Source organism: Eleutherodactylus coqui, chromosome 6, assembly GCF_035609145.1.
Source record: "Eleutherodactylus coqui strain aEleCoq1 chromosome 6, aEleCoq1.hap1, whole genome shotgun sequence".
Taxonomy (NCBI): domain Eukaryota; kingdom Metazoa; phylum Chordata; class Amphibia; order Anura; family Eleutherodactylidae; genus Eleutherodactylus; species Eleutherodactylus coqui.
This window is the reverse complement of record NC_089842.1, coordinates 227,444,907-227,511,051: the sequence shown is the minus strand read 5'-3', so window position 1 is coordinate 227,511,051 and position 66,145 is coordinate 227,444,907. Positions and strand designations below refer to the sequence as shown.

Genomic DNA, 66,145 nt, shown 5'->3' with positions numbered 1-66,145 from the left:
AGAGAGGAGCCCGAGGATTAGGTCGGTCAGAGAGGAGCCCGAGGATTAGGTCGGTCAGAGAGGAGCCCGAGGATTAGGTCGGTCAGAGAGGAGCCCGAGGAATAGGTCGGTCAGAGAGGAGCCCGAGGAATAGGTCGGTCAGAGAGGAGCCCGAGGAGAAGTAGGGTCGCAGCGTGGAGGAGAATAGGTTTGAATCTTTCTACAGAACAGGGAGTGTGATGAGCCCCTGTTATATACTAATGTCAGTCAGGGGAAAGTCCAGCCTCTCCCAGGTCTCTATTACCCACATGGTCTGCCTCACCGACTAGTACAAACAAACCCTCAGATAACTCAAACTGACAGGAATCCTGTAAAGGAGAGCTAAAATAGAGAGAGAGAGAGAGTGCATTGAAGATAACTCTGATAAAGGTTCTAGGAAATACTGAAGTCAGCGTGTTATCCTGTATTAACCCTTTCCAATCCAATTTGTATCCTGGTTTTCCTAAGGAGGCTTACTCTTTTTCTGCTATTATACAATGGCGCTATCTGCTGGCTAAAGCCAGTACTGCATGAGGTGACACGTTGAATAGGCTCCGACAGCAGAGAGGGTGGCAATATACAGTAAGAGAACCCCAACGGATGACTTCCAACATCGGAGCTGTACAGCCTTAAATCATAATGCCTTTAGAGGTCAGACAGTGGAGTGGAAAGGGTTAAACTAAAAGTTGCATTTTGCTGTGAATTGTACAAATGTTCTGCGAGAAAAAGGAAAGAAAGACCGTTAGTAAAACTGCGAACCTTATGTTTTGCAACAGAAAACTGTGGACTCGTCTCACTTATTTTCGTGTCATCCAATGGGAGTTTACAACCTAAGGGTACTGGCGTCACCCGTGACCAAAACGAGTCGACAGTAGTAGAGCTAAGTTCCCAACCCTTTATAGCTGTTCGTGCATGCATTCCCAAGTGAGGCCTCTGCAGCGGCCATTTTGTGGAGAGAGACCGCAGAGCCACCCGTGGCCACCATCTTGTTTTATGCCTGCTGGCTCGCCTCCACTGTGACACCGCAACCCAGTTATTTTTTGGCATCTATGAACAGGATATGTTGCCTCTGTGACTGCAAACACACTGCTGCGTTACTGCTGCCTATTTAAAAGGCCAGCACCCAAAAAATGGGAAAACTCAAAAAGTTGAAAAAGTGTTCTAATCACTTACAAAACAAGACTCTACTGCTGCTCCACTAGTCGCCCCCAACCCCGTGCTTGCTGCTGCTCCAGTTGACGCTGCACAGAGGGATGCTGCTCTGCCCGTCACTAGTGCTCCAGGCTTCGCGCCATTAACGATGCCTTATTGTTTAGGTGCTCCATGGTTACCCCGATAGAATAGGGGAAAGCACACTTTAAGAGACTTTAGGGGAAAGATGTCGGCGGTGTTTAGACTCTATCCGTTAGCAGTAAAGCAGAAGGTAGAGATATTAGCAGGTCAATTGGAAGGAGCTGCAGAGAGAGAAGTTAAGACATGGCAGTCGGAGCACAGGAAAATGGTAGAGGGTATTCTGGAGAGGTTGCAAAGGATCTTCGAGGTGCACACCATGTCAGAAATTAAAGAGAGCTTTTTAATAAAAAGCAAAAACCTGGTGATTCTTTCCGAGAGTACGCCCTATGTCTGCAGGAGGATATGAAGGAAGCTGAATGTGCTGATCAGGCTTTACGTGAACAATTTATTGAAGGGACCCTAACAGAAACACTATGTAGTCAGCTGAGGATGTTGTCGGTACAGCACCCCAATAGTACGTTTTTGTCCTGTAAGGAATTAGCCATCCAAGTGCTGAGTACAGAGTCGCTAAGTTGGTTGATTAAAAATCCTGCATGAGTCTCATGGGGGAGGACCAGTTGCCCCGCCCCCATAAACGTGACATGTGTCGACAGGCTGCACAGGCCAGCGTACCCGCTGAGTAGCCTATGCTGGAAATGCAAAAACAGATTGCCGAATTGACTCATAGGGTCATCGCTCTTTGTAAAAAATTGGGGGACCTTGAGAACCAGCATTAACTCCTCGACCGGCGGTCTCTGAATGCAGGTTGCCACCTGAGCTGCCTATGCCCCGCCCCTTATGTAATTCTTGCCATAAATATGTGCACCAGGAAAATACATGCTGGGCTTTAAACAGGTGTCTCCCCGGCAGAAGGACCACACCCCAGGTGGACAACCAGTAGGTCCCCAAACCACCGACAAGTTTTCTAAATATGTTGACCCACGCCCCGAGGTCACTATTTCTGTGGACGGTGTCCCGTTGCCTGCTACTATCTGCCAACAGGACTTTGAGAGATTCCGGTCCCCTGAGCCCTTAAGCTGTCCACCTAAGCAATTATTTAATGTAATGGTTTGCCCGTACCCATAGTAGGGTATTGAGAGACCACTGTTATAGCGTGGAGAGCAGAGCTGTATAGACGGGGTATCTTGCTCGTGGATGTCCCTGATAATAATGCCCCTGTAGTTATCCTAGTTCTGATCCGGGTATCACACAGTAGTGGTATAGCAAGGTCAGGTGGTACCCGCTGCAGAAAATTTTTTTGGAAGCCCCCCCCCCCCCCCCCTCCCTGCCCCAATTTTGAAATTATTAAAAGAAGGAAATACAGGATGCTTACACTTACAAGTGTAATTTTCTGGTTTATATACTTAACATTGTGGGCATGAACACTTAAAACCTTTGTCGTCTAATTTTGTTCTTAATCGCATCATCAAAATCAATTCTTTTCACTACTTTGTTTCCAATTGACAAGATGGCCCAGTCAGAGAGCCGAGCCTGACTCATCGTGGACCTAAGATCGCTCTTGATTAATTTTAGTTTTGTAAAACTCCTCTCACATGATGATGCTAAAACACATAACGTTAACAAGAATCTTAAGGCTAAAGTCACAGCTCCCCTCCTCCACCTCCCTGCACAGGTCACAGTGCATGCTGGAATTGTCTCTCGTAAGAATTAATAGTTTAGCTTCTGTCCACTGTGAGAAAGGCCCATGAATTCTGCAGTAAAGCATCTCTCTAAATGCTGTGAACTGCAGTAAAGACAAGATGGCCGCCCCGTAGTCGTGTACGTACAATAGAATAAAAAGGAAATCTATAATCAGAAAATAAAAATAGGAAAAAAAAAAAAGGAATACATTTTACTATCTGGTTTTCTTTAGTAAAAAGAATACAGATGATACATTTCCTTTAAGGCTTCCCTGAACCATCAATTTTTGGGTGATTTTGTTTTTTTTCCCTCCCCCAAAAATGGATTTAAAAAATGTCAACATTTTTTTACCCAACACGAGATTTTTTCACGGGTGTTTTTGGGTGGTGATTGTTTGTTTACTTATGTTTAGCATGCATTTTTTCTGCCAATATCCATGGAGAAGTCTAAGCAAAAACATAAAAAAAAACAAACAAAAGAATAGACACTGACCCAAAAAACACAAGTGAAAAATGTGCTATTTGTATTCTGTTTACCGTTTCCCTGCTGACTTGCAGCTAAGCTCGCGATCCTCTGCTGTGGCTATGACAGCCGCGCCGGGGATTCCCTCCATCCCTGCAGTCATGCGAGGCTGTTTTCACATGAAAACTCCTCGCATCCACAGGGCTTTTACATGGGGGGATGCTCGATATCAGGCCGTGATTCACATATCGTGCTCGCCCATATGAAGGAGCCCTAACCTGGGTATCCCCTGTATATTATTATGTGTGTACAGCTTCTGTATATAGTGATATACCAGGTGATACAAGCATGGTCCATATCACTATATACAGTAGATGTCTAGTTTATACCAGTAGTACATATATAATTATAAACAGTAGATACCCAGATTATACTAGCATGCTACATATCACTATATATAGCAGATATACACCCCCTGCATATAGTGATATAACCTGGATATGTCCTGTACATAATTATATGTACAGCTGGTATAACGTATACCACCTAAACATACAAGATTACATGCAGTACATGGTACATACCTCATTGTACCACATTTACTGCTACTCTGCTCTCATCCTCGGGTCCCAACACTGTCACTGCATGGCAGGCCGGACATCCATCCTGACCCCCATGCAGCGCACACACACAGTTCTGCTACATCCATCCAGATCCCCAGACATCACACACAGCTCCGCTACATTCATCCTGCTCCCCAGACATCACACACAGCTCCGCTACATCCATCCTGCTCCCCAGACATCACACACACAGCTCTGCTACATCCATCCTGATCCCCAAACATCACACACAGCTCCGCTACATCCATCCTGATGCCCAGACATCACACACACGGCTCCGCTACATCCATCCTGATCCCCACACTTCACACACACAGCTCCGCTATATTCATCCTGCTCCCCAGACATCACACACACAGCTCCGCTACATTCATCCTGCTCCCCAGACATCACACACACAGCTCCGCTACATCCATCCTGCTCCCCAGACATCACGCATAGCTCCGCTACATCCACCCTGATGCCCAGACATCACACACACAGCTCCGCTACATCCATCCTGATCCCCACACATCACACACACAGCTGCACTCACTCCATCTATCCATCCTGACCCACACCGCTCCAACACACACACAAACAGAACCCAGCAGAGTCCTACATTTACTGATGTCATCCCTGACTCCTCCCATACAGGGTATCATGACAGTGACATCACCACAGGTCCTGGAGGCTGCTGATTCTGCAGGTCTGCCTGTCCTCTCATGACAGGACTGCCGGGGGAGGATTAACTGGTGCTAGGGGGCAGTGCAGGCTCTTTTAGCAGACTGGACTGTACAGGGAAGCTCCCCTGTGGCAGTCAGTCACACGTGGCACCGGGCAGAGTGTAGGCAGGGTGGCCAGCAGGCACTGGTTCTCCTACAGCAGCTCCAATAGTAGCTTCTCCACCCGCCACCACAGCTGACTGGCTGAGCTGTCAACCCCTCACTGATAGCACCCGGGGTGTCCCGCACCTCCCGCACCCAGCTTGCTACGCTACTGGTTCACAGTCCTGGGTGACTGAACTGCACATTGGGGATGAGGAGACCTCTGAAAAACAGGTGTAAGGTGTTGATGTGGCCGCAGAAAAACAAGAAGACAATTGTACTTGTGCACAAAGACGATTACTCCTTGCCCTATATAGAGGAGTCCCTTATGGCCCTGTGCTCTGCCACTTACTTCTTGACTCTAAATTTAACCAGCGACTACTGGCAAGTCCCTATGGATATGCTGGATAATGAAAAGACCAGGTTCACCACTCCTATGGGGCTATTTGAATTCAATTGTATGCCCTTTGGTCTTTGTAATGCCCCGGGCACATTTCAGAGATTGATGGAAATGTTTTTGGGATATCGAAACTTTGAGAGTGTCCTCCTGTATTTGAATGACATAATCGTATCTTTAAAGACCTATGAGGACCACTTACAGCATCTGGGAATAGTGTTTCAAATTCTGATAAACCACGGCCTAAAGTTAAAACCCTCAAAATGTCACTTATTGCAAACACAGGTATGTTACCTGGGTCATATACTTAGTGCCGATGGTGTGTACCCTGATCCTGATAAAACTGACATAGTAAAGAACTGGCCCACTCCCAAATCTGTATAAGACGTTTGTGGACATTGTGGCGTGCACAAAACTGAGGCCACAATCCGCCAGCGCTTCTATTGGATTGGTATGCACAATGACATAGAAAAGTGGTGTCAGAAATGCCAAATATGCAAAATTTTTTATAGTATTTATATTCCTGTACATAGGGAGCAGTATTATAGTAGTTATATTCTTGTACATAGTGGCAGTATTATAATAGTTATATTTTTGTACATTGGGGCAGTATTATAGTAGTTATATTCTTCTACATGGGGGCAGTATTATAGTAGTTATAATCTTGTACAAGGGGGCAGTATTATAGTAGTTATATTCTTGTACATAGGGGTCAGCATTATAGTAGTTATATTCTTGTACATAGTGGCAGTATTATAATAGTTATATTTTTGTACATTGGGGCAGTATTATAGTAGTTATATTCTTCTACATGGGGGCAGTATTATAGTAGTTATAATCTTGTACAAGGGGGCAGTATTATAGTAGTTATATTCTTGTACATAGGGAGCAGTATTATAATAGTTATATTCTTGTACATAAGAGGCAGTATTATAGTAGTTATATTCTTGTACATAGGTGGCAGTATTATAGTAGTTATATTCTTGTACATAGGGGGCAGTATTATAGTAGTTATATTCTTGCACATAGTGGCAGTATTATAGTAGGTATATTCTTGTATATAGCAGTAGTATTATAGTAGTTATATTCTTGTACATAGTGGCAGTATTATAGTAGCTATATGCTTGTTAGAGATGAGCGAGCACCACAATGCTCGGATGCTCGTTGCTCGAGTCGAACTTTCCGCGATGCTCGAGAGTTCGTTTTGAGTAACGAACCCCATTGAAGTCAATGGGCAACTCAAGCATTTTTGTATATGACACATGCTCCGCTAAGGTTTTCATTTGTGAAATTCTGGAAAAGCTACGAAAGTGATGGAAACGACACAGAAACGGATAGGGCAGGCGAGGGGCAACATGCTGGGCTGCATCTCAGGTTCACTAGTCTCACTATTATGCCACAATAGCGGCAAGAGTTCCACCCCCCCCCCCCCAACAATTTTTTTTTGTATATATTCTTTATTTTGATTGGTAAAAATAGGTGGAGGGGGGTTACAGAAAAAAAAAAAAGAATCGGGATAAACAGTGGATAATCACAGATAAAATAATCAATCAGATACATAACAAAACATGAAACGGTGACAGTTCTGTTGAGAGTGCAGGGGGTAATAGCCTATGAGGGGTGGAGGCCGAGTGGGGGGTCAGCAATAGTGAATAATGCAATTAATGCATGGTTAAAGAGATACCTCATTGGTCAGCGGGTGTAGCGGGTTGTGGGGGCGGGCTATGTACAGTATATGGGAGAGCCAAGCACTCCAACCGCTTTTGAATCCTATTGGGTCCCCTGTTCGTTTAACCTTGACTCTCTCAAAGGAACCTATCATGTTCACCTCCCTGTACCACTCCGATATGGAGGGGATAGAGCTGTCTCTCCAATACTTGGGGATTAGGATCTTAGCTGCATTTATAAAGAATGGGAAAATGCGTTTGGGTTCGGGTGTGAGGCCAGGAGTATCTAGGTTTAGGAGAACAGCCTTGGTGGTAAGGGAGATGTTGGAGTTGAGGATGGTGCTTAGTATCTTCTGTATCTCTTCCCAGAATGGTTGTAAAAGTGGGCATGAGAACCATATGTAAGAGTATTAACCAATGCCGTCCCGGCATCTCCAGCAGAGCGGAGAATAATCTGGGTCTATTTTATTTAGTAGAACTGGGGCTTTATACCATCTGGATATTTTATAATTAAGTTCCTGGAACCTAGTGGAGGAGGAAGCCGAGTGAGACCTGGATATGATGTCATTAATCTCGTCTGTGGTAAAAGTCGTGCTTAGTTCAGATTCCCAGCGAGCTATATAAGACGGTTTAAGTTTGTCATGTGTTAAGGTCCTATATATTTTCGAGATTGGACTCTTGATGGGCTGGAGACTCCAAAGTAATTTATGGAATAGCAATTTTTTATCTGTGTCTATGATGTCTGGGGAGTGCAGCACCACTGAATCTCTAATGATGTGTAGATCTTCGGGTTTAAGTGTAGCATCCCCTAGATGGTTTAGGAGCTGAATATCTTGGGGTACAGATTTGTCCCTAATAAGGCCACTGCATTGCAGCATCTTAAGATAGTGGTTGCTCATAAGTTTTTGTTTAAGAGCTTTGAATTTGTTAGGTATTATTGCAGGCAAAGGGGTATAACCACTGATTTGAGGTATTAGTTTATATTTCTTATTTGATTTATGCCATAGGCTCAGGGTTAGCCTAGTGTAGGGGTTCTGGATTTCTTTCAGCTTAAATTTGTTGTATGGAATGGGCCACGGTGGGGAACCCTGATCGCTGTTTAGTGCAAGGAGCTCCATTTCCACCCACAGTTTGGAGTGTGTCTGGCCTAGGTCAACCATGTGGTTCAGATGTGATGCGGTCCAGTATAGTTCAAAGTCTGGGAGTCCGATTCCACCGCATTTTTTGGTTTTGATAAGCGTGGTATGTTTGACCCTGTGTCCCCTGCCCTGCCATATAAATTTTGCTACTAGGTTTTTAAGTTTAGTGAAAAAGAGCCGTGGGACCTCTATGGGAAGCATTTGTAGCGTATATAATATTCTGCGAAGATAAATCATTTTAATCAGGTTCTTTCTGCCGAACCAAGAGATCAGCAGGGAGTTCCAGGAGTTGAGGTCCTTCTCCATTTTCTCCAGTAGGGGTATATAATTTAAATTGTACAGGTCTGATGCGTTCTGTGATATTCTTGCCCCTAAATATGTGATTTGTTTACTTGTATTTTTAAATGGCGAAATCTTGGAGCTCTCCAGCCAAGAATCTTGTTTAATGTTTATGTTTAATAATTCTGATTTTGAAAGGTTTAGCTTGAAATTGGAGATCTGACCAAAGCTCTTGAACTCATGCAGAATTTCGGGGATTGCGGTTTTGGGGTCCGTGAGGAAGAACAGCATATCATCTACATATGAGGCCGATTTGTGTTCCCTGGAGCTGCATTTCATACCTGTAATTTTATTGTTTTGCCTGATTTTTTTCTAAGAAGGTTTCCATAGTTAGTGTTCTGTCCTCCCTATGAGTGGAGCATAAGTAGACAGGCAGATAACCTTCCCTGCAACACAATGACAATGGAGCAATGTCCGCTTTCAACTTTATTGCAAGATAGAGGTAAAACTGTAGAACAAAGAAAATAATGCACTTAGCAATGTACACTAACATAGCAGGACATAGAATACATTACATACATGTGAGAAGACAAGAAGCGTGTAATACAGCCATGAGAGATGGTAAGCGTGCATGCGCATACACTAGGACACATGCTATGCTATCTGAATAACACACACAAGACTAGAAACTATAAAAGTGGTATAATCATGGAACTGGAAACATATATACACAGGATGTTAAGAGTATGACTTCAGGTAGAAGTTCTAACATACCGACGATGCCACTGTGAGCCTGGATAATAAAGGTTTCCAGAGGGTCTCTGGAGCTGTCCAGACATGGAGGGAATGTGCCAGAAAATTGCTACTGTGGGCTGAGCTGATGATGTCACTGAGGTCATGGGTAAAGATACAGAATCCCTCAGAGGACAAAATAGACTGAGGCTCAGTATATAAATGCCCACTAGATGGAGCCCTAACAGAAAGTCTATCTAGTAATGCAAGAAATAAAGCAATACCATATACCTTATACAGTACAGACAATCTTACTGAACAGAGACTGCCAAAGGCATGACAGTTAGGATGAATAATAGAGGGGAAATAGGGCAGCCTTGCCTGGTTCCGTTATTAATTCGGACTGTTGGGGAGAGTTTGGAGTTGATTTTGATTTTGGCCGAGGGGAGGGAATACAGGGCCATGATCTTATCGATAAATGTTTCTGGGAAACCGAATTTTAAAAGGGACATTCGTAGAAATAGCCAGTCAACTCTATCGAAAGAATTTTCGGCATCTGTGGTGAGAAGGGCAAGTGGAGAGTTGTTGTGGTGTGCTGTATGTATTATATTGAGTAGTTTTAGGGTGTTATCCTTCGCTTCTCTGTTAGGTACAAAGCCCACTTGCTCACGATTAATCAAATCAGGTAGGAACACCTTGATCCTGCTAGGATTTTAGCGTAAATGTTAATGTCATTATTGATTAGGGATATGGGTCTATAACTACTGCATAGGGAGGGGTCTTTTCCTTCTTTGGGGATTAGTGTGATGTGTGCCATCAAAGCCTCTTTAGGAAAGGGGCTTCCTGCGGGGGTAGAATTGAAGTAATGAGCCATGTGTGGGGTGAGGATCTCTTTAAAGGTTTTGGAAATACAAGGATCAAAAACCATCTGGCCCAGGACTTTTCCCGTTCGCATATTTGGGATTTCAGCCGCACTTAAGCAGCGCTGCTGATTAGAGCCACCTGATTGGCTCTTCGGCACCACGTGACTACACTGCGTGCACGCGGATTGCCTTAAGCAGCCGTGCACTACACACTACAGTTAAGTAGCCGTGCACTACACACTACACTTAAGAAGATGTGCACAGACCCCCCTTTAGGGTTAGGGTTACGTTTAGGGTTAGGGTTACGTTTAGGGTTAGGTTTAGGGTTAGCAGTGCACGCAGTGTAGTCATGTGGTGCCGAAGAGCCAATCATGTGGCTCTAATCAGCAGCGCTGCTTAAGTGCGGCTGAAATCCCAAATATGCTTCCCGTTCGGGGATGCTTGTACACATTCCTCCACCTCTTGGGGGCAAAGGCATAATGTTTATATCTTGGGAAAAAAATGTATTTTTCAGATTTTTGATTCAGGGTCTCTTTTAACTTGATGCGCAAGTTGAATAATTGTTTTTCATGTTGAGGTGACACATTTTTCTTATTGCAGGTTTCTATGTTGTTGATTTGTTCAGTAAGAAGTGTAACCTCCCTCTCCCTTTCCCTCTTTTTTCTTGCACCCAATTCAATGAAGAGGCCTCTTATTACTGCCTTGTGGGCTTCCCATAGGGTCGCAGGGTTACACGAATTTGTCGCGTTATCTTCAAAGTAATGTTGTAAACCCTTTTGTATGTATTCAATGTCCTCTTTATGTTTTAACAGGCTGTCATTTAACAGCCATTTGGACGCTGATCTCTTTTTGGGGGAGATGGCAATCTTCATAAAAATAGGAGCTTGGTCAGAGTATAAAATAGTGTCGTAGTAAATTTTAGTGACTGCATCTAAGAGAGAATGTTTAACATAAAAAAGATCTATTCTTGAATATTTTTTATGAACCGAGGAATAAAAGGAATAGTTCCTTGAGTCAGGATTGAGAACTCTGCAAGGGTCTACTAGGTGGAGGTTGGCCAGTCATTTTTTAATTTTTCTGATTTTGGAAAGTGGGACCACTGAGGAACCATTAGACGTATCTAAGGTGGGGCTAAGCGGTATATTAAAGTCCCCGCTTATAATAATATCCCCCTCAGAGAATTCTTGTAAATGTTTGGTGACTGTTGCAAAGAAGGCATCTTGGTTGGAATTAGGGGCATATATATTTGCTAGAGTAAGTACTCTGTTGCCAATTGAGCCCTTGACAGAAATAAATCTGCCTTCTGGATCGGATAGGACGTTTAGTGTTTGAAAGGGAACTTTTTTATGTAGAACAATAGCTACGCTTCTGTGTCTTTTCAGTGGAGTAGAGGCGTTGAACCATTTGGTGTAGGATTTGTTTTTAGTGAGAGGGGTGTAGTTATTTTTTTTAAGTGAGTTTCTTAAAAAAAAGATTTGTTTCTCTAGGACCTAGAGTCTAGGTAGTGTAATATTTGCGACCTTTTTTGAGGGATATTTATACCTTTTACATTAAACGAGGCTAAGTGCATATCAGCCATGGATAAATTTTGTAGGGAGTGGTTTTAAGCAAATGGTGTCAGCAGAACTGTCATGAAAATGCAAAACACATAAAAAAACATAACCATAACAGCTGGTCTTTGTTGGACCATTAACAAATGAAATTATTATAACCTTTTGCTGCTGGACCAGGTTTGTGGACATAGTCCTTACTGGAACCAGATTATTGAGCAGAGATTAGAGAGATTGTGGGGACATGGAGTAGCGTAGAGGAGAGAAACCACGGCTCCCAACATAGTCTGAAAATTCTATGGGTATAAGAAAGTTAAAGGGAAACAGAAATATATAGTCACAAAACAACTATAAGGCAAACAGTGTTATCAAGTATAAGAGGCAGTGATGCTGAACGTCTCTTGTATAGTTATTTAGTGAGAGGTTCAAGTATCATCGTTAAGCGGTCCTCTTCTGGGAGGATTGTTTGGGCTCGTATCATGAGTACGAGATTTTTTGGTTTTGCGCGGCGTTGCTGATGACCAATTCTCACAGGTTGGAAGAGCGAGAAGGTTCAGAAGACTCTCAGCTGTGGTCCAGTCTGGTACTTGGATATGGCTTAGGTCTAGCTTAGACAAGACGTGTGGTAGATCCTCGGGGGTTCTGATGGTCCATGTCCTGTTGGTGCCGGAGATAGCCAGGCCAAAATCGAATAGCCATTTATAGACTATAGCTTTATCTCTTAGAGCTTTGGTTAAAGGCTGGAGTTGTCTTCTGAGGTCGAGGGTCAATCTGGATAGGTCTTGGAATATCATGAGCTCCTTGTCATTGTATTCTATTCGTTTCACTAATCTAGCTTCATGAGGGATTTATTCTTTAATTTTGAAGCTTTGCAAGCAACAGAGTATGTGTCTTGGTTTATCTGCATTGATCGATCTCGGTCTGAAGACGCGGTGTGCTATCTCGATGCCCAAGTCGAGACCTTCAGTTTTGTTCAATAATCTGTGAAAATAGCTGAAGGCACTGTTGGTATTTCTTTATCTGAGACTGTCTCTGGAATTCCCCTGACCCGTATATTGTTTCTCCTAGAGCTATTTTCGAGGTCATCAATTTGCAGTTTCTGAAAAAAGGCTTCTTTTTGTTTATCAACAAGGATCTCCGTCACCCTCTCGGAGTGGTGTGTCATTTGTGTGTAGTTATCCTCCAGTGTTTGCACCCTTGAGTAAATTTGTTTGACGTCTTTTCTTAGTTCTGAAATTTCTTCTTTTATTGTCTGGGTGAATTCCCTGAAGAGGTCTCTCATGCACTCTTTGGTGGGTAGTGCTTTAATATAGTTTCTCAGTTTCACCTCATGTGTTTGCAACTCCTCTTCTGAGTCACTGTCCAGGTCTGATGGTAAAGTCGACATAGACGTGATTTTGTCTTCTTCTATGGTAGATTTTGTTCTTGTAGTTTTTGAGTAATCAGGCGTAAGTCTTTTGATTATTTTTTCGTTTTCAAGCGATTTGTTAGGTGTTTTAGAGCTTTTGCTTGTCTCCGAATTAGCGCTCTTAGTATTTTCCCTCATTGTATCTGTTTCCTAATGTCACTACGTTGGGAGGAAGGTGTATTTTTTATTCACATTAATATAGCGTTGTTTAACGGGTGTTTTGCGGGGTGAGCCACTTTCCCCGCTTGGCGATCTTTAATTGCAGGGGGTGAGATATTTTAGGGTTTTTCTTTGCCTGACGGCTAGGATTGGCTTTAAATGGTAGTTAAGAATGCTTTGAAGAAGGGATGAGTAGGATTTCAGGTCCTGCTTATATTAATTTTGGCCACTAGATGGTGCTGTGGTGCACTTTAATGAGGAGACTGGAGTTTTGCTTAATGCAGCCTGCTGTTGACCGAGAGTCCTGAGAAGCAAGTCTCTGTGCCCCTGCTGGACTTCAAATGCAGTGAGTAAAGCCGTGGGGTGCGGGTTTTACTTTATATTCCCCTTTGTTGCCGGTGTGGATGTGCTGGAGTTGCAGATTTCTCCCTGCCTGGCTTTGCTGCCCTGCTCCAGTAGCGCTGTGCACGCAGGGTGATTTATTGAGCAGTCTGTTTATGCAGGATGGCTGGCTCCTCACAGAGCTGGACGCCGGGCTGGACGCTGATCTGCAGGTGCACATTTCCGTGGAGCCCTGTTAATTGCTGCTTCCAAGGAGCGCGCGTGGTGGGGGGTTGAGTGTGTTATGGGTCGGTGGTATACTTAGCGGGAGTGTGGCCGCCGATAGTATCAGAGGTTCCCCTCTCCGGGGATTACCTTAGGCTGCTCTCCCCTGCCTGGAACTCTGCTGATGTTCTCCGCCGGGCGTCTCCAGACGTGGGCCTCCTGGTACAGCCTGCAGGCGGGCACGCGCAGCTGTGCAGGGCTGCGGCTCTCCGGCTTTTTCCCGGCGATGAGGGACTCCGGGTAAACTCTCCCCAGGTCGGGTGCAGGTTCTGGAGGGTCCCTGGGTATTTTATGTCTGTTTGGGTCCCTGGATTGAGTCCAGAGAAGGCTGAAAAGGCAGGTTCTGTGGAGGAGCAGGGCAACGTGCGTCCTCTCTCTTCGCTTGCTAGGCCACACACCCCCTCTCTAACAATTTTTACTTCGGACAAACCCTCATTGGCAAGGCACACCTTAGCTAAGCACCACACTACCTCCAACCAAGCACAATCACTGCCTGCGGGACACACCGCTGCCTCTTCTCCTGGGTTACATGCTGCCCAATTCCCCCCCGCACGACCCTGCGTCCGCAGCGCACACAAAAGTGTCCCTGCACAGCCTTCAGCTGCCCTGCCCTCGTGCCACACGCTGGCTTCATAGCCACACCACCCTCATGTCTATTTATAAGTGCGTCTGCGATGAGGAGGAACCGGAGGCACACACTGCAGAGGGTTGGCAGGGCCAAGTAGTGACCCTCTTTAAAGGGGGCGATAGCCAACAATGCTGTAGAGAATCGATGAGAATTTGACGTTTGATCTTCATTCCAATCCTGTGCCACCTCCGTAAAGGAGCTGCAAACATGGACTCAGCTGCCAGCCCAGCACTTCTACACATCTCCACAATGCAGCAATACTCTGTGTGGGAAGTATGTGAGCGGGCCCTGGGTCAGCCTCTGTCCCAGCAAGCACCTTGTGTGGCCCAAGGTGCTGCGAGTGACATAGCAATGGGGACTCCATGTGTCCACACACTACTAATTCTGTTTGGGTGTCGGATACCTCATCGACAACGCAAGGGGAAAGCCATCTGCACTCTGCACCCTACCCAAGTCTGTCAGTGTTTTGGGGACAGACAGGCAAAACACCTCTATGGGAAGTCTGTGTGCACCCACAGCATGGGTGGCTCCCAGGAACTCACCGACGGTACATAAAGAAATCCCATTGCAGTGCCCCGGATAGCTGTGGTAACGTGAGAGAAAATACATGTTGGCTTCGGCCCACACTCCATGCCCTAGTCGGTCTGTTTTTTTTTTTTAAAGTGCCAGGCAGGTACAACTCCACTATGGGAAGTCTGTGTGCACCCACAGCATGGGTGGCTCCCAGGAACCCAGACAAGGTACATAAAGAAATCCCATTGCAGTGCCCCGGATAGCTGAGGTAACGTGAAAGAAAATACATGTTGGCTTCGGCCCACACTCCATGCCCTAGTAAGTCTGGATTTTTTTCATAGTGCCAGGCAGGTAGAACTCCGCTATGGGAAGTCTGTGTGCACCCACAGCATGGGTGGCTCCCAGGAACCCACAGACGGTACATAAAGAAATCCCATTGCAGTGCCCCGGATAGCTGAGGTTACGTGAGAGAATATACATGTTGGCTTCGGCCCACACTCCATGCCCTAGTCAGTCAGTGTTTTTCTTTGGACCAGATAGGTATAACAACACGATGGGAAAACTTAGTGCACTCATAGTATGCACAGACACCTGTAATATTCCTGTAGAAAAGGTATAAGCTGACCCCAGTAACAGGTATGTTGCAGAAGTCTAGGAAGACCCCAGTAAAATTTCTGTAGTAACAGTATAGACAGACCTCAGTAACATTTGATTAGCAGAAGTATAGGCAGACCCCTGTAACATTTCTGTAGCAGAAGTATAGGCAGACCCCAGTAACATTTTGGTAGCAGAAGTATTCACAGACCCCAGTAACATTTATGTAGCTGCAGTATTAGCAGACCCCTGTAACATTTTTGTAGCTGCAGTATTAGCAGACCCCTGTAACATTTCTGTAGCGGGCAGTATTAGCAGACCCCTGTAACATTTCTGTAGCAGCAGTATTGGCAGACCCCTGTAACATTTCTGTAGCAGAAGTATGGGCAGACGCATGTAACATTTATGTGGCAGAAGTATAGGCAGACCCCAGTAACATTTTAGTAGCAGAAGTATACGCAGACCCCAGTAACATTTATGTAGCAGCAGTATTGGCAGAGCCCAGTAACATTTTTGTAGCACTAGTATACGCAGACCCCTGTAACATTTATGTAGCAGCAGTATAGGCAGACCCCAGTAATATTTCTGTCGAAAGAGTATAGGCGAACCCCTGAAACATTGGGGTACCATGAGTGTAGGCGAGGGCCGGAAAAATTAGTTAGATAAGAGTATAGATGAGGGCCTGAAAAATAAGTGTTTTAAGAGTACACTCCACTGGTGGAGAAGAGAAGTCTGGGGAAATCCAGGCTTTGTTCATCTTTATGAGTGTAAGCCTGTCGGCACTATCAGTTGACAGGCGGGTCCGCTTATCCGTTATGATTCCCCCAGCTGCACTAAACACCCTCTCTGACAAGACGCTAGCGGCAGGGCAAGCCAGCACCTCCAGGGCATACAGCGCAAGTTTGTGCCACGTGTCCAGCTTTGACACCCAGTAGTTGTATGGAGCAGAGGCATCACGGAGGACAGTGGTACGATCGGCTACGTACTCCCTCACCATCTTTTTACAGTGCTCCCTCCGACTCAGCCGTGACTGGGGAGTGGTGACACAGTCTTGCTGTGGAGCCATAAAGCTGGCAAAGGCCTTGGAGAGTGTTCCCCTGCCTGCGCTGAACATGCTGACTGATCTCCGCGCCTCCCCTGCTACTTGGCCCTCGGAACTGTGCCTTCTGCCACTAGCGTTGTCAGATGGGAATTTTACCATCAGTTTGTCCACCAGGGCCCTGTGGTATTGCATCACTCTTGAACCCCTTTCCTCTTCGGGTATGAGAGTGGAAAGGTTCTCCTTATACCGTGGGTCGAGCAGGGTGTACACCCAGTAATCCGTAGTGGCGAGAATGCGTCTAACGTGAGGGTAACGAGAAAGGCAGCCTAACATGAAGTCAGCCATGTGTGCCAGGGTACCAGTACGCAACACATCGCTGTCCTCACTAGGAAGATCACTTTCAGGATCCTCCTCCACAGGCCATACACGCTGAACAGATGAGAGGCAAGCAGCATGGGTACCCTCTGCAGTGGGCCCAGCTGTCTCTTCCCCCTCCTCCTCCTGCTCCTCCCCCTCCTCCTTCACCTCCTCCTCCAAAACGCACTGAGATATAGACATGAGGGTGCTCTGACTATCAAGTGACATAATCTCTTCCCCCGTCTCCTGTTCTGACCGCAAAGCGTCAGCCTTTATGCTTTGCAGCGAACTTCTCAGCAGGCATAGCAGAGTAATGGTGACGCTAATGATTGCAGCATCGCCGCTCACCATCTGGGTAGACTCCTCAAAGTTATCAAGGACTTGGCAGATATCTGCCATCCAGGCCCACTCCTCGGTAAAGAATTGAGGAGGCTGACTCCCACTACGCCGCCCATGTTGGAGTTGGTATTCCACTATTGCTCTACGCTGCTCATACAGCCTGGCCAACATGTGCAGCGTAGAATTCCACCGTGTGGGCACGTCGCACAGCAGTCGGTGCTCTGGCAGATTAAACCGATGTTGCAGGGTCCGCAGGGTGGCAGCGTCCGTGGTGGACTTGCGGAAATGTGCGCAGACGCGGGTAGAGTGCGGGTAGTTTTTCAGAAACCGCTGAACCACCGAATTGAAGACATGGGCCAGACATGGCACGTGTGTGAGGCTGCCGAGCTGTAGAGCCGCCACCAGGTTACGGCCGTTGTCACACACGACCATGCCCGGTTGGAGGCTCAGCGGCGAAAGCGAGAGGTCGGTCTGCTCTGTCAGACCCTGCAACAGTTCGGGGGCCGTGTGCCTCTTCTCACCTAGGCTGAGGAGTTTCAGCACGGCCTGCTGACGCTTGCCCACCGCTGTGCTGCCATGCCACGCTACACCGACTGCTGGCGATGTGCTGCTCACATTTCTTAACTGGTTGTGTAGGAGGAGGAGGAGGGGGAGGGTTTAGAGGAGGTGGCATAGACCGCCGCAGATACCAGAACTGAGGAAGGACCCGCTTTTCTGGGTGTGGGTAGGACATGTGTGGTCCCAGGCTCTGACTCGGTCCCAGCCTCCACCAAATGCACCCAGTGTGCCGTCAGGGAGATATAGTGGCCCTGCCCGCCAGTACTTGTCCACGTGTCCGTGGTTAAGTGGACCTTCCCAGTAGCCGCGTTGGTGAGGGCACGATTGATGTTGCGAGAGACGTGCTGGTGTAGGGCTGGGACGGCACACTGGGAAAAATAGTGGCGACTGGGGACCGAGTAGCGTGGGACCGCCGCCGCCATCATGTTTTTGAAAGCCTCCGTTTCCACAAGCCTGTACGGCAGCATCTCCAGGCTGATCAATTTGGCAATGTGCACATTTAAAGCTTGAGCGTGCAGGTGCGTGGCGGCGTATTTGCCCTTTTGCTCCAACGCTTGCGCTATCGACAGCTGCACGCTGCGCTGAGAGACATTGCTGGATGGAGTCGAGGACAGCGGAGGTGAGGATATGGGTGCTGGCCGGGAGGCGCTCGTGCCTGTGTCCTGAGACGGGGGTTGGATCTGAGTGGCAGGTTGGGGCACAGGGGGAGAGGCCGTGGTGCAACCCGGAGGTGGTGAACGGCCTTCGTCCCACCTTGTGGGGTGCTTGGCCATCATATACCTGCGCATGCTGGTAGTGCTGGCTCCCCGGCTGATTTTGGTGTGACACAGGTTGCACACCACTGTTCGTCGGTCTTCCGCGCTCTCACTAAAAAACATCCACACCTTTGAACACCTAGGCCTCTGCACGGTGGCTTGGCGCGAGGGGGTGCTTTGGGAAGCAGTTGGTGGATTCTTCGCTCTGGCCCTGGCTCTACCCCTGGCCACCCCACTGCTCTTTCAACCTGTCCTGCTGCTGCACTTGTCTCCCCCTCTGAAGACCTGTCCTCAGTTGGCTTAGCAAACCAGGTGGAGTCAGTCCCCTCATCGTCCAGCGGCTCTTCCTCCGAATCCTCTGTGCGCTCCTCCCTCGGACTTTCTGCCCTTACTACCACCTCACTGATAGACAACTGTGTCTCATCATCATCGTCCTCCTCACCCACTGAAAGCTCTTGAGACAGTTGCCAGAAGTCCCCAGCCTCATCCCCCGGACCCCGGGAACTTTCCAAAGGTTGGGCATCGGTCACGACAAACTCCTCAGGTGAGAGAGGAACCATTTTTTCCCAATCAAGGCAGGGGCCTGAGAACAGTTCCTGGGAGTCTTCCTGCTTATCAGAATGTGTCATTTTCATGGAGTGAGGAGGCTGGGAGGAGCAGCAGCGAGAGGATTCATAGTTGCAGCAGTGGACGGCGTAGAAGACTGGGTGGTCGATACATTGCTGGATGCATTTTCTGCTATCCACGACAGGACCTGCTCACATTGCTCTGTTTGTAATAAAGGTCTACCACGTGCACCCAAAAATTGTGATATGAAGCTGGGGACCACAGAAACTTGCCTCTCTCCTAATCCCGCAGCAGTAACGCTAACTCCAGGCAGAAACAAACAATAAGGAAGGCTGCAAAGAGGCCTAGCTGTGCAATACTGATGCACTGCAACTCCCACCAGACACCCAGTAAATTTCAGACGGTCAGGGGTAGCCCTAAGAAGGAGCTTTTATTTTAATTTTTTTGAAAAAGAATACAGGCTATATAGCATGTATGTGACTTCCCCTCTCTCAGTGGCTGTGGCCGTACGCTGTGCGTGAAGTTGACGGCAGACACAGAGCGGTGTAAATAATTATGGAACTATTTGCGTACAGTTGGAGGCTGAAAGCGGTATTGTAACGCTAACTCCAGGCATAAGCAAAGAATACAGAAGGCTGCAAACAGGCCTAGTCCTGCAATAGTGATGCACTACAACTCCCACCAGATAATCTGTAAAATGCACACGGTCACAGGTAGCCCTAAGAAGGAGCTTTTTAAAAAAAATTTTTTAAATGGAATACAGGCTATATAGTCTGTATATGACTTTCCCTCTATCAGTGGCTGTCGCCGTACGCTGTGCGTGAAGTTGACGGTAGACACAGAGTGGTATAAATTATGGAATTATTTGCGTACAGTTGGAGGTTGACAGCGGTATTGTAACACTAACTCCAGGCAGAAGCAAAGAATACGGAAGGCTGCAAAGAGGCCTAGCTGTGCAATCCTGATGCACTGCAACTCCCACCAGACACCCAGTAAATTTCAGATGGTCAGGGGTAGCCCAAGGAAGGAGCTTTTATTGTAATTTTTTGGAAAAAGAATACAGGCTATATAGCATGTATATGACTTCCCCTCTCTCAGTGGCTGTGGCCGTACGCTGTGCGTGAAGTTGACGGCAGACACAGAGCGGTGTAAATAATTATGGAATTATTTGCGCACAGTTGGAGGCGGTCAGCGGTTATGTAATGCTAACTCCAGGCAGAAACAAAGAATACAGAAGGCTGCAAACAGGCCTAGCCGTGTAATAGTGATGCACTACAACTCCCACCAGACAACCTGTAAAATGCACACGGTTACAGGTAGCCCTAAGAAGGAGCTTTTTAAAAAAAAATTTTGAAAAAGAATACAGGCTATATAGCGTGTATATGACTTTCCCTCTATCAAGGGCTGTCGCTGTACGCTGTACATGAAGTTGACGGCAGACACAGAGCGGTGTAAAAAATTTTGGAATTATTGGCGCACAGTTGGAGGCTGACAGCGGTAATGTAACGCAAACTGCAGCCAGAAAAAAATTATACAGAAGGCTGGAAAAAGGTCTGGCTCTGCAATAGCGATGCACTACAACTCCCAGCAGCCACGCAGTAAAATGCACACGGTCACAGGTAGCCCTAAGAAGGACCGTTGGGGTTCTTGTGGACAGGATTCTACACTACCACTGTCCCTGTCTAACCAGCACTGTCCCTATACTCTGTATAATAGACTGCAGACTGAGAACGCTATAGCCTGCACAGCCCGAGATGAAAAAAAAAATGTGCACAACTGCTCCCAGCCAGCCACAACAGTAATGCACACGGTCAGATGTGGCCCTAAGAAGGACCGTTGGGGTTCTTGAAGACGCTAACACTATCCCTGAATGAGCAACAGCACCTTCCTGAATCTCTGCCAGCGTGCGTCTGGGGCGAGCCGCGGGCGGGACCGCTTTAAGTACTCGGCGGTCACTTGATCTCGCCAGCCACTCACTGCAGGGGGGTGGGATAGGGCTGGAACGTCACAGGAGGAAGTTTTAATGCCTTCCCTGCATGTATATTGGCTAAAAAATGATGCTAAACACGCAGGGAAGGAAATGGAATTGACTCGAGTACTGCGTGGTGCTCGTCTCGAGTAACGAGCATCTCGAGTACCCTAATACTCGAACGAGCATGAAGCTCGGACAAGTATGCTCGCTCATCTCTAATGCTTGTACATAGGGGGCATTGTTATAGTAGTTATATTTTTGTAGATTGAGGCCAGTATTATAGTAGTTATATTCTTGTATATAGGAGCAGTATTATAGTAGTTATATTCTTGTACATAGGAGCAGTATTATAGTAGTTATACTCTTGTACATAGGAGCAGTATTATAGTAGTTATATTCTTGTACATAGGGGGCAGTATTATAGTAGTTATATTCTTGTACATAGGAGCAGTATTATAGTAGTTATATTCTTGTACATAGGGGGCAGTATTATAGTAGTTATATTCTTGTACATAGGGGAGTATTATAGTAGTTATATTCTTGTACATAGGAGCAGTATTATAGTAGTTATATTCTTGTACATAGGGGGCAGTATTATAGTAGTTATATTCTTGTACATAGGAGCAGTATTATAGTAGTTATATTCTTGTACATAGGGGGCAGTATTATAGTAGTTATATTCTTGTACATAGGGGAGTATTATAGTAGTTATATTCTTGTACATCGTGGCAGTATTATAGTAGTTATATTATTGTACATAGTGGCAGTTTTATAGTAGTTATATTCTTGTACATAAGGACAGCATTATAGTAGTTATATTCTTGTACATAGGAGCAGTATTATAGTAGTTATATTCTTGTATATAGAAGGCAGTGTTCTAGTAGTTATATTCTTGTACATCGTGGCAGTATTATAGTAGTTATATTATTGTACATAGGGGCAGTATTATAGTAGTTATATTATTGTATATAGGGGGCAGTATTATAGTAGTTATATTCTTGTACATAGGGGCAGTATTATAGTAGTTACATTATTGTACATAGGGGCAGTATTAGAGTAGTTATATTATTGTACATAGGGGCAGTATTAGAGTAGTTATATTCTTGTATATAGGGGGCAGTATTATAGTAGTTATATTATTGTACATAGGGGGCAGTATTATAGTAGTTATAAACTTGTACATAGGAGCAGTATTATAGTAGTTATATTCTTGTACATAGGAGCAGTATTATAGTAGTTGTATTCTTGTACTTAGTAGGGAAGTATTATAATAGTTATATTCTTGTACATAGGGGGGAAGTATTATAATTGTTAAATTCTTGTACATAGTGGCAATATTATAGTAGTTATATTCTTGTACATAGGGGGAGCAGTATTATAGTAGTTATATTCTTGTACATAGGGGGGCAGTATTATAGTAGCTATAGTCTTGTACATAGAAAGCAGTATTATAGTAGTTATATTCTCGTACATAAGGGGTAGTATTATAGTAGTTATATTCTCGTACATAAGAGGCAGTATTATAGTAGTTATATTCTTGTACATAGGAGTAGTATTATAGTAGTTATATTCTTGTACATAGGGGGCAGTATTATAGTAGTTATATTCTTGTACATAGGAGGCAGTATTATAGTAGTTATAATATTGTACATAAGGAGCAGTATTATAGTAGTTATACTCTTGTACATAGGAGCAGTATTATAGTATTTATATTCTTCTACATAGGGGGGAAGTATTATAATAGTTATATTCTTGTACATAGGGGGGAAGTATTATAATTGTTAAATTCTTGTACATAGTGGCAATATTATAGTAGTTATATTCTTGTACATAGGGGGAGCAGTATTATAGTAGTTATATTCTTGTACATAGGGGGGCAGTATTATAGTAGCTATAGTCTTGTACATAGAAAGCAGTATTATAGTAGTTATATTCTCGTACATAAGGGGTAGTATTATAGTAGTTATATTCTCGTACATAAGAGGCAGTATTATAGTAGTTATGTTCTTGTACATAGGAGTAGTATTATAGTAGTTATATTCTTGTACATAGGGGGCAGTATTATAGTAGTTATATTCTTGTACATAGGAGGCAGTATTATAGTAGTTATAATATTGTACATAAGGAGCAGTATTATAGTAGTTATACTCTTGTACATAGGAGCAGTATTATAGTATTTATATTCTTCTACATAGGGGGGAAGTATTATAATAGTTATATTCTTGTACATAGGGGGCAGTATTATAGTAGTTATATTCTTGTACATAGGAGGCAGTATTATAGTTATTATATTCTTGTACATAGGGGGCAGTATTATAGTAGTTATATTCTTGTACATAGGGGGCAGTATTATAGTAGTTATATTTTCTTACATAAGGGGCAGTATTAAAGTAGTTATACCTTTGTACAATGGGGCCAGTATTATAGTGTTACGGTATCCTACCTGATGATACGCCAGCCCGAGTTGCCCTAGAACTTACCTGCAACCCCTGTTCCTGCCTATTTTCCTCCACTCCTGGCTAACCCCAGGCGGGCAACTAGGCTGCGGTACCTACACTCGCTAGGGACCGAGGAGAGACGCTGGCGTACCAAGGTGGACAGGGCAGAATACCGACAGGAAAGGCAGATGAACAAACCAACCGAAAATACAAGCAGACCGAGGCAAATGGAATAACAAGGCAGAAATGGCAAAGCTGAAAACACAGGAGACTGACAGATGCAGGATGCTAGCACACTGAACAGAAACCAATAACTGGCAGTGAATGGACCTCACTGTCAGCCTTATAAACAGAAGCCTCCGTCCAAGGTCGGAGAGAGGGAGGCGACTACCTCCCAGCAGAATCCCATAATCAGGGACTTGTGCATAAAACTACACTCACAGGCGCACGTTGCGGCCCGGACCGGTCCCACGAGCGCGCGCACTGCGCCAAACAGCCACCCACTCCCCCGGCAGCTGCCGCATGGTGACTTCTAGTAGTTATATTCTTGTACATAGGGGCAGTATTATAGTAGTTATATTTTTGTACATAGGGGCAGTATTATAGTAGCTATATTCTTGTACATAGGGGGCAGTATTATAGTAGTTCTATTCTTGTACATAGGAGGCAATATTATAGTAGTTATATTCTTGTACATAGGAGGCAGTATTATAGTAGTTATATTCTTGTACATAGGGGGCAGTATTATAGTAGTTATATTCTTGTACATAGGGGGCAGTATTATAGTAGTTATATTCTTGTACATAGGGGGCAGTATTATAGTAGTTATATTCTTGTACATAGGAGGCAGTATTATAGTTGTTATATTATTGTACATAGAGAGTAGTATTATAGTAGGTATATTCTTCTACATGGAGGCAGTATTATAGTAGTTATATTCTTGTACATAGGGGTAGTATTATAGTAGTTATATTCTTGTACATGGAGGCAGTATTATATTGGTTATATTCTTGTACATAGGGGGCAGTATTATAGTAGTTATATTCTTGTACATAGGAGCAGTATTATAGTAGTTATATTCTTGTACATAGGAGGCAGTATTTTAGTGGTTATATTCTTGTACATAGGGGATAGTAATATAGTAGATATATTCTTGGACATGGGCAGTAACATCTATGTATTAAAAGGTGAAAGCCCTTACTGACTGACTCATTCACTCATTCATTCATTCATTCACTCTCCCACTCACTAATTGACTCTCCACTAATTCTCTAACTTCAAGGTGTTGTACAAAATTGAAATTTGGCAAAACCATTCAGATCCTAGAGGGGAAAAGTAAGGGGTTACAAGGAGAGATGAGCAAGCATGCTCGGATAAGGCAGTAACTTGAGTGAGCATCGCCCTTCACGAGTAACTGCATTCTTCTCCGAGCAGGCTCGGGGGGGCGGGGAGAGTGAGAGAGATCTTTCTCTCTCACCCCGGCTACCCCCTGCCGCCCCCCACCGCCCCCCTGAGCCTGCTCGGACAAGAATGCAGTTACTCGAGAAGAGCGATGTTTGCTCGAGTAACTGCCTTATCTGAGCGTGCTCGCTCATCTCTAGTTACAACTTGATTATTTAATGCTAATTGCAAAAGTAAGTGCAGCCCTATGTTATATAACTTCCGTAACTAGTGTAAAATGTGAAATTTGGCACAACCATTTTTAATCTCCTAAATAGGATAAGTAAAGGGGTTACAACTCGATTTTTCAATGCTAAGAGCAAAAGTATTGGCATCCCTATGTAATGTACCCAATCTTATTCTCTTCCTTCCCAGTGTTACAAACCTGAAATTTGGAAAAACCTTTATGTATGTCCTACATAGTAAAAGTAAAGGGGTCACAATTTGATTTTGTAATGTTAAGTGCAAAAGTAAGTGACCTCTTATGTTATGTAACTTCCCGTTGTCATACAAACGTGAAATTTGGCATGACCATTCTTTAGGTAATAAATAGGAAAATTAAAGGGGTCACAACTTGAATATTTAATTCTAAGTGCGAAAGTAAGTGACCCTTTGTGTAATGTGACTAATAACGCACATTTAAACCACACAAACATGAAATTTGCCACAACCATTCTTTACGTCCTAATATGAAAAGTAAAGGGTTGAAACTCCAATATTCAATTCTAAGCATGAAAAACTGTGAAAATCAGCGATACATCTTTTATCAGAAACCATAAAGCCTAGGAAAATAAATTGTATACTGAGGAGAATCTACGTCACGTCTGTGTTTATATACTAAGAAGAATCTACCTCACCTCTGTGTGTATATACTGAGGAGAATCTAACACTCCTTTATGTGTATATACTAAAGAGAATCTAACTGACCTCTATGTGCACATACTGAAAGGTATAAGTACCTCATATAGACCTATTTTCTAATTTATATTAACCAAGCATTAGAGATGAGCGAGCACCAAAATGCTCGGGTGCTCGTTACTCGAGTCGAACTTTCAGTGATGCTCGAGAGTTCGTTTCGAGTAACAAACCCCATTGAAGTCAATGGGCGACTCGAGCATTTTTGTATATCGCCGATGCTCGCTAAGGTTTTCATTTGTGAAAACCTGAGAAATTCAAGAAAGTGATGAGAACAACACAGAAATGGATAGGGCAGGCGAGGGGCTACATGTTGGGCTGCATCTCAAGTTCCCAGGTCCCACTATTAAGCCACAATAGTGGCAAGAGTGAGACCCCCCCCCCCCGCACTGTCAGCATAAAGATCGTTCTCCTCTGCCACAGCTGTAACAGCTGTGGCAGAGAAGAACGATGTTAGCCCATTGAATTCAATGGAGCCGGCAATACAGCCGGCTCCATTGAAAGCAATGGGCTGCTGGCGATCGCGGGATGAATTGTCGGGAAGGGCTTAAATATATAAGCCCTTCCCTGCAATTCATCCAGAAATGTGTAAAAAAAAAAAATATATATATACTCACCTTGTCCCGGCAGACGGAGTTCAGCGCGGCCGGCTGCAGTCCTCCTGAACTGCTCTGAACAGCTGTGAGTAGTATTCAGCAGCCGGAGATTTAAAATCCCCGCCTGCTGAATGACCTGCCTCTGATTGGTCACAGCCTGACCAATCAGAAGCAGATCTCACTCACACCCATTCATGAATTCATGAATGGGTGAGTGAGTGCTGCCTCTGATTGGCTCAGGGGCAGCTCTCAGCTGACTGACCAATCAGAGGCAGCTCATTCAGCAGGCGGGGATTTTAAATCCCCGGCTGCTGAATACTACTCACAGCTGTTCAGAGCAGTTCAGGAGGACTGCAGCTGGCCGCGCTGAACTCCATCTGCCGGGACCAGGTGAGTATATATATTTTTTTATTTTTACACATTTCTGGATGAATTGCAGGGAAGGGCTTATATATTTAAGCCCTTCCCGACAATTCATCCCGCGATCGCCGGCAGCCCATTGCTTTCAATGGAGCCAGCTGTATTGCCGGCAGCCCATTGAATTCAATGGGCTAACATCGTTCTGCCGGGACAAGGTGAGTATATATATTTTTTTTATTTTTACACATTTCTGGATGAATTGCAGGGAAGGGCTTATATATTTAAGCCCTTCCTGAGAATTCATCCCGCGATCGCCGGCAGCCCATTGCTTTCAATGGAGCCGGCTGTATTGCCAGCTCCATTGAATTCAATGGTCAGTGCTCGTTTAATCGAGACAAGTACCGCGTGGTGCTCGTCTCGAGTAACGAGCATCTCGAGCACCTTAATACTCGAACGAGCATCAAGCTCGGACGAGTATGCTCGCTCATCTCTACCAAGCATTTATCCTGATGCTTGATAGTGTATCCCTATTCGTAGTTACTACTGCCATATTCAGAATTTAAATCTCTGTCTGAAATTAAGGGGAGCGACTCAGGCCCCATTCAGTCATTTTTTCCTATATCCTTGACCACCTGGTTCCTGAAGAGTTGCAGGTCCAACTGAAATGCATTGAACCATTCAAATCACATTCTATACAGTTCAGTGGATCGTCCCAATATCGGAGGTTTTTCACTGAACTGTACTTACGCTTCCCAACATCAGGATTTGACCTTTACGTTTAGGCTAAAATTATAAATATTTTGTCCAGTTAACCAGTCCACAAGACTCTACACCTACAGTTGTTCTGAGTATCATCATCTCCCTACCACTGGGACTGAGTTTAGATACTACTGGAAGTTGATGATTTTTCTCTATGGCATCTCCATTCAAAAATTAAAAATAAATCGAGTCTGATACTCAAGACTAATTTATATAGTCCCATATAGAACCTTCCTATTGGATTATTGTCACATATATGAGTATATCTGTCGCTTTGTCTTTTTCTTTATTTTTGGTTTGTCCAAACGCCCAGTGTTTTAAATATATACTAATAAAAATTGATTTTAGGGATCTTCTGTGATTAGGGCTTTAATTATTAAGTTCCCTCTGCCTCAGTGAATTTCTCGTCTAAAGTACATAAGGAAGCGGCCATGGACTGCAGGGATGAAGCATGCCTCTAATGATAAGGGTAGGTTTACACGAGATGAATGTTGGGCAAACGATGCCTGACACTTGTGCTTTTGTGTCCTCGCTCCCGTGCACGGGAGTTGGTAATGCTGGCTCACTCACAGAGTGGTCAGCAAGAAAGAAGGGAGGGGGGGGGGGGGGTCAGCTGCAGGAGATTTCTCTCTTTGCGCTCCCCCGCCCCTCTCCATTGACATAACACAGCGGAAGTGCAGTATTGAACGGCCGCTATTTACACTGATTATGTAGCATAAACGATGGATGATGAGCTGATCGTTCATCGTTCAGTCTTCAGTGTACATAGGAATGTCAATGAGAAGGGGCGGGGGAGGGAGAGGAGAGAAATCTCCTGCAGCATCCCCACTGAGCTCCTGTGCAGGTGCATGGGTGGTTGTATGTGCGGGGAGGAGTGTTGGGCATGGTTTTCCCAACACTCATCCCATCTAAAAAGGGCCTTTAGAAGGGGCTGTAACCTGCAGTCTGAGGGTAAATTTGAATAAAAAGGGGTGTTACCTTTACGTGTAGAAAGTGAGGAGAGTGGGAGGGGTGGCACATTCTGCTGAGGGACATCGGACATTGGTACATGCAGCCTGAGGAGAATCTAACACTCCTCTATATGTGTGTGTGTGTATGTATGTATATATATATCTTATTCCTCTGAAGTAGCCATGACTTCAGGAAAACTTCCTTGTGAACAACTGGTAAACACCTGTATCACATTAACTCAGGCAAAGCCAGGTATATCAACTAGTATTAAATGGATTTCCTGGCAATATCAAGCATGGGCACCTGTTTAACATAACAGCACTCCCTTTTCGCTATGCAGAACATATAATGCAAAGTTAAACAGAGAAATGTGTGGAAGTTGTTGATACAGGGATTATTCTGATTGCCAGACTTGGAGGTATTATTCTGAGCTGGATGAATACCGTATATACCGGCGTATAAGACGACTTTTGAACCCCGAAAAATCTGCTCTGAAGTCGGGGGTCGTCTTATATGCCGGTAATACAAAAAAAGAAAGTGTCAAAAAAAATCATTACTCACCTCCCCCGGCGTTCTGTGGTGCTGCTGCAGGCTGTCGCTCCCTCCTGGTCCCCAGCAGAGCATTGCTTTCTGGACGTGGGGCTTGAAATCCCCGCCTCCAGAAAGCTAATACTGTGATTGGCTAACACACGCCGTCAGCCAATCACAGCCATTTAATGACATCATTGAATGGCTGTGATTGGCTGAAGGCGCACGTGTGTTAGCCAATCACAGTCATTCAATGATGTCATTGAATGGCTGTGATTGGCTGAAGGCACGTGTGTTTTAGCCAATCACAGCCATTCAATGATGTCATTGAATGGCTGTGATTGGCGACGGCGTGTGTTAGCCAATCACGGTATTAGCTTTCTGGAGGCGGAGATTTCAAGCCCTGTCTTATACGCCCCGTCGCTTTATACGCCGGAATATTCCGTATGTATTTTTGCAGCCTTTCACAATGTTACTATGTTACAACGTGTTCCTGGAACATACAAACAAATGACATAAACTGTAGCAATCTGAACTACACCCAGAGGGACACCACAACAAGTGGTACATGTCTGTACATGTCTATTCTAGTCCAACTGGAAAACAATATTATATCGCTGTAAGCCTTTCATGAATCATTTTTCTCTGATCCACTGTTTGATTCGGTAGCAGGAGAAGAGCCCATCATGTTTAGTGCTCCTCAGGTTGAGATACTCATCAACGAAGTCTCTCAGAATCTACACCAATTATTTGGGCCTAATTCAATAGAGAACAGAAGCAGTGCCTGGGAAAAAGTGATGGCGGAAGTGAATAGAGCAGGTCAGACAAGCCACACCATTAAAGAATGTAAAGTTAGATGGAGTACTTATAAAACAAAACTGAAACGCCAAGTCAGAAAGAAATCAGAAATCCTTCACCTGCTGGACACCATTTTAAGTGAAAGAGATATGAAGATTGTCAAATATTTTAATATCGATGAAGAAATTGCCAAGGAACCTAAGGGGAACCCTTCAGGTAAGTGCAGAAGTAGTTTTGGTCATAATCATGGCTCCAAACACCATTGTATGTCAAGAGTTTTTTTTTTTTAAAGCATTTTTAGAAGTTTGGGCAGGTTGGATGCGGAAGGGTAATCTAAACTAAAAATAATGACTGTGCTAATATAGCATGTGGCTTTTCTACACAGGCTGATGTATTTTTTCTCTATCATTAGGCCACACCATTAATCCACGGGTTTAGTGTCCACTAATTTTTTGTGTCCGTTCCAAATAGAAGAGGAACAGAAGCTAAGTGCTGTATCATTCAAAACCTAAGTGATCGTGTGAGCTGAGTGATTGTGTGAGGCTGTATGCTAACTGTTCTGCATTGTAACTGTACTGTGTCATAGGTGTGACTTGGGATTAGTGACGTCAGTGTCAGGAACTTTGAAAAAGTCACATATTTATTCACTGTTTAACTCTTTGAAGTTTTGCATTTACTACTTTCATCTAATCTATCTCCATGGCCCCCATTTAGAATGTGCTCCATGCCTGACAGTGCCATCCAGTGTACATCTTGTACCATGTATGTAGTCCGTGACCAGCTGGCAGCATACTGCTGGACGAGATGGGAGCGTGTTGCACATTTGGAAGCCCAGATCCTGGATCTAAATGAGCAGCTTGTAACATTGAGATCCATTGGCACCATAGAAAGGCGTTTGCTGCTCACTGAGCACTTGCTGGGGTAGATGTGGGGGTGCAAAATTATCGGGCATTTGCTGGGGTAGATGTGGGGGTGGGTGGTAGTTTGGGAGAGAAGGATGATCAGTCAGCTAGCTGGGTGACAGGAGGAGGCATATAGGGAAGAGATCTGGTGAGGATAATCCTGAACTGGCACACTCCAACAAGTTTGCAAAGTTGGCAGATGAGGGGATCCCATTACAGGATCAGCACTGCTGCAGCATGGCATGCCATCTGACTGCAGGGTGATTTCTGCTCCAGGGAGAAAGGAGCAAAGACAGGCTAGACAGGTCCTGGTAATGGGATACTCAATTATTAGGGGAACAGACAGGGCAATCTGCCACAAACACTGGGATTGGTGGATCCATCGGTCACGGTATACATGACATCGAATGGCAAAGTTAGAGATAGGTGGAAAGTCCTTTAGGAAGCTAGGATGTAAGTTTAGGTGAAGACCTCCAAATTAGTATTTTCTAAAATACTACTTCCAAAGCAGAAAGGCAGTGGGAGATTAGGGAGCTAAACAAGTGGTCCCAGAGTTGGTGTAGGAAGGAGGGATTTGGTTTCCTAGAGAACTGAGCAACTTTTCTGTCAGCTACAGTTTCTACCATAGGGATGAGCTGCATCTCAATGGGGAGGAGACAGCTGTGCTGGGGAAGAAGATGGCTAACAGTTTGGAGGAATGTTTAAATTAGGGACTGGGGGGAAACCAGAGAGATACTTGGGAAGATAGTGTTGACGATGACCTTGGACTAGGTAATGAGAATTAAGGTGGAGCTATGGGAAGGGTTAGTAGAGTTAGAACTAGCAGAATGGTTAATAGGGATAACCTTAAAATAAAAAAAAACCTTCTAAACTGTATAGTCGCTAATAACAGGACTAATGCTAGAAGTCTGACCAATAAGGTTGATGAACTGGAAGTAATAATGTCTGATGAAAACTATGACATAGTGGGAACAACTGAGACCTGGTTGGAAGAAAGCTGTGACTGGGCAATAAACTTACTGGATTACAGTCCAGAAGGGATTGTAAAATCGAAAAGGGGAGGGTTTATTCTTTATGTAAAATCCTAATTAAAGCCCGCACTGCAGGAAGATATATGGGAGGGAGATGAACATGTAGAGTCTCTATGGGTGGAGATAAATGGAGGGAAAAACAATTACAAAATCTTCATAGGGGTTTTCTATAGGCCACAAAATATAACAAAATCCAGCAAAAATCTAATATCGAAGCAAATAGATGAAACAGCAGATCACATAAAGTAATTATTATGGGGAAATTTAACTATCCGGATTTAAACTGGGAAGCCGAATAAAGCTCATAAAGCTAACATGTTTTTGCCAATTACTAAAGATAAATACCTTACCCAGTTTGTACAGGACCTAGCTAGAGAGATGGCCATTTAGGACCTAATATTAACCAACTGATCTGACAGAATAACAGAAGTTTAGGTCAGGGGGCACCTAGGAAATAGTGACCATAATATAATACATTTTAACTTGTCCTTCAAGAGAGAGTTTTAAACGGGAGCTACGAAAATACTAAACTTTAGGAAGGCCAAGTTTGATCAGCTTAGTGATGTTCTTAACCTTATTGACTGGGACAATGTCCACAAAAAGAAGAGTACGAACAATAAATTGGAAATGTTTAAAAACATCCTAATTATTTACTATGAGAGGTTTGTACTTTAAAAGACTTAGGCCCAATGTCCTTGGCAGGTTTGATTAGCGGAACCCGCGTGGGAGATCCGCAAATCAAGCCACCCATGATCCCTATGCCCCAAATTAATTTAGGCATGCAGATTTTTTTTGCGTTTTGTTTGGTCCAGAAAACAAATCTCACCATGTTCCAGTTTATGGCGGATCCCGCAGGGACGGCTTTCATTAAGTTCAATAGAAGCCATCTGATCGGCGGCAAACCCGCAGTTGACACTGTGAACGTGCCACAGAACCAACGGGAAAGCAGGAGATTTTTAAAAAATGGACTGGGCAGTACAGCAAACCTACAAGTGGAGGGATTAATGCGGATGCTGCTGCTGGGGAAAACAGGTAAATAATGCTCAGGTATGGGCTGGATTTCGTGCAGGATTCCTTGCACGGAATCTGACCTGCCAGTGGACATTGGGCCTTTGTAATAGCAGAAAACCAATATGGCTTAATAAAAATGTAAAAGAGGCAATAGACAGCAAAAAACAAACAAACATTTAAAGTACTAAAACAAGAAGGCAGTGAAGAAGCGCTAAAAACCTATATGGAAAAAAAATATGTAAAAGTCAGATAAAAGCAGCACAGATGGAGACAGAGGGACTCAATGCCAGAGAAAGTAAAACTAACCCCAAACTGTTCTTCAACTATATAAAAAGTGAAAAGTTTAATACTAAAAAGTTGTTATATCCGCCGGACACACCAAAGCACCATGCCTCAGTACGGATGTAAGGCAGCGTTCACACAAAAGCCATAAGCACACACAATACATACTGAATACCATGGTAGGACTGCGAACTGGTCTCACAGACAGATATAACAGATCCCTACTCTAACGCGACAATCACCACGTGAAAACCTGCCTACAAGCAGGGTGATCATCCTGATTAGGACAACCCTGCACTGGAACCTAGGGACCTACCTATCCCTAGATGGCAAAAGATCCACAGCAGGACAGGGCACAGCTAACACCAACTCGCATAACAGGACTGTTAACACCTAATGCCTGGAAACCTACACAGACACTGAACATGTCGCTGTTCACATCAACACCCCAGAGACTTGTATGCAAGATAGAACAGGAATAGAGATGAGCGAGCACCAAAATGCTCGAGTGCTCGTTACTCGAGTCGAACTTTCAGTGATGCTCGAGAGTTCGTTTCGAGTAACGAACCCCATTGAAGTCAATGGGCGACTCCAGCATTTTTGTATATGACTGGTGCTCCGCTAAGGTTTTCATTTGTGAAAATCTTAGCAAATCACCAAAGTCATGTAAAAAACACAGAAATGGATAGGGCAGGCGAGGAGCAACATGCAGGGCTGCATTTCGAGCTCCGAGGTCTCACTATTAAGCCACAATAGTGGCAAGAGTGAGACCCCCCCCCCCGCACTGACAGCATAACGCTCGTTCTCCTCTGCGCTGAGCCAATCAGAGGCAGCACTCACTCACCCATTCATGAATTCATGAATGGGTGTGAGTGAGAGCTGCCTCTGATTACTGAATACTACAGAAAGCAGTTCAGGAGAACTGCCGGCCAGACGCGGCTGAACTCCGGCTGCAGCAGAAAGGTGAGTATACATTTTTTTTTTTTTACACATTTTAGGATGATTTTCAGGTAAGGGGTTATATTTTTAAGCCCTTCCCGAAAATTCATCCCGCGCTTGCTGGCAGCCCATTGCTTGAATTCAATGGGCTAACATCGTTCTGCCGGGACAAGGTGAGTATATATTTTTTTAAACTTTTTACACATTTCTGGATGAATTTCAGGGAAGGGCTTATATTTTTAAGCCCTTCCCGAAAATTCATCCTGCGCTCGCCGGCAGCCCATTGCTTTCAATGGAGCCGGCTGTATTGCCGGCTCCATTGAATTCAATGGTTAGTGCTCGTTTAATCGAGACGAGTACCGCGTGGTGCTCGTCTCGAGTAACGAGCATCTCGAGCACCCTAATACTCGAACGAGCATCAAGCTCGGACGAGTATGCTCGCTTATCTCTAAACAGGAACTGTTCATACCCCTTGACTGGCACCTACACAGACGCAATGCACAGAACACTATTCACACACATGTCTAGTCACCTGCACAGAGACGCCACACACATATTGCATAAACGCAAAACCCTAGGGTGACAGAAAACCCCAACACAGAAACTTTATTGATTAAAACGCATACATCTAACAGGTAAACGCTGAACGCTTTTCGGCCAGACAGCGGCCTTTGTCAACAGCTAAAAAATGTAGCTAACACATATGTAGCTGGGGGTGGATTCCAGGGGGTTAGTATAAAACAAAACAAAAGGTAGGGAAGAAAGCCAGGCATAGGAAAAAATAAAGATAACAGTAATCATGTATATAGGGATGTAAAAAAACCCAAACATATAGATAGTATACATTGGCATATATAACATATGCAATATACATACCCTCCGATATCAGATAACAAACATAATTTTATACACAAAGTATCACTGGATCAGATATATAACATATATATTATAGTTCAATATGGTGTTTATAAATCTATATCGCAGATTAAAAAATTAATGACTTTTAGGTCATAGGAACTGAACACAGAATTAGCTGGAAAAAAATTCTTATTACCAGACATAAGCATAGGGTAAGATAAATGGAATAGCAAAGAAAAAAAAAGCAATAAAAAAAAAATTACTAAATAATACAATTAAAACTAATAAATATAAAATAAATCAGTTCTATAGTTCATCCCATGTGGATATCAAGTGTCCCATTCCAGAATCCAAAAAGCCTCCCTATGGAAGATATCTCGCATTTCCACCTTCTGCTTTCTATTTCTACAAACCCTTTCAATGCCAAAGCATGCAAATCCTTCCACCTTACCATCCTGTGTATTAATAAAATGGTTAGCAACCCCTGATTTGCCTACATATCCCTTCTGAATATCCCTGAGATGCTCCGCCATTCTGATCTGGAATTTTCTAGACGTGCTTCCTAGGTAAAGTAGGTTGCAATGTGTACATAGAATAATGTAAATAGTATTTGTGGACTTACAGTTAATGAAGCTTTTTATCTCATACTTTTTATTTCCATCTGAACTATTAAATATCTTGGTTCTGTTCAGTGTATAACAGCAACATCCACATCGAGGGTCCGCACCCACATCGAGGGTCCGCACCCACATCGAGGGTCCGCACCAACATCGAGGGTCCGCACCCACATCGAGGGTCCGCACACTTATAAAAACCATTGGTTTTTATCCAGTTGGTATTTGGTTTGTTAGATATATTATTTTTTGACATTCTATTACCAATAGTTTTATTTCTGCGGGGCACAACTAGAACGCCACTATCCAATATTGTTTTCACTTCATTATCCTGCTTTAGAATAGGGAGAAAAGTATAAAATATTTTTTTGTTTTCAGGAAATTCCCTACTGTAGGGTGTGGCAAAAACAATTTTATCAGATTTGTCCTTAGAATTATTTTTTTCGCTGTATAATAATGATCTTCTATCTCTCATTTGACTTTTCAGGATTTGCTGCCTGTAACCTCTATCCGATAGTCTCCTATATATCTCCATTTCCGGTGTTTTATAAATTTCTGCATTAGTACAGATTCTTTTAGCTCTAACAAACTCTGTGATAGGTATAGCATGGATCGTATGTAGAGATGAGCGAGCATACTCGTCCGAGCTTGACGCTCGTTTGAGTATTAGGGTGTTCGAGATGCTCGTTACTCGTAACGAGTACCACGCGGTGTTCGGGTTACTTTCACTTACTTCCCTGAGAAATTTGCGCACTTTTCTGGCCAATAGAAAGACAGGGAAGGCATTACAACTTCCCCCTGCAACGTTCAAGCCCTATACCACCCCCCTGCAGTGAGTGGCTGGCGAGATCAGGTGTCACCCGAGTATATAAATCGGCCCCTCCCGCGGCTCGCCTCAGATGCATTCTGACAGAGATCAGGGAACGTGCTATCGTGTTGGAGCTGCTATAGGGAGAGTGTTAGGAGTATTTTAGGCTTCAAGAACCCCAACGGTCCTTCTTAAGGCCATAAATCTTCTCTATATGCGCTCAATGGGGCCGCCGACCCCATTGAGAACATATAGAAGACAAATCCTTCTTCTCTGCCACAGCTGTAACAGCTGTGGCAGAGAAGAACGATGTTTGCCCATTGAATTCAATGGAGCCAGCAATACAGCAGGTTCCACTGAAAGCAATGGGCTGCCGGCGATCGCAGGATGAATTGTCGGGAAGGGGTTAAATATATAAGCCCTTCCCTGCAATTCATCCAGAAATGTGTTACAATAAAAATATATACCGGCGTATAAGGCGACGGGGCGTATAAGACGACCCCCCAACTGTCACCTTATACGCTGGCAATACAGTGGAGCAAAGAATAAAAATCATTACTTCTTCTGACGTTCTGCAGCGCTCCTGCAGGCTGTCGCTCCCTCCTGGTGTTCTGCGGTGCTCCTGCAGGCTGTTGCTCCCTCCTGGTTCCCGGCAGAGCATTGATTTCTCTACGAAGGGCTTTAAATCCCCGCCTCCAGAAACACACGTGCCTTCAGCCAATCACAGCCAATGACAATGATGTCATTGAATGGCTGTGATTGGCTGTGTTTCTGGAGGCGGGGATTTCAAGCCCTGCCTCCAGAAAGCAATACTCTGCCGTGGACCAGGAGGGAGCAACAGCCTGCAGGAGCGCCGCAGAACACCAGGAGGGAGTGACAGCCTGCAGGAGCGCCGCAGAACGTCAGAAGAAGTAAGTAATGATTTTTATTCTTTGCTCCGCTGTATTCCCGGCATATAAGGTGACAGTTGGGGGGTCGTCTTATACGCCCGGTCGCCTTTTACGCCGGTATATATTTTTATTGTAACACATTTCTGGATGAATTGTAGGGAAGGGGTTATATATTTAACCCCTTTCCGACAATTCATCCTGCGATCACCGGCAGCCCATTGCTTTCAGTGGAACCTGCTGTATTGCCGGCTTCATTGAATTCAATGGGCTAACATCGTTCTTCTCTGCCACAGCTGTTACAGCTATGGCAGAGGAGAACGATCTTTACGCTGACAGTGCGGGGGGGGGGGGGGGGCACTCTTGCCGCTATTGTGGCTTAATAGTGGGACCTGTGAACTTGAGATGCAGCCCAACATGTAGCCCCTCGCCTGCCCTATCCGTTGCTGTGTCGTTCCCATCACTTTGTAGAATTGCCCAGATTTTCACAAACGAAAACCTTAGCGAGCATCGGCGATATACAAAAATGCTCGAGTCGCCCATTGACTTCAATGGGGTTCGTTACTCGAAACGAACCCTCGAGCATTGCAAAAATTTTGTCCCGAGTAACGAGCACCCGAGCATTTTGGTGCTCGCTCATCTCTAATCGTATGCTTAGGGTGGCAGATAGACGCTTTAAGTATAGCGTTGCCACTGCCCGGTTTACGGAACAGTGAGATGTCTATACCATTTTTGGCTGCATTAACTTGAAGTGAGAGATCCAGAAAATTAATTTTCTCCCTATCATAATTCAGTGTAAATTTAAGATTACAGTTATTCCCATTATTATACCCGAGAAAATCCTGGAGTTCGCACAAAGTTACTGAGCAGCAGTCATATGTGCCTTCCTTCCATATCAGAATAATATCGTCCAGATACCTAGCGTACCACACCACACCACCTATGAATGAAATCATGCCCTATCTACTTGCTCTTTGAAATTGATATGATTGATAGTGGAGCAGGAGCAAAATATATTGGATACTCTTAAATTGGAAATCAAATCTTCTGAATGATGAATATGAGAAGATTTTACATAAAATCAATGGTAATATGTAGAGATGAGCGAATATACTCGTTTCGAGTAATTACTCGATTGAGCACCGCGATTTTCGAGTACATCCGTACTCGGGTGAAAAGATTTGGGGGCGGGGGGAGGCGTGGTGGAGCGGGGGTAGCAGCGGGGAACAGGGGGGAGCCCTCTCTCTCTCCCTCTACCCCCCCACTCCCCGCTGCAACCCCCCACTCACCCACGGCGCCCCCCAAATCTTTTCGCCTGAGTATGGAAGTACTCGAAAATCGCGGCGCTCGAGCGAAAAAGGGGCATGGCCGAGTAGGTTCGCTCATCTCTAGCAATATGCACAAATTAGAAGAGAATATACTACCGGTAAAACACTCTAAACTTGAATGAGATAGAAGGGATTATATGGAAAATAAAGTATATGAATGGAAAAACATACCAACACTCCACCGCCCAAGATCTATTTTGAAAAACAAAAGACATTCTGGTAGTGGAAATTCCACGGTTACCTTTTCTTCCTCTGACCAGGAAGGGTCAGAAAACGTTTATGACACATCTAGCTGGGAATGTTCCTACTCTGATGATTCAGAATAGAACCGCAGACGTAAGAAGATATCCATCCAGAAGACCCAAATAGAGGGTAATAATGTCATCTGCCTAGCTCCACGCATTCAAACGCAAAACCAAATCAATGTTCTGAATAAAGGATTGAATTTTGTTCCTTAAATTTCTTTTAATTTATTTGAAACTATTTTGGATTTAAATAAATTTATACGAAATGTAATGGTTAAAAAGCATTTTTTGAATAATGATGGACCCATTGCCAGCAGTAATTCTGATGTACAGATTGCAACTAGAGATGAGCGAACATACTCGTTTCCAGTAATTATTCGATCGAGCACCGCGATTTTCGAGTACTTCAGTACTCGGGTGAAAAGATTTGGGGGTCGCCGGGGGGCGGGGGGAGGCGTGGCAGAGCGGGGGTAGCAGCAGGAACAGGGGGGAGCCCTCTCTCTCTCTCCCTCTCCTCACACTCCCCGCTGCAACCCCCCACTCACCCACGGCGCCCCCCGAATCTTTTCACCCGAGTACGGAAGCACTCGAAAATCGCGGAGCTCGGGCGAAAAAGGGGCGTGGCCGAGTAGTTCGCTCATCTCTAATTACAACACAGGATGCATTTACTGATCAAAATCCGATGGATATATCTCCAAATGATGTAAGTTCAGAAGGGCAAAGAGAAATTACTATTCCAACTACATCTATGCATATGACAAATATGAGGATTCCAAACCCACATTTCTACCCAACACGAGTCCGTACACAGGCAATCGAGGATTTCCAAATTATTTTGGAGAAAGAACTAAAATTGTTATATACCAAAACATAGGAAGATGTCTACAAGAAAGACAACCTGAGAAACCTAACTGATCGAGAAAAAAATCGATCTGATGCACCTGTCCAAAGATGAAAATATTACTATACGCCAATCGGACAAAGGCGCTAATATCACAATCTTGGATACAACTCTATACATAGACTGTATGAACCGAATCCTTGAAGACAAAATTACGTATAGAAAGTTGGAGGGGGACCCTACACCACTCTTCTCCAAACAATTACAGAAACTAATACAAACAGGTTGTGGTTTGGGTGTTATATCCTCCAATATGGCTGATTATCTTGTCCCCACTAATCCGACAGTTCCAGTCATGTATGGCCTACCTAAAACACATAAGGACATTCCCCCCGGCGCCCTATAATTTCGGGTATTCAGTCTCTGTTAGTGCACGGTTGGATAAGAATCTACAACCTCTGTCTATCTACACATCCCGTTATTTGAAGGACAGTGACAGCGTCATAAAAAATTGGATGATTTTCAATGGCAGGAGAAGTATCTATGGGTGACATGCGATGTGGTATCCCTTTATAACTGTATACCACACCACACTGCCTTACGAGCTCTTAGTTTTAAAGGGGTTGTCCCGCGGCAGCAAGTGGGTCTATACACTTCTGTATGGCCATATTAATGCACTTTGTAATGTACATTGTGCATTAATTATGAGCCATACAGAAGTTATCAAAAGTTTTATACTTACCTGCTCCGTTGCTAGCGTCCTCGTCTCCATGGTGCCGACTAATTTTCGGCCTCTAATGGCCAAATTAGCCGCGCCTGCGCAGTTCGGGTCTTCTGCTGTCTTCAATGGAGCCGCTCGTGCAGAATGCCGACTCCGTGTAGCTCCGCCCCGTCACGTGCCCATTCCAGTCAATCAGGAGGCTGGAATCGGCAATGGACCGCACAGAAGCCCTGCGGTCCACAGAGACAGAGGATCCCGGCGGCCATCTTCAGCAGGTGAGTATGAAGACGCCGGACCGCCGGAATTCGGGTAAGTACTACCCGGTTTGTTTTTTTAACCCCTACGGGTTAAACGGGGGGGGGGGGGGGGGGGTAAAAAAAAAAAAAACCCGTTTCGGCGCGGGACAACCCCTTTAATTTAAAGGAATACAGTAGTTACAGTGAAGGATTGAAAGAGTTTATTTTGGATTGTACGGAATTCCTTTTGAAACATAATTTTTTGTATTTAATAACCAATATTACTTACAGTTGGTTGGAGCCCCCATAGATTCTAAATTCTCTCCCACCTTAGCCATATTGTACATTGCATGGTGGGAGGAATCCTATATTTTCTCTTTAAATAACCCCTTTATAGGCAGTGTGGTATGCTAGGTATCTGGACGATAATATTCTGATATGGAAGGAAGGCACATATGACTCCTGCTCAGTAACTTCGTGCGAACTCCAGGATTTTCTCGGGTAAATTAATGGGAATAACTGTAATCTTAAATTTACGCTGAATTATGATACGGAGAAAATTAATTTTCTGGATCTCCACTTCAAGTTAATGCAGCCAAAAATGGTATAGACAGAAACTGGAAGAGTCGGGAGCAGTGCACTGAGCTCCCCCCTCCTCTCCACTCCCTCTCTGACCCTTGCCACAATTTGCAATGGAAGGGGTGGGATGGGGGTGGAACTAAGTTCCTTTTTTGCATAACTCCACCCCCATCCCACCCCCTCACATTGCAAATAGTGGCGAGGGGCGGAGAGGGGGTGGAGAGGAGACGCGAGCTCAGTGCACTGCTCCCGACTCTTCCAGCTTCCTCCCCCTGCAGAGAGGGAATCCGTATATCGACTGGGCGTGAAAACCCAGCCGATATATGATCGTCTGAATGCGTGCTTATGTACATGATTACTGTTATCTTTTTTTTTCTATGCCTGGCTTTCTTCCCTACCTTTTGTTTTGTTTTATACTAACCCTCTGGAATTCACCCCCAGCTCTCATGACTTAACAGGTGTTAGTATTATGCTTTGAACACACCCACTCAGCGACCATTGCCAGTGCAAGTGTCCTCACACCAAGGGAAAATAGTCAGACACCATACTGAGAGAGAGGGAACAGTGTCAGGCATCACCCATCTGACACACACGTAAGACATCAAACGTCTGGAGGCCACATCTGTAAAAAGGGAAGGTAGAGGGGGTCTGCATAAGACGCAGATGATGACTAAAGGTATCCAGACCATTCTCAGGGAAGGTGAGAGACACACTACAGATTAGATATGCATAAAGCCAAGCTCTGAGTAAGATTGACACAGAATGCATAAACATGATAAAATGACCAGCATTCTCTGGCAAGAGAAGCTGGTATTTATGTGCTGCAGACCAGAGGAATTGGCAAAAAAATACCACATCCAGCCAGCGCAATTAATCCCCAGCTGTGAAGCTGTGTTGCTGGAAACTTTTAGAACCAGAGGTCCCAGCAGCACAACCTAACAAAAGTGCTGGCCCTTTAATAAATGATGTAGGAAAAATTGTAAAGGGTGATGAGGAGAAAGCAAATCTATTAAAAAGTTTTCTCTGCAGTATATTCACAGAGGAAAATGACATGTCAGATGAGATGCAGAGTGATAAAGTGAACTCTCAATTAAAATGTCCCAACTCTAACCCAGGAAGAAGTGCAGAGCCGTCTAAAGAAGATTAGAATAGACAAATTGCTCAAGTTCTAAGGGAATTAAGTAGTGTTTCTCATATTTAAGGACTCTATAATAACGGGGTCTGTTCTACTGAATTGGTGCATAGCCAATGTGGTGCCAATTTTCAAAAAGAAGTCAAAAAGTGAACCTGGAAAATACAGGTCAGTAAGTCTGACTTCTATTGTGGGTACAAGAGTCTGCCTTCAAGGGGTTAGTTCTCCACAATACATTATCCTTTTGCTCTGATATTGTAACATTGATATGAGCAAGTTTCATTTGACTATGACAACTCCTTCCAGGTGAGGGATTGGTTTTGAAAATGAGTATACATGCGTATTTACAGAGGAAGGCAGGAGAAATCCTTTGGTCCATCTTGTAAATTTCTTTTTTTGTGCTCATGAAAAATGCAGTGAATACTCCTGCGAGAAGCAAAAATTTGGTCTGTGAAAATGCTGTATATTTTGTGGACCAAAACTGCACATCCTGTGTGAGTCCTAAGAAGCATATATGAGAAGAGCGCTGCTGAGTCTTCGCACTCTTTCTCCTACTGTAGCCGCTGAGCTAAGCCAAACACACAGAGCCCCTCAGACCTGGCAGTGATGTGTAATAAAACAAGTGATTGCTCCTGCCATGTCAGAGGTGCTTTGTGTGCCCTGCTCCGCTTGGGCGGATGCAGTAGCAAAAGTAAGTTAATGTATTGAAGGGGTTTTCTGTGAAAAATACTATTGATGACCTATGCTCAGGATAGGTTATCAATAGCTGATCGGCTGGGGTTGGTCGCTCGGGACCCCGACTGATCAGCTGAATGTGCACATGCTGTCAGTACCGCAGTGGAAGTCTCCGCACCTACTTCTGTGCAGTGGTCGGCGCTTGTAACTGCAGTCACAGCTCTCACTGAAATCAATGCAAGCTGTACCTACAGTTACAAGCGCCGGCCACTGCACAGAGGTCAGCAGGGAGATTTCCGCTGTTTCAGCTCCAACCTCTGTGTATGTGTGGCGCTTACAGCATTCGCCCGATCAGCTGATCAGTCGGGGTCCCGAGCGACAGACCCCAGCCGATCAAAAATTGATGATCTATCCCGAGAATAGACCATCAATAGTATTTTCCCGCGGAAAACCCCTTTAACTGTGGGGGCTGAATGGGGCACTTCTCCTGCAGGGTCTATGACTCACTGAAGTAAACCGCTGACCGACTTGTCTGCTCACAAAGCTGCATATAGCAGCAATCACTCAGCACCCTTGCTATTTAACTCCATTGACAGGCAGTCTTCACTCTTCTCTCCTGCTGCTGCATTGTTAGGAGTGCTGAGGCTGAACCGAGGCATGACCCACAGCAATCAGTTCCTTGGACTGGGAGAGTGGGTAGGCAGACGGCACAGCATTAATCTCTGCAATTTCATTAAACCAGGCTGCAGAGCATCGGAAAGAAGAGTCAGAATGGAGCATGGAAAAGTTAATTTTCAGCATCCACTGCTGTGCTGCCAGTGCCTCCCATACCTATCCTTCTAGTTGCACCAGGGGCACATGCCCCACCTGCCCTCACACTATGCCCCTATCTAGGGCTCTTTGTTTCTTCAGCATGGAAACACGATGGGGAAAGACAGAGACCAGGATCCTCTGAGTTTGTTTACAGTGGGTGACATCTGGAATGGAACATCAGTTTAGTTAAGGTGCTGGGCTGGGCTGGCTACTTATGTGCCAGGGCTTACTGTATGTGGGTCACAATTACTACTTGAGCAACTGTAGAGCACTATTACAACTAGGGCTACTCTTGGGGCTTTTTTACAGCCGAGGCACCTAGCGAGGGCCACACTTACTGCTGGCACAGCTACACAGGTCATGCCATAAGATTTTGAGCTGGCTTTAATGACCCTACATGGCCTACCGATATAAACCTGCTATTACTGCACGGCGGTGATTTATGGGACTAAAAAGTTATATTTCCCTTCTAAGTTGGCTATAAGTACTGCAGAAGAGAACTGTCTGAAAAGTGCTTGTTAGGTTGCCAGATATTATTCCCAACTCTACCACATGCATCTAATTTGGTGTTTTTCTCTAGATGAAGTGATTGTTGGAGATAGCCCTGATGGAGGACCGCTCTCTGAGTCCGATAATGATAGTTGGTCTGAACTGTTTCTATCTTCAGAGGAATTCTCAAGCTCAAACCCAGATGGTACAACTGATTTCGCCACGGCTGATGAATCTCAACAGCGACCACTAGATTCGGATGCTAAAGAGCAGTTAATTGAACTGCAAAAATGCCACAATGACCTCCTGACAAGTATAAGGGATGGCATTCGTGACAGCGTGGCTCAACAGAAGGAAATGCTACATATGCAGAAGAAAATGCTACATTTGCAAAAGCTTATGTCCACTCAGGAGACAGCGAAGGATTACAGTGGTGTCTATGAAGTTAGTTTGAAGAGGCAAGAAAAGAAACAAATACATGGAGAAGATAGACCTGAGGAAGGAGGGAGCAGGATTGTGATGTAGAAGTCAGACAAGAGGCTCCATGAACTGGTCAATAAAGGAGCATCAGCAAAATGTGCAAATCCTAGAGGGAAGGTCTTAATTTATTAAATTAAAATGACATAATTTCTCAACATGCTCTGCTCCGTATTACACCATCATTCACATTGGCTGTAATGAAGTTTAAAAAAACACTGTGTTAACATTAGAACAAATAAAATTATGTTAAAGTGAAACACATCGTTTTTTTTCTGGTGAAATTCTCCATTAGTTTAATATATCACACACCAACCTTCTCACTGGGAAAATCAGAGTTAAATCCAAGATGATGGCATTCAAAATGGATGCCATGCTGGTGACAAGGCCTAACGTTTTTTTCCCCCCATAGCTTGTGTGCAGAATTGAATCTCCGTCTGCCAAACCATTTTCATTCTATATGAGAGTTTCCCCACTTCTCGGACATCCGGTGCTTTATTAATGGAATGCCTACAGTTTGATATTATCAATAAATATGCTGTAATTACTACTAAACTGCTTTATGGTAAGAGCTACACTACACATTCAGCTCGTCCTCTCACAGTACAGAATGGTGTAGGAGACCATGGAATATTCCTTCATTGCACCAACTACTGAAAGGTAGATTCCCTAAAGTCCAGGTGGTCAATGCTTCTCCTCATGGAGAGCACTGTGAGGGTGTAGGGAGTCTTAAAGACCATGCAATGCTCCCTGGGAAAAAAGCTTTGCAAATGAGCGATAAAATATTCTCTCATAACATCACCTACTGTCAGGGAAATTCTGTGTACAGCACCAATCAGGCCCACCACACTGCCCCGTTGCCGGCGGTAAAGAAAAAAACACCACACACAGAGGTCTGGTATAGTTCCTCATAGTTCGAGCATTAGGGTACTTGAGATGCACGTTACTCGAGACGAACACCACGCGGTACTCGAGTCAATTGCATTTCCTTCCCCGCATGTTTAGCGCCATTTTCTAGCCAATAGACATGCGGGGAAAGCATTACCACTTCCTGCTGTGATGTGCCAGCCCTCTCCCACCCCACAGTAGTGAGTGGCTGGGCCGATCAGGTGACCACCGAGTACTTAAACTGGTCCCGCCCGCGGCTCGCCTGAGACGCATGCTAGCAGAGGTTAGGGAAAGTGCTGCTGCTGATATAGGGACAGTGTTAGAGTAGGATCCAGTCTTCAAGAACCCCAACGGTCCTTCTTAGGGCTACTCCTTATAGTGTGCATTACTGTTGTGGCTGGCTGGGAGCAGTAGTGCACCAATTTTTTTTTTTTTTTCATCTCGGGCTGTGCAGGCTATTTCAGCTATAGCGTTCTCAGTCTGCAGTGTATTATGCAGAGTTTAGGGACAGAGCTGCCTATATAAGGAAAGTTATACAGTCCTCTTGATCCTCTGTGCAAGAAACCCAACGGTCCTTCTTAGGGCTACATCTGACCGTGTGCATTATAGTTGTGGCTGGCTGGGAGCAGTAGTACATCAATTTTTTTTACGCATCTAGGCCTGTTCCCAATCTTTCAGCAATAGCTTTCTTAGCCTGCAGTGCCGTACAACCAGCTCTCACCGTGAAGCTGCACTCTAACACTTCCTAGCCTACTGCAAAGTAGTTCAGTTATACCGTTCTGTGTCTGTAGTGAATTAGACAGCAGTCGCACTGCTAAACAGTACTGTAATATTTCCTGGCCGACTACAAAGTATTTCAGCTCTGCCACTGTGTAAAGCGTCTCACAATACCCTTTCCTTGGTGGGGCTGAGATAGCCGCAGTTACCAGCACTATCCACTGGCTTTAGAGTCTTCTCCCACTCCACACAGCCTCTATTATCTACAAGTCTCTGCGAGCAGTAAATTACCCCTAGGTATTAGCGCAAGACAGCGGGTTACTTTATTCAAGTCACAGCATAGAGCCTCCGCTATCTCCAAGTCTCTGTGTGCGGTGAATTAAGCCATAGTTGTCAGTGCTGTACAGTGGGGTAATTTATTTGGGCCCTACTCTATTCTTAATCCACCATGAGGAGGAGTAGGGGTAAGGGTCAAGGACGCAGACGTCCAAGTGAGGGTGTAGGCACAGGCCGAGTTCCTGGGCATGGTGAATCACAGCCGGCTGCTGCGGGATTAGGAGAGAGACAAGTTTCTGGGCTCCCCAGCTTCATATCACAATTTACGGGTCCGTGTGGTAGACCTTTATTACAAACAGAGCAGTGCGAGCAGGTCCTGTCGTGGATGGCAGAAAACGCATCCAGCAATGTATCGACCACCCAGTCTTCTACGCAGTTTCCCTGCTAGGGCTAGTACCCAAGAAATAAGCCAGCAAATATCGCCTAATACATCAGTTGTCATTCCCGGAGGGCAATTCAATAAACGACAGTATCTCAAGAGAGCAGGCCGCGGTGAAGTACACTTCGTTTCATTGCGCAGTGTAGTTGGTCCGTGCGGCCGGGAAGCGGGCACAACTCGCTAAGGCGGACATTGAGTCTGCTTTTCGCCTGCTACCGGTACACTCTGATTGTTTCCATCTTTTAGGATTAAGGATCGATGGACAGTTCTTTGTAGACATGTGTTTGCCCATGGGATGCTCCATATCGTGCTATTATTTTGAGTTATTTTGTTCGTTTTTAGAGTGGATGCTGTGTGAGGGTATATGTATATATTGCCATATGTTTTTTATGCTTTTATACCTGTATGCAAGTTCTATTCAATTCTAAAATGAGAAAAACTTAATACATCGCCTTACATCAGATATTCCAAAGGCCTTGCAAGGCGAAGACAAAATGTATCTTGAACACTGCAAGGAAGAACCGGATACGAAGGCCGTGTGCTTGGCTGTTTTCCCAGAGGCGCCGTATCTAGATAACGACCGTTCAACTATTCATATGACCTCCAGTGCCTCGAGCACAGCTGCGGACTTTACATATATGGTTATGCGGTGAATTTGAGCCAATGAGACCATTACCCATTCCTAGTGATGAGACCAAAGGGTATAAGATCCCATGTAATCTGTAATAAAGTGTGCAGTCATGTCCCCATGTGAGGAACTATACCAGACCTCCGTGTGTGGTGTCTCTTCTTTACCGCCGGCAGCGGGGCATTGGGATGGGCCTGATTGGTGCTGTACTGGGAATTTCCCTGACAGTTGAAGTACGAGACAGACATCCCATCGGTCATTCACTATTTAGATGATTTTTTGTTTGTGGGGTCAGAAGCATCAGGTAATTGCAATTTTTTTTTTTACTGTCAACCTTTCGTAAGTTGATGCGTCGGGCTGGCGTTCTGCTGTCAGAAGAAAAAACGATGGGTCCAGTGCATCGTATTAGTATTTCTGGGTATTGAAATCAACACAGTAGAGATCGTTTTTTGGCTTCCGGCGGATAAAGTTGCACGGCTGCGACAGACAGTGGACTTAATGGCAAGTTGTAAAAAAACGACATTGCGACAAATGAAAGTTCTAATGGGTCTATTGAAATTCGCATGCTGAGTGATTCCAATGGGCCGTGCATTTGCGAGAAGGCTATCTTTGGCGACGGTGGGGTAAAAGGAGCCTCATCACTTTGTGCGTCTCACGCAGGATATGCGAGCTGATCTTCACATATGGAAAGTTTTCTTGCATGCTTTCAACAGGCAGGTGATTTGCCAGAAGGAAGGAATAGTGGGTAGTGAGCTCAGCTTGTTTTCAGACGCAGCTGGTTCCGTCAGTTTTGGAGTATTTTCCAAGATTACTGGTGCAGGGAATCCTGGCCAAGGTTGTGGATTGACAGACGCTGGACCAAGAATGTGACGTTGCTGGAATTTTTTTCCTTTGGTTGTGGTTTTGGAGATATGGGGTTCGCAGTTGGTTGATCATAAGATTTGTTTCTGGTCAGATAACACAGCCGTGGTTCAAACCATCAAACAACAATCCTCTTCTTCTTTGGTGGTGTTGGCTCTGCTTAGACATTTTGTGTTGCGTTGCTTGCAAATGAACATATGCTTTAGGGCCTAACATGTTCCTGGTTGTGAGAGCAGGGCGGCTGATGCACTCTCTCCTTCGTAGATAGAGACGTTCAGGGAGCGTCACCCGACGGCAGATGCCGAAGGGGTACGTTGCCATCATTTCTTATGGAGTCTAGCAGAGGAGAATTGATGACACTGGTGCGGACGTCAGTGGCGGACACGACATGGAGAGCTTACAACGCAGTGTGGTCCGCTTGGTTGAGGTATATTGGCGGAAAAGTGATGGATGGAGAAAGAGCATGGACGGCAATGTTAGACATGTTAACATCTTTACTTTTAAGAGGAGTTACACTTGGAGTGGCTAGAAAACATCTGGGGGGAGTGGACTTTTTCTTGCAACTGCATGGCAAAGCGGACGTAACAAGAGTTTGTTTTTCGGCAAATAGTAAAAGGTTGGAAGAAGGAGGAGGGACGCATGGATACATGTTGCCCCATCACCTTTTCCCTTTTGATGGAACTGTTGGAGGTGTTGGAATCAACGTGCATGGATAAACAGACTTTGTTATTTAGGGTGGCTTTTGCTTTGGGGTTTTTTGAGGCGTTAAGAGTTAGTGAATTAGTGCTGGCAAGTAAAGTTAAGACGGGGGGAGGGGTTTAAGGAGCGCAGATGTGGCAGTGACAGAAGGGGTCTTAAAAATTTGCGTTCGTAAATCGAAAACGGACAAGTACGATAGAGGTGAGTGGTTATCGATAAACAAGTTAGGCACTGGCTGGTGCCCGTTAAAATTAGTGTTACAATATATGGCAATTCGGCCTATAAGTCATATAAGTCAGCATTTCTTAGTACATGCCTCCAGTCTCCCACTGACTCAATTTCAGTTCACAGTTATTTTGCGTTCTGCGTTACGCAGGTTGGGTTTGAACCCAATTGAGTTTGGGACACACTCTTTTTGAATAGGGGCCGCCACCATTGCGTATGCCTGCGGTATGCACGGGGACGGAGTAAAATGCCCTGGTAGGTGGAAGTCAGATGCTTATAAGTCTTACGTTCGACCCGGTTTAATTATTCGTAAAGGTAGTCAAGTTTGTTAAATGGCGGTAATTTTTGTTCTTCATTGTACATTTTCACGACAAATATTCCTGTAGCCTTTGTTGTTGCAGCTGCTGAACGGTGGACGGTGTGGATTGTTGGGCACTCCTACGTGCATTGGGCGGAGAAGCGGGCCCTGGTTCGTCCAATGGGAAAGAATTTAGGATTACATGGAATCACAGTGCATTGGCATGCGATAAGGGGGCTCCAATGGCCCAGGCTATTGCACAAAGTTATGCAGATCAGCAGGTGGACCCCCCGAAGAGTTATCCTAGTAGTTCATGCCGGGGGGAACGACCTAGGAAAAATAGACATGGGAGAGCTTCTGGTCCTGATGAAGCAATACATGCTGCGATTTAGAGACTGCTTCTAGGATTCTGTCTTGGTATGGTCAGACATCGTGGCAAGAGGGTGTTGGAGAAATGCTAGGGATCCAGAGGCCATCGAGCGGGTTCGGAAGCTAATCAACTTAATGACACAGTTCGTTCAAGCGTTGGGAGGGATAGCAGTGAGGCATTGGGAGTTGGAGGATAGAGAGAAGGGAGCACTAAGACAAGATGGGGTACACCTTAACGAGGTTGGGTTGGACACGTTTTTTTATCCGGTTTGCAGGATGGTGTAGAAGCAGCTTTAGTTTAGGCCTGTGAGGTGAGGCGGCCTGCGGCATAGGGGTATGCCGTATCCCTGATGTCGTAGAGCTTCCATGCTTGATGTATTTTGAGGAGGGTTAGCAAGCCCGAAGGAGACCGGGGCTTTCAAGCATCCCAGGGTTTTCCGGATGATAAAATTTGTTAAATATTACAGCATGGAAGAGTTTAATATTTTAAAAAAATTTCAAAGAATTAATTGGCGTTAAATATAGTTAAAAAAGCTATGGCCTACCCCACATTTTAACTGCAATAAGTGGTTGGTGAGTTTTTGTCTTAAGTTAAGTGAGTCAAGTTGGGTTATGCTAGGTGCCCACAGTCTGGAATGCAGCAGAATGCAGAATGCGGCTGCATAGGGACTGGGGGCTTAGGAAGGGTTAATTTGAAGAGAACGAGCGTAGTGGGAGAGAGGGTGGAGTTAAGGGAGGAAGAGGAGGAGTGAGGGAAAAGAAGAAGAAAGGAAGAGAAGACATTGGAGAAGGATCGTCGGGTGAAGAAGGTTAAAAAGAAGATTAGGAAGACACTCGCCCACCCGCCCCTGGAAGGGTATCAGCCGGTTTTGATTTGGTCATTTGAAGTAGTGGAGTGGTTGAGGAAGTTGTCACAGCTTGTGCAAAGGCCTAGAGCTTCCATGCTTGATGCGTTTTGAGGAAGGTTAGCAAGCCCGAAGGAGACCGGGGCTTTCAAACATCCCGGGTGTTTTTTCCGGATGATAAAATGTGTTACATGTTACAGCATGGAAGAGTTTATTATTTGGCGTTAAATATAGTTAATAAAGCTGTGGCCTACCCCACATTTTAACAGTTTGAGTTTTTGTTTTAAGTTAAGCAAGTCAAGTTGTGTTATGGTAGGTGCCCACAGTCCGCTCTCAGCAGGGCCAAAAAAAAATTCTAGTGTGTATACTGTTGTTAGATTGCGCAGATTCATAGCCCCCAGACACTGGTATATAGAGTACGCTCTCAACAGGGCCAAAAATTTTTTCTAGTGTGTATACTGTTGTTAGATGGCGGAGATTCACAGCCCCCAGACACTGGTATATAGAGTACGCTCTCAACAGGGCCAAAAATTTTTTCTAGTGTGTATACTGTTGTTAGATTGCGCAGATTCACAGTCCCCAGACACTGGTATATAGAGTACGCTATCAGCAGGCCCAGAAAAATTTAAAACAGTGCATACTGTTGTTAGCGGTGTTCACACGAGCCTGTTTTTGTGCGTGCATACACACACACACAAAAACACGCTTGTATTTGCAACAAAGCATTCCCTATGGTGTGTTCACATGTCCGTACTTTGCAGGTGTGTGCCTGCAAAGATAGGACATGTGTGCACCATAGGGAATGCATGCAGTGTTTTCAATGGAGCCGTTTAAAAAAGTCCTTCCCTGAAAAGAAGGACATAGACAGCAGACAAGCGCTGCGTGCGGGCTGGAACCAATCACAGCGGTCCCTCCCCCACGATCGCTGTGATTATTCAGTGAAAAACTCCCTGACCAATCACAGCGTGACAGCGGAGTTTGCACTGTTTACAGTAGGAGCTCTGTCTGCAAGCACCTCAGTGTGTTTCCGGTGCCTATAGACAGGGCACCTACTGTATAGTGTGTGAGAAAAATGAGCGATTAGAGTGTAGAATAGGCAGGGAGGGAGTGATTAGTAGTGTAGTGTAGTGATCAGCAGTGTAGTGTAGTGATCAGCAGTGTAGTGTAGTGTAGTGATCAGCAGTGTAGTGTAGTGATCAGCAGTGTAGTGTAGTGATCAGCAGTGTAGTACGTGAGTGATCAGAAGTGTAGTGTAGTGTAGTGATCAGCAGTGTAGTGTAGTGATCAGCAGTGTAGTACGTGAGTGATCAGAAGTGTAGTGTAGTGTAGTGATCCGCAGTGTAGTGTAGTGATCAGCAGTGTAGTGAGTGAGTGATCAGCAGTGTAGTGTAGTGTAGTGATCAGCAGTGTAGTGAGTGAGTGATCAGCAGTGTAGTGTAGTGATCAGCAGTGTAGTGAGTGAGTGATCAGCAGTGTAGTGAGTGAGTGATCAGCAGTGTAGTGAGTGAGTGATCAGCAGTGTAGTGTAGTGATCAGCAGTGTAGTGTAGTGATCAGCAGTGTAGTGAGTGAGTGATCAGCAGTGTAGTGTAGTGATCAGCAGTGTAGTGAGTGAGTGATCAGCAGTGTAGTGTGGTGATCAGCAGTGTAGTGAGTGAGTGATCAGCAGTGTAGTGTAGTGAGTGATCAGAAGTGTAGTGTAGTGATCAGCAGTGTAGTGAGTGAGTGATCAGCAGTGTAGTGAGTGAGTGATCAGAAGTGTAGTGTAGTGATGAGTAGTGTAGTGATCAGCAGTGTAGTGTAGTGATCAGAAGGGTAGTGTAGTGTAGTGAGTGATCAGAAGTGTAGTGTAGTGATCAGTAGTGTAGTGTAGTGATCAGTAGTGTAGTGTAGTGAGTGATCAGAAGTGTAGTGTAGTGATGAGTAGTGTAGTGTAGTGATCAGCAGTGTAGTGTAGTGATCAGAAGGGTAGTGTAGTGATCAGAAGGGTAGTGTAGTGTAGTGAGTGATCAGAAGTGTAGTGTAGTGATCAGTAGTGTAGTGTAGTGATCATCAGTGTAGTGAGTGATCAGAAGGGTAGTGTAGTGTAGTGAGTGATCAGAAGTGTAGTGTAGTGATCAGTAGTGTAGTGTAGTGATCAGTAGTGTAGTGAGTGAGTGATCAGCAGTGTAGTGTAGTGATCAGCAGTGTAGTGTAGTGATCAGCAGTGTAGTGAGTGAGTGATCAGCAGTGTAGTACGTGAGTGATCAGCAGTGTAGTGTAGTGATCAGAAGTGTAGTGTAGTGATCAGCAGTGTAGTGTAGTGATCAGAAGGGTAGTGTAGTGATCAGAAGTGTAGTGTAGTGATCAGTAGTGTAGTGTAGTGATCAGAAGGGTAGTGTAGTGATCAGAAGGGTAGTGTAGTGATCAGTAGTGTAGTGTAGTGATCAGAAGGGTAGTGTAGTGATCAGTAGTGTAGTGTAGTGATCAGAAGGGTAGTGTAGTGATCAGAAGGGTAGTGTAGTGATCAGAAGGGTAGTGTAGTGATCAGAAGGGTAGTGTAGTGATCAGTAGTGTAGTGTAGTGATCAGAAGGGTAGTGTAGTGATCAGAAGGGTAGTGTAGTGATCAGAAGGGTAGTGTAGTGATCAGAAGGGTAGTGTAGTGATCAGTAGTGTAGTGTAGTGATCAGAAGGGTAGTGTAGTGTAGTGAGTGATCAGAAGTGTAGTCTAATTTTTCACATAATGTTTAGCTTTAGGCCCAGAAGGATGTTGCAGTGCTTGAGGGGGTTCAAAGAAGGGCAACTAAGTTAATAAACAGAATGGGAGGACTGGAATACCCAGAGAGGCTATCAAAATTGGGATTATTTACCCTGGAAAAAAGACGGTTAAGGGGCAATAAAATAACTATATATAAATACATGAGGGGACGATACAAGGATCTCTCCCATGATCTGTTTATACCCAGGACTGCGACGGTAACAAGAGGGCATCCGCTACGTCTAGAAGAAAGCAGGTTTAATCACCAACACAGAAGGGGGTTCTTTACTGTAAGAGCAGTGAGACTGTGGAACTCTCTGCCTGAGGACGTGGTGATGGCAAAATCCATAGAGGAGTTTAAGAGGGACTAGATGCCTTTGTAGAGCGGAAAGATATTACAGGATACAAATTTTAGGTGACCAGTGGGTTGTTCATCTGGGTCTTACAGACAGGTAGGAACTATTGGAGGTTGATCCAGGGATTAGTCTGACTGCCATTAGGTAGTCGGGAAGAAAGTCGGGAAGGGCTAATTGGATCTGGATCAACAAGGAGGTTTAATCAGGCTGAACTAGATGGACATTCATTCAGCTTAACATACTATGTTACTCCCACCACAAACTCCTCATTAGGAAGCTCCTTGCAGATGTTGTACCAGACGTTTGGACACTCCCTGTGAGGTTGGCCGATCCTTCCACATAGATTGCAGTGGATATTGTGACAATCTACACTTATGTGACCGACCTCAGCGCATAGATTACATTTCACCACCACACAGATACTTGCCACATGACCCACCTTATCACACTTAAAACATTTTTGGGGTTAAAAGCAGACACCTCTTTCCCTCCCAATAAAGAATGAGTTGGGCAAATGCCGCGTGATGTTTTTATGTTGATACTGTGGTATGAGGACATCGAAAAATTAATGTACTTTAACTGCTATTGCCTCTCTGTTATCATCCGGAGACCTGGAGTATATAAGTCTTCTCTGCTCATACTGTGGTAATTGGATAATAAGATTGCGCAGATTGCAATCCAATCACCCCTTGGTCTGACTGTTCTTCTATCTATGTATCTGTGTGTACATAGTCGGTATAAGAAATAAGATGAACGAATGAGTGTTAGCTTTTAATAAGCCTGCCCACACTGCATAAGGCTGTTAGATTCTTTTTGTATAACCACTCTGGGTAAAAGATGTGAATTGACCAGGGTCTGTGCGCACATAAAATAAGCTCCATTTCCTGAGGAGATCCTGAGTTGTCCTGGCAAATATCATATTTCAGTGCAGTTTGACCAGAACCTTCCACCCACTGCAGCGTCCCAAAGGGTAACTCTGGACACGGGGCATATGCTGAGGAGTTGGGAGGGTAAAGCTGTCACTTGTCACGGTGACACTTACCAGGCTCCTCCCCAGAGGGACAAACGCAGCCTCAGCCAGAGTATCGCTGGGTCTTTTTCAGACACCCCTAAGAGTGCGATGGCCAATTTACATGACGTAAAACTTTAGATTGTCACGTTACGCCACCATTCCTTTACTCACCGGAATGAACCTAATAGAGTCCACACATGTTTTGGTGTTTAAGTACCTCAGTCCCTGGGAACGTCAGGGCCTGGCAAAACTTTACTGGAAAACTTGGACACTTCACAATTTAAGAATACACCGGTGCAGGCAAGACAAAAGAAGTGAGGTAACTCAGCATGATACCGGCCCTACAGTCTCCATTATCTGGAGGGGTAGGGGGACAAACTCTCCTCAGACACTCACGGATAAAGTACCTCTGCATGGTGATCTTGACTTGCTTTTGTACTCACGCTCTCTCATTCTCTCCTTGCTCTCTACTGGCTCCTGGCATTGGTGTACTAAAGATATCTCTCTTCCATCCTCTTCACCACATGAGGGTTGAAGGTACCCACATGTGGCTGGCTCTACACTCATCTCCTAACTGCTGAAGATTCTGGAACCACACCTTGCTCTCCAACACTCATACTTATAGACTCTAACATACCATGTGACAGGACATACATTGAGACATTTGCAGACGTCTCCCAGTCTCATGCAGACATTAATCCTTCATCTGCTGCAGCCATGCAATACACATAACAAGAGACAAGACAGTTTGCACAGCGCACCCACACAAAGGACATGATATGTATGACGTTTCTGGAGGGACCAGAAATTGGTGTTCTGGACTACTACACCCACCAGTCCAGAAGCCATCAGAGTCCTGTTATTGGTCAGGTCAGACACCAGGTCACAGTGCCTCTGGAGCAGCACCACAATGTCCTTGGGGGGAACAGACTCATTCCAGAAGATGACATTTACAGTAAATGTATCTGGCTTGGAAATCAGTAGGAATATGAATTTATTCCACCCGTCTGTGTCCCTGAACTTGGGGAAGTTGGTCCAGAACCTATCCAGGTTGGACATGAACTTAAAGCTAATATCATATGCTTGCAGCTCTGCTAGATTAATTACTGCCAAGATGTCTGCTGGCACAAACCCCATCTGGTGGCACAGGAGTTCCTGGATCACAAACCTCCTATGTGGAAGGTCTTCTTTGATGCTTCTGTACTTAAACCTCACAACATTCCTCCTTTTGAATGCCTGACCTGTATAATTAGCGCCAGAGGTAAAAGATGGCGCAACGCGGCTCAAGGCATTCCTGGGAGGATCCTGGCGGGTCCCACTGCTCGGAATTACAGGGTGAGTGTCTGCTGATGTGGGAACCATCACCCCTTGTGCAGGCAGAGGGGGGGAATTCTGTACCTCATTCTCTAGAAGGTGTATCACAGAAAGGGAAATATAAAAACAAATAATCACTGAAAACGGCCATATACTTACTGATACAGGAGGGCAAGTATGTGCACCAACCTCAGCATGCAGGTAGCCATACTGCCAAATGAGGGAGCCTATATCATTCTGTAGAAGGTCCTCAGACCCTTCCACCTGTATGTCATTATCAGACAGTTCTATGTCTCTCACGGATTGTGCATCCCCTCCAGGTACATCAGGAAAACCATCGCCAGTTGGTGCCCCTGCAGTAGAGCTTTGCTATGTCCTGCTGCTCATAGGGTTGCCACCCAGCCCGTAATCCACCATACTGGCCGGTATTTCTGCTGTCATGCCAGTATTGTATTTTTACTGACCCTATTACAGGCCGGTATTTTCAGAGCCTGCACTGCCCCCTAGCACTGGATAACCTCCTCCGGCAGTCCTGACATCAGGGGAAACACATATCTAAGAGTCGGCAGCTTCCAGGACCTCCGATGATGTCACGTCATGTGATAGCCTGTGTGAGAGGAGTCAGAGATCACATGACCATGGGGAGCGCTCAGGCATGGAGGTGTGTGGAGATCAGGATGGATGTAGCGGAGCTGTGTGTGTGATGTGTGGGGATCAGGATGGATGTAGTAGAGCTGCGTGTGTGATGTGTGGGGATCGGGATGGATGTAGTAGAGCTGTGTGTGTGATGTCTGGGGATCAGGAAGGATGTAGCAGAGCTGTGTGTGTGTGATGTGTGGGGGTCAGGATGGATGTCCAGCCGGCGCTGCAGTGACAATGTCGGGACCCAAGGAGGAGAGAGGAGGAGCGGTAAATGCTATATGAGGTATGCACCATGTACTTCATGTAATCTTCTATGTTTAGGTGGTATATGTTATGCCAGCTGCACTGGCGTAACTATAGAGGATTAAGGGGAGGCAGTTGCACCCAGGCCCTGAACCCTTAGGGGCCCCAAAAGGCCTCTCTTCTATATATAGGGAGCCCAGTACTATGAATAAAGCATTACAGTTGGGGGCCCTATTACAGGTTTTGCATTGGGGCCCAGGAGCTTCAAGTTATGTCTCTGACCAGCTGTACATATAGTTATGTTCAGGACATATCCAGGTTATATCAGCATCACCATATACAGGGGAGGTACATCTCCTGTATATAGTGATATGAAGCATGCTGGGGTAACCTGGGTAACCTGTCATGTATATAATTATATAGGTGTAGATTGTATGTGATGCAAGTGTCTGAAGCGTGTACTCGTGAATAGATGACGTGTAAATTACACTAAATGTCATCTACTCATGAGAACACGCTGGCCTGGATCTTACACATGCGCACAGCCGCTGGACGGGATCCAGGAGACAAAGGAGGAAAAAATGCCGTGATAAGCCCTGCCCCAAAGTCACGACCCGACACGCCCCCCCCTTTTTTTTCACCAAGGACGGTATTTTTTCGTGACAAAGGTGGCAACCCTAGCTGCTCAGCTGTGCTCTCTGGGACTTGTGGTACCTCTGCTGGCCCATGCTCCTGCTTAGGGGAAGCTGTAGGCTTCTGTGGCTGTTGCTTTATATTGTCAGGCTTGTATATTCCTCCTTCATTGAATGAGAAGCTTGATAGCTGTAGTAAGGGTCTTGTCACCTGCAGGGGGTCATCTGTGGAGGTAAGTGACTGCGATGGAGCGTCTGAGGACCCGGGCGGTAATTCACAGCTCAGTCGTTCCATAAATCTTTCTTTGTTCCTGTAAGTCTCAGCCAGTGGTCCCATCCAGTCCAGAATACAGTCCATCTCCCTGACCACAGTGGTGAGTTCCTGGCCAAGAGAAGGAAGCTTCCGCATGTAGTGTCACCTGCTGAATTTAGTGCCTTCAGTTTGTAGACGCAGTCTATATTCACTTGCGCCATTTACTTCCGGGACTTTAGCTCCTCCATTCTCCTAACCAGTAGCGGGATCTCCTCCGCCAGCTGCAGCTCAGGTGCCCGTGCTTTCCTTTACCTGGCTCGGGTGGCTTCTCAGTCTGTTTGGTATCAGCAGAAATCAGTTTTAGATGCAGAAACCAAAAAGCGACAACAGCACTCAAAATACATTTACTATCAATAAATAATTAATACTCCAACCACATTAAATAATGCAGGGTTCTTGGTGTGTAATTTGATCAAATCATATTGGCCCATCTACCAACGTTCAGGTGACCAAGCTTTAGGTGGGTCCAAACACTTATACCAGGTGGTTTAATCTTAACCCGGGAAAGATGGGTGCCTACGTATAAGAATGCTCCTCCCTTGGGACTAAACCTACAAATAAAACTAGGGAAGGTAGGAGACCATTTATATGGTCCAATAGGAGGGGCAAAAGGTAAATGGGCGGTGGGCATGCATGACCAGGTGGGCATGCACGACCAGGTGGATGCAGCCACAGCTCTACAATATTTGTTCAAAAAAAAGGATAAAATAGGTCAGCACTTCCCATCAGAAGTCGGTTTTGTTAGGTCTCCCTCCCTTCATGGATCCCCCACTGGCTTCAGACTGACTGCCAGTTGCTGTATTTGGATTGCACTCACCAGGCTTTGTACAAGTGCCTGGCTTACTGGTTTAAGAGTACTGTGAGATTTTACTGCAGATTTCCTTTGCATCATGTCCACAGACCTCAACATTTTCACTGCCAGACTGTAATCTTGTGTGGCCTGGGCGCACCATGCTGCTGACCACCTTGTGCTGCTACTGTTTTCCCTGCAAAGTCTGCCTTTCTAGAGAAGTCCTCCATTGTTTGTGTGCTGGAGGAGTCAGCTGCACACCTGCTGCATGAGATGTGCTCTGCCTCATCGCCTGGGCACCTGCTGCATGAGATGTGCTCGGACTCATTGCCTGGGCACCTGCTGTATGAGATGTGCTCGGACTCATTGCCGGGGCACCTGCTATATGAGAGGTGCTTGACCTCATCGCCAGGGCACCTGCTGCATGACATGTGCTTGACCTCATCGCCAGGGCACCTGCTGCATGGCATGTGCTTGACCTCATCGCCAGGGCACCTGCTGCATGACATGTGCTTGACCTCATCGCCAGGGCACCTGCTGCATGACATGTGCTTGACCTCATCGCCAGGGCACCTGCTGCATGACATGTGCTTGACCTCATTGCCGGGGCACCTGCTGCATAGAAGGAGCTCAACCTCATCGCCAGGGGAACCTGCTGCATGAGATGTGCTCTACTTCATTACTAGGACACCTGCTACAGGAAATGGGGCTCGGCCTCATCGCCGGGGCACCTGCTGCATCAGATGTGCTCAGTAGTTATATTCTTATACATAGGGGTGGTATTACAGTAGTTATATTCTTGTACATAGGAGGCAGTATTATAGTAGTTATATTCTTGTACATAGGAGGTAGTATTACAGTAGATATATTCTTGTACATAGGAGGCAGTATTATATTAGTTATATTCTTGTACATAGGGGGCAGTATTATAGTAGTTATATTCTTGTACATAGGGGGCAGTATTATAGTAGTTATATTCTTGTACATAGGGGGCAGTATTATAGTAGTTATATTCTTGTACATAGGGGGCAGTATTATAGTAGTTATATTCTTCTACATAGGAGCAGTAATATAGTAGTTATATTCTTGTACATAGGGGGCAGTATTATAGAAGTTATATTCTTGTACATAGAAGAGAGTATTATAGTAGTTATATTCTTGTACATAGGGGGCAGAATTATATCAGTTATATTCTTGTACATAGAGGGCAGTATTATAGTAGTTATATTCTTGTACATAGGGGGCAGTATTATAGCAGTTATATGCTTGTACATAGGGAGCAGTATTATAGTAGTTATATTCTTGTACATAGGGAGCAGTATTATAGTAGTTATATTCTTGTACATAGGGAGCAGTATTATAGTAGCTATATTCTTGTACATAGGGAGTAGTATTATAGTAGTTATAGTCTTGTACACAGGAGGCAGTATTATAGTAGCTATATTCTTGTACATAGGGGGCAGTATTATAGTAGTTATATTCTTGTACATAGTGGCTATATTATAGTAGTTATATTCTTGTACATGGGGGCAGTATTATAGTAGTTATATTCTTGTACATAGGCGGCAGTATTATAGTAGTTATATTCTTGTACATAGGGAGCAGTATTATAGTAGCTATATTCTTGTACATAGGGAGCAGTATTATAGTAGCTATATTCTTGTACATAGGGAGCAGTATTATAGTAGCTATATTCTTGTACATAGGGAGCAGTATGATAGTAGTTATATTCTTGTACATAGGGAGCAGTATTATAGTAGTTATATTCTTGTACATAGGGGGCAGTATTATAGTAGTTATATTCTTGTACATAGGGAGCAGTATTATAGTAGTTATATTCTTGTACATAGGGAGCAGTATTATAGTAGTTATATTCTTGTACATAGGGAGCAGTATTATAGTAGTTATATTCTTGTACATAGGGAGCAGTATTATAGTAGTTATATTCTTGTACATAGGGAGCAGTATTATAGTAGTTATATTCTTGTACATAGGGGGCAGTATTATAGTAGTTATATTCTTGTACATAAGGGGCAGTATTATAGTAGTTATATTCTTGTACATAGGGGGCAGTATTATAGTAGTTATATTCTTGTACATAGGGGGACAGTATTATAGTAGTTATATTCTTGTACATAGGAGCAGTAATATAGCAGTTATATTCTTGTACATAGGGGGCAGTATTATAGTAGTTATATTCTTGTACATAGGGGGCAGTATTATAGTAGTTATATTCTTGTACATAGGGGGCAGTATTATAGTAGTTATATTCTTGTACATAGGGGGCAGTATTATAGTAGTTATATTCTTGTAGATAGGGGGCAGTATTATAGTAGTTATATTCTTGTACATAGGGGGCAGTATTATAGTAGTTATATTCTTGTACATAGGGGCAGTATTATAGTAGTTATATTCTTGTACATAGGAGCAGTAATATAGCAGTTATATTCTTGTACATAGGGGGCAGTATTATAGTAGTTATATACTTGTACATAGGGGGCAGTATTATAGTAGTTCTATTGTTATACATAGGAGACAGTATTATAGTAGTCATATTGCTGTACATAATGGGCAGTGTTATGGTAGTTATATTCTTGTACGTAGGGGGCATATTTATAGTGTTACATCCGCCAAGGACATGCTGGATCAGTAACCTGCAGATATGCACACAAATGCTCAATGTGCAAAACCAAAACCAAATAAATGGGGAGCCTTTCCCTGGCTATGTGATGACGTGGGAGATAACCCCGCCTATCACGGCAGACTAATCGCTTCAATAGGTGCGGGCCTGCACTTTTTCCTGGGCCCTGGGAGACTGTCTCTCAGGAGCGGTAAGGCTGAACATACGGATTTTTGGCAGTTTACAGAAAGAAATGAGTTCAATAGAACAGTCCTTCTTTCTGTGAGGCAGTAATTTATCTGCACCTTCTTGAAGAAAGACATCAGACAAATATTCCGGGAGCTCCGCTTGCACATAAGACAAGTCCATCGAAATACAGCAATTTTTTACAGTAGGGGCTCCACTTAGCAATGTTTTCCTTATCCCAATCTACCAAGGGATTATACATGCGCAACCAAAGTAAACCCAAGACTATATGCGTCGGGACAGAATCCATTATGTACAGGGTGATATTTTCAGTGCGATATAATCCAATCTTTAGAGCAGGGATTGGTGAATCCAGGGGTTTTACTTCTAACCAACAGCATTTGACTGTCTCTTGATAGATAAGATTGACACCACAAGCCAAAAAAACTATGATTGGATCAATAGCACCTTCAATGAGTATCTCTGTGGGAAGAACTAGCTTGGAAGACGACATCCAAGCAATCCGTGCGCCTAGAGGGACCTCCCCTCTATCCTCCAGGCCACATAGTTTTCCGAGCGTGCCTTTGCATAAAATGTCCAGTTTAATAGCAGTAAAAACACCGTCCTATGCCTCGACCCCCCCCCCATTCTAACGATAGGCGTTTAGAGATTTTTGAACTAAGAGACTGCCGTATGTGAGACTGTTTATTCAAGAACTTTTGTTATTATCTCGGTTTTTTTTTGAAGGTTCATGAAGGACTTTAAAGTTATGCAAATAATTGTGTTGGAAATGCAATGCTCTTTACTTTCGTTACAAGAAAAAACTGCATTATGCAACGTTTAAGCTATTGTGCAGGAGGGTAAAGTTGTCTCTCTAATGAATGTCTGCTGAAGTAATTGTATGCAATTGGAGTGAGGAGTTTCTGCAAAGTCTTTCTAGCTGTGTAAGTGTGTTGGCATGTTTTTTTTCCTGTCCCAGGGGAGGCACCCACAATATACATTTTTATCTACAGCTCAGTGGGGAGTATATACCTCTGGTTACTACCTTTCATGAGATAGTCTTCCGGAATAGTGATGAATGATTCCACTTTTTCTGTGTTAATACTACCAGTCAGCCCTTTCTCAGTTTTGTGACTAGTAGCAGTGTGATACCTTGTTTCTCTTTTTTACTAGTCATTGGGGAGAAGAATTATGTAAGTGCCCCATTGTTATATTAGTGCATCCTGGATTCTGCCCAGCCTCACAGATTTTTGTGGTAATGGCCATACCACTTTTCACACAAGCCATCATAAAAATAAACGATAGACACAAAACGTGACATCATAAGTAGACTCAGTACACTTGGATAAGTAAGCTGTAAAGTAGCACCTGAGGGTGAGTTGAGTTTGCAGGTTTCGCCTTGCACATTTAACGGCTGTGTAGATTGTGCTCCAGATGTTATTGTGTAGGACACTGAAAGCTAGTCAATTCCGAACATACGCACTTTGTTTGAAAGGCGCCAGGGTCAGCTTGTTTTACATAGGGGGGATTGTACATTAGTAGGCTATTGTACATAATAGTAGTTTTATAGTAGTTATATTCTTATTAGAGATGAGCGAACGCGTTCGTCCGAGCTTGATATTCGTGCGAATATTAGGGTGTTCGGGATGTTCGTTATTCGTGACGAACACCATGCGGTGTTCTGGTTACTTTCACTTCCTTCCCTGAGACGTTAGCGCGCTTTTCTGGCCAATAGAAAGACAGGGAAGGCATTACAACTTCCCCCTGCAACGTTTAAGCCCTATACCACCCCCCTGCTGTGAGTGGCTGGCGAGATCAGGTGTTCGCCTAATATAAAAGTCGGCCCCTCCCGCGGTTCGCCTCAGATGCGGTGTGAGTTAGATGAGGGACAGTGCTGTTTATACCGGAGCTGCTGTAGGGAAAGAATTGGTAGTTAGTGTAGGCTTCAAGACCCCCCAAAGGTCCTTATTAGGGCCACTGATAGCTGTGTGTTGGCTGCTGTTAGCAGTGGGATTTTTTTTTTCTCAAAATCGCCTCTGCAGACCGTTGCACCTGGCATTAGGGACAGAAGTGCTGCATAGGCAGGGAGAGTGTTAGGAGTGAGTGTAGCCTTCAAGAACCTCAACGGTCCTTTCTAGGGCCATATTTATCCGTGTGCAGTACTGTCCAGGCTGCTGTTGGCTGTGCTGCATTTTTTTTGGGCTTCTCAAAATCGCCTCTGCAGAGCATTGCACCCTCCATTGATACTGCAGGGAAAGAATTGTATAGGCAGGGCCACAACACCGTTATTATTCATAGAATATACGCAGTGCTGCCTGTTGGTGGGAAAAAACTGAAAACAAATCTATTTGTCCAGCCTCTGTCCGTCCTTACGGGCGGTGGACACGTGTGAGCTGCGTGAAAAACATTGCTAAATCATACGCAGCCAGCTACGCTTTACTGCTGGGTTCGCCATTTGCTTTCCTTAATTGGGAAAAAAAATACCTGCTCTCCAAGAGTTATAATAACTCTGCTACCCTCACGTTCTGTGACACATAAGCAGGGACACAGCGCAGTTATTAAACTTCGCAGGTTCATTGAATATACGCAGTGCTGCCTGTTGGTGGGAAAAAACTGAAAACAAATCTATTTGTCCAGCCTGTGTCCGTCCTTACGCCTGTGGAGACGTGTGAGCTGCGTGAAAAACATTGCTAAATCATACGCAGCCAGCTACGCTTTACTGCTAGGTTCGCCATTTGCTTTCCTTAATTGGGAAAAAAAATACCTGCTCTCCAAGAGTTATAATAACTCTGCTACCCTCACGTTCTGTGACACATAAGCAGGGACACAGCACAGTTATTAAACTTCTCAGGTTCATTGAATATACGCAGTGCTGCCTGTTGGTGGGAAAAAACTGAAAAGAAATCTATTTGTCCAGCCTGTATCCGTCCTTACGCCTGTGGAGACGTGTGAGCTGCGTGAAAAACATTGCTAAATCATACGCAGCCAGCTACGCTTTACTGCTGGGTTCGCCATTTGCTTTCCTTAATTGGGAAAAAAAATACCTGCTCTCCAAGAGTTATAATAACTCTGCTACCCTCACGTTCTGTGACACATAAGCAGGGACACAGCACAGTTATTAAACTTCTCAGGTTCATAGAATATACGCAGTGCTGCCTGTTGGTGGGAAAAAACTGAAAACAAATCTATTTGTCCAGCCTCTGTCCGTCCTTACGGGCGGTGGACACGTGTGAGCTGTGTGAAAAACATTGCTAAATCATACGCAGCCAGCTACGCTTTACTGCTGGCTTCGCCATTTGCTTTCCTTAATTGGGAAAAAAAATACCTGCTCTCCAAGAGTTATAATAACTCTGCTACCCTCACGTTCTGTGACACATAAGCAGGGACACAGCGCAGTTATTAAACTTCGCAGGTTCATTGAATATACGCAGTGCTGCCTGTTGGTGGGAAAAAACTGAAAACAAATCTATTTGTCCAGCCTGTGTCCGTCCTTACGCCTGTGGAGACGTGTGAGCTGCGTGAAAAACATTGCTAAATCATACGCAGCCAGCTACGCTTTACTGCTAGGTTCGCCATTTGCTTTCCTTAATTGGGAAAAAAAATACCTGCTCTCCAAGAGTTATAATAACTCTGCTACCCTCACGTTCTGTGACACATAAGCAGGGACACAGCACAGTTATTAAACTTAGATAATTCATTCACTAGAGGCAGTGGGGCCTTTCGTTTTCCAAAAAGGGCAAAAATTATATTTGGCCTGCAGTCTTGCGCCAATTTATTTCCTGCCTGGGAAATCTAATCACTGGTAATACAGCATGCTGAGGGGTAGGGGTAAGCCTAGAGGACGTGGACGTGGACGTGGCCGAGGACGCGGAGGGCCAAGTGAGGGTGTGGGCACAGGCCAAGCTCCTGATCCAGGTGTGTCGCAGCTGTCTGCTGCGCGATTAGGAGAGAGGCACGTTTCTGGCGTCCCCACATTCATCGCCCAATTAATGGGTCCACGTGGGAGACGGTTATTAGAAAATGAGCAGTGTGAGCAGGTCCTGTCCTGGATGGCAGAAAGTGCTTCGAGCAACCTATCGTCTACCCGCAGTTCTGCGCCGTCCACTGCTGCCAATCCGAATCCTCTGTCTGCTGCTCCTCCTTCCTCCCAGCCTCCTCACTCCACTACAATGACACCTGCTCAGGAGCGGGAACACTCCCAGGAACTGTTCTCGGGCCCCTGCTTAGATTGGGCAGCAGCGGTTCCTCTCCCACCAGAGGAGTTTATCGTCACTGATGCCCAACCATTCGAAAGTTCCCGGGGTCCGGGGGAAGAGGCTGGGGACTTCCGCCAACTGTCTCAACAACTTTCTGTGGGTGAGGAGGACGATGACGATCAGACACAGTTGTCTTGCAGTGAGGTAGTAGTAAGGGCAGTAAGTCCCAGGGAGCAGCGCACAGAGGATTCGGAGGAAG

The 66,145-nt window shown here is 44.8% G+C and overlaps 1 protein-coding gene across 1 annotated transcript; it reads left to right on the top strand.

The window, feature by feature from the left end:
• Nucleotides 1-29,492: 29,492 nt before the first annotated feature.
• LOC136631631 (uncharacterized) lies at nt 29,493-44,851 on the top strand. The gene is made up of 2 exons (XM_066605918.1): nt 29,493-29,948; nt 44,215-44,851. The coding sequence occupies exons 1-2, from the start codon at nt 29,621-29,623 to the stop codon at nt 44,646-44,648; spliced, it is 762 nt and encodes a 253-aa protein (XP_066462015.1). The 5' UTR covers nt 29,493-29,620; the 3' UTR covers nt 44,649-44,851.
• Nucleotides 44,852-66,145: the final 21,294 nt, after the last annotated feature.

Bases quoted from the DNA above. Each gene is read 5' to 3' on its own strand.
- LOC136631631 (XM_066605918.1), top strand. From the start codon at position 29,621: ATGTTTAGTGCTCCTCAGGTTGAGATACTCATCAACGAAGTCTCTCAG. The intron at 29,949-44,214 runs GTAAGTGCAGAA...GTTTTTCTCTAG, and splicing joins ACCTAAGGGGAACCCTTCAG to ATGAAGTGATTGTTGGAGAT.